Below are 60,948 nucleotides of genomic sequence, written 5' to 3'. Positions count from 1 at the left end.
TTCTTGAATCTTGAATCTTGAATCTTGGTGTCAGGACAACAGCCTCCTCTTGAATGTCACAAAAACTAAGGAGCTGATTGTAGACTTTAGAAGGGCTCAACATCCGAGGACGTACACGCCACTGGCGATAAATGGGATTACTGTGGATAGGGTGAGCTGCTTTAAATACTTGGGAGTCCACATCACAGAGGATCTGACATGGACAACACACATTGCCGCACTGGTGAGTAAGGTAAGACAGTGCCTTTACCACCTGAGACAGTTGAGGAAATTTAGAGTCTCTCTGATGATCCTTCAGTGCTTCTACTCTGGGGCTGTAGAAAGCATCTTGTCCGGGAACATCACAATCTGGTTTGGGAACAGCTCTGTCCAGGACATGAAGGCTCTGCGGAGAGTAGTGCGTTCGGCTGAACGCACCATGGGAACTACACTTGCCCCCCTGCAGGACCTATACATCAGGAGGTGCAGATCCAGAGCCAGCAACATTATGGAGGACCCCTACCACCCCAGCAACGGACTGTTCCAGCTGCTACGGTCAGGCAAACGTCTCCGCTGTCACGCTGTGAAAACAGAGAGGATGAGACGGAGTTTCTTCCCACCGGCCATCAGGACTGTTAACTCTCATATCACCAGGGACTAATTTAATTTACTGTATTAATTTATTTTTTGTGTTAACAATTATGATTTTTTTCTCTCTATTCTGTAGTTTTTCTATTTTGTAGTTTAGTTCAATCTGCAGGCGTTGCCACTTTCATTTCACTGCACATCTTGTATATGTATGTGACAAATAAACTTGACTTGACTCGACTTGAATAGCAAGATCATTATGGTAAGATTTGAAAGAACAGGAAGGGATGATGAATTTTCTGAAAGTGTCAATACATTCAAGGCTAATCATGGCTGGTTTGAATGTTACAAGAAGTGTAAAAACCTGTTTAATATTTGTATTGCTGGGGAGGCAACTAGTGCAAATAATACAGAGGCAGAGAAATTTCCAGAGGAGCTGAAATGAAATTGAGAAAGGTAACTCTTCTCCGGAAAAGGTGTTTAACATGATGGATACAGGGCCCTTATGGAACGTGTCTTCCTGCACGTTAATCTCAAATGTTGAGAAAACTATTGTATTTTTCTTTGCCCAGTGGTGATTATAAGCTTAAACCTTTCTTAATCTACCAGTCAAAGCTCCCAAGAACTCGAAAGGTATATTCAAAGGCCAATCTTCCAATGGTGTGGCAATCTAACAAAATGGCCCAGGGATTCTTTCAATATTATATCCCATCTTTTCCCTCCTCCTTCATCAAACATTATTGTGTGAGGAATGAAATGGATTACAGAGTCTCGTTCATCATCGATAACGCTCCTGCAACCCAGTTATACTTTATCAAGTATACAATACTTTATCAAACTATGTAACATCCATTGATACTTGATGACCACTGAAACTAGACGGTTGATGTGGGACATTTTGATTCTGTATCATTGTAACAATGGAACACAATAAAAGCATGTTCAAGTTAATTGAAGGTATCACAAAATGCTGGAGTAACTCAGTGGGTCGGCCCGAAACATCACCCATTCCTTCTCTCCTGAGATGCTGCCTGACCCGCTGAGTTACTCCAGCATTTTGTGATACCTCGATTTGTACCAGCATCTGCAGTTATTTTTCTATTCAAGTTAATTGACTTCATTTAAATTATTCACTTCTGAATTATTGAAAGTTTGGATTATGGACTTTTCTCAGGAACCAAACCCTTACATAACCCAGTATAGTCATAAGATTTTGTTGCTAATACTGTTAGGTGGAAAATAACTCTGGGAGTTATTGATGATCCATTAATTTGCAGCTCCAGTAGAGGTCACCAGCTACAGCAATGTGCATTTATATAATTAGTTGGGATGAATGCTGTTTCTTTCCTGCTCATTTCATGTAATTGTTTCTTTTCAACAATATATTGTATCCTGAAAATACACGAGCACACCTTGATCCCTTGCCCAGTTTCAGGATCCAACAGCTCTGTGCACAGTAAAAAGACATTGAAAAAAAACCCAGCAGATGCTGGAAACCCGAAAGAAAAACAGAAATGCGCAAACAGTTGGTCTGATAACTGTGGCTGTGATACAATACAACCAAGGTAAATTTAGCCCAACCTCTTTTGTTGAAGACATAAAAGGAGATTAGACGATTTCTGAAAATGGTGTTTCCAAAATAATAAAGCAATTCAAGAATTTAATGAGAAAAGATACGTGTTATGTTCCGATGTTTCTTAAGTAGAATATGCCGTTTGAGCTAAAATGAGGCAGGATTATTGCAAATTAACATGTAATCAATTAGGATGAGCATGCCTTCAGTTCTCATATGCCCAATGCTGAGAATTATACAATGTAGTAGAATAAAAACATCACTTAACTAGATATGGATATACGAATTTTGATTAACCATATTAGGAAACTTACCATATGTTATTGTGGGTCTCGACCCGAAACGTCGCCCATTCCTTCTCTCCCGAGATGCTGCCAGACCCGCTGAGTTACTCCAGCATTTTGTGTCTACCTTCGATTTATACCGGCATCTGCAGATTTTTTTCCTATATGTTATTGTGATCTGTATACCAACATTTACTCCAGTGAAAGTACACATGGACAATAAATGAAAATGAAGTGCATCTTATTTGGGGAATATTTTGGTGTTTGTAAATATGAAAGAAAAATTTACATTTATTTGCCACTTTTCACATTCTACAAATACACCAAAATATTCCACAAAAGTTACAAATAAATGTAAACATATTCAACTTTAGGAGCAGCCTGGGACAAAAGAATACTGATGTAAAATATTAAGAATAGCTTAGAAACTCTGCTCCCTCCCCACAGCAGGGTATTGGTGATGGTTTTAAAGCATTTTGACATGACGATAACCATAGCCAGCCTCAGCACCATTGACAGGAGGTGATCAGTCAGAGAGTTGTGAATCTGTGGAACTCTGCCTCAGAAGGCAATGGATGCAAATTCCCTGAATGCATTCAAGAGAGAGCTAGGTAGAGCTCTTTAGGATAGCGGAGTCAGGGGGTATGGGGAGAAGGCAGGAACGGGGTACTGATTGAGAATGATCAGCCATGATCACATTGAATGGCGGTGCTGGCTCGAAGGGCCGAATGGCCTACTCCTGCACCTATTGTTTATTGTCTATTGTCTATTATCTCTCTTCAGACTTAACCATCTCTCAATCCACAGGAAAGGAAGGTGTGCAGTTAGCATTCTGCAGGAAACCCCAACTGTTCCATGAGATGAAGCTACTTGTTTTAAAAATTGGCAAGCACAATGTGCCTCAGTTCCATTTCTAGTGGCCATCTTGCTAGCCTCCACACTTTGGGAGCTTGTGTCAGGCCTTTGCTCTACCTCAGTTATGTGCCTTTACAAGCACTTTCTTTATAAAAAGTATTCACTCAGGGGAGTTCCAAGCTTAGTTTAGTTTAGAGATGCAGCGCGGAAACAGGCCCTTCAGCCCACCGGGTCCACGCCGAGAAACGATCCCCACACATTCACACTACCCTGTGCCCACGAGGGACAATTTTTTAACATTTATACCAAGCCAATTAACCTACAAACCTGCACGTCTTTGGAGTGTGGGAGGAATCCGAAGATCTCGGAGAAAACCCACGCAGGTCACGGGGAGAACGTACAAACCCCGTACGGACAGCACCTGTAGTCGGGATCGGACCCCGGTCTCTGGCTCTGCATTCGCTGTAAGGCAGCAACTCTACCGCTGCGCCACCGCGACCGCATTTATAGCAGTGAGCGTTTCAGCTTCAGACAAAGGATCCCTCTGGTCTCCAGAGCAAAGTTGTGGGAACAGGAACTGGTCAGCTCCCTCAGCTGGGCATATTCTCCATCTGACTCCAACGCCATTACCTGGATGTTTGGAGGAGAAGGCTCTTACATTGGCCATCTGTATGCTTTGCTTGCGCACACCCCACGTGTCTTGCCAGTCTATATGTGGTCAGTGCATCGCTGGGATGGCCAGTTGCACTTTCACAACTGGCCTCTGGAGTCCAGGTGATTTCAGGATTCATTCTGGGACAATTGGAGAGACAAAATGGAAGAATTTGCATCCTTGAACAATTGACGGGAGATGGGGCTAGACTTGCGGCTGGCACTTCCATCTGTCTCTTCTGTCAGGTGTACACAAACAGCTCGACCAAGATCAGGTGCCTTATGAAGGAGATGCTTCGAGCTCCATCGAGGTTTGCACTGTTGAGGATCTAACCCTTTGGCAGAAGAGGGGCACTCTGAAGGACCTTCAGTTCAGTGTGTCCTGAGGAACGTGAGTGAGATTGCAGATCCTGATCCTGCAATGACAGGGGGTCGATAGGCAGCTCATAGAACTGCTGGCCAACAATGGTTCTGGCATCAGCAATCCAGGCAGAATAGTCAAAGACAGATACTACATGGAAACAGGCCCATTGAATCGACACTGACAGGAAGGAGATAGAGACCTTGGTAGCATCGTGACACTGATAGCAATCTCACCCTCAGTGTCAGTAACACCAAGGAACTAGTCATCAGGTAAGAGGATGTGGAGGGTTAAAGAGGGGGTGTATTAATACAAAATGCCCTATTATTTCATTTTTATTAACCTGTTATACAGTTGTATAATATTTTTTTCATGAATCAATGAGTTTAAAGGGCCCCAGCCTTGGCACCGGCCATACATTTTGCCCATAATCTGGACTCTAGTCCCGGCCACACTCAGACCCCTAGACTGTTGCCACACACCTCTGTACCGCTGGCTCACATTCTGGCTCAATGAGCGAGCCCAAAGCCCATTTCAAGTCTGCCAGTGAAATGGAAGGAAAATCTGCTGTGGAGACAGATACTGAGGTTCAAAGTGGCTATTAATGCCTGGCATGAAAGATGGATGGGGTTGGCTGGAACATTTTTAAACTGAAGATACATTTTCAAGAGGCTTATGTGTGCACAGCCAATTGTACCTCTGCCCTCTGGCAATTCTGGCTGTATTTCAGTAACAGCAGATATTGAATTATGTAGGAAACTGATATTTTGAGTTAACATCAAAATTTATAATTTATTTGTACTGACAGTAAGTCAAACCATAATTGACATGAAAGATTCAGGAGGAGCTTGTGGAAGGGAGGGATGTAATGGAAATACAGTATATAGGAACAGAATTAAGCTATCCCATCCTTCAAATGTACTCAATTAACAGCTGAACTGTATTAGCACAATCTGTCTGCACCAGGTCCATATTCCATCTCAATATTTGCAAATGTGAAAAATTAGAAGTTAAACTAAAATTAGAAGTTAAATTAAAAATAGGGGACGGCCTCACGTTTCGATTGAATTAATAACTAGGATTCAGCCATTGCAATGCATGCTTCTGAAACAATGCATTTTAAATAGCAGTAGAAATAATCTATTTTATATTCCATTGCATTTACTGTAATGAGTCTACGTTGTTTCTCTTGCAGTTAATGAACCACATGAGCGGTTTTAGTGATAACATTCATTAAGGATGTGAAGAATTGTTGTGAAAGATGAGATGTTAAGTGAGCAAATCCTCATTTACTTGTGATGCTGCTGCTGCCATTGTTGCTTTGATTCCCGGGACTGGGGAGCACTTGTAGCCATCCAGGCACACGCAAACAAGTTCTGACATTCTTCAGAAAAGCTTCTGGATGAGTTCACTTGCCCTAAGGGGAAAAGCTGAGATAGGCAGTTCTATCAGAGGAAAAGATCTCTTGCAGAAAATTCATTTCAAATACATGTGTTTCACAGAGACGGTGCAATAGCAATAACGAGAGGCTGGGAATATTATATCCTCATTATTGTGATTAGGGCATCAGCCCAAATTTAATCGTTCCGTTTTATCAAAGTTATAATCACAAGGGAATCGGTTATCCCAGGAGTAAAAATGAAAGTAATGAAATGGGGGATTCAAAATTTGAGTCTAGAAATATAAGGTTTATTCAAACCTGGCATGACTCTGCATTTATTCCTTTTCACCAAGCTCACTTAATTCTAATTGTAAATTATTCTGTAATTGTAATTGTACATTGTCCCGAGTGTGTGGAATCCTGTTAGTGTGCGGGGGTCGCTGGTCGGCGCATACCCGATGGGCCAAAGGTCCTGTTTCCGCGCTGTATCTCTAAACTAAAGTTAACCTAAACTTGAAGGATAAAAGTTGATGCCAGAAACATGCCAACAGTTGTGTACTGCCTGAGTGTAATCTACTATTCTTACACTCTTGGATTTAAGTATAATTGTTCTTATGTACAGTAAGGTTTTTACTGAATTGTATGCAAAAAAAAGGTAATTTTGCTGTACCTCAATACATGTGACAATAAAGTACCGTAGAACATGGGAATATAACCATGTTGTAAAAGTGTATGGGGATGTGTTACTGTTAGGAGAATTAGTGGTGGAAGTAGACACAAAATGCTGGAGTAACTCAGCGGGACAGGCAGCATCTCTGGAGATTCCTTCTCTCCAGAGATGCTGCCTGTCCCGCTGAGTTACTCCAGCATTTTGTGTCTACTTTCGATTTAAAACAGCATCTGTAGTGGTGGAAGTAGTTGTCCAGCCCATATTTTAGGGATGACTAACCCATCAATAAATGCGACCGTGGAGTGTGATTATCTTAACCTAACATGCTCAGTAAGATAGGGGTGATATTAGTATGAGCATCCATATTATGTCAAACTCAATTTTATTTTCTATTGATTTGGCATTACATTTAATCACTGAAGTCAAACAGAATTAATGCAATCATTAAAGTATCCTCATGTAGAACTAGTGTAAATGGGTGATCAATGGTTGGCGTGGACTAGGTGGGTCGAAGGGCTATATCTCTATTTCCATGCTAAATCTCTAAACTAAACTAAATATCATTAACCAGATGTTACTGCATTCTTTAGTTCAATACACTCAATAGTTATTAAAGTTTTAAATTTATTATACAGGATTTACTTTTTAATTCCTAATGTTCTAGCACCTACCTAGCAAGGTGGGGGAGGTGTAGTCAAGGTAGTTGTGAGTTGGTGGTAGATCCCAGTGGATAGTCTGCCGCCTGAAAGGAGGAGCATTGGTAAGGTGGATTGTCATAGAAATAGCCTGAATCTCCTGAAATAGTTTGTCTCTTTAATCAGAGGATGGTGAATCTGCGGAATTCATTGCCACAGAAGACTGTGGAGGCCAAGTCAATAGACAATGGACAATAGGTGCAGGAGGAGGCCATTCGGCCCTTCAAGCCAGCACCGCCATTCAATGTGATCATGGCTGATCATTCTCAATCAGTACCCCGTTCCTGCCTTCTCCCCATACCCCCTGACTCCGCTATCCTTAAGAGCTCTATCTAGCTCTCTCTTGAATGCATTCAGAGAATTGGCCTCCACTGCCTTCTGAGGCAGAGAATTCCACAGATTCACAACTCTCTGACTGAAAAAGTTTTCCCTCATCTCCGTTCTAAATGGCCTACCACTTATTCTTAAACTGTGGCCCCTTGTTCTGGACTCCCCCAACATTGGGAACATGTTTCCTGCCTCTAACGTGTCCAACCCCTTAATAATCTTACACGTTTCGATAAGATCCCCTCTCATCCTTCTAAATTCCAGTGTATACAAGCCTAGTCGCTCCAGTCTTTCAACATATGACAGTCCCGCCATTCCAGGAATTAACCTAGTAAACCTATGCTGCACGCCCTCAATAGCAAGAATACCCTTCCTTAAATTTAGAGACCAAAACTGCACACAGTATTCCAGGTGCGGTCTCACTAGGGCCCTGTACAACTGCAATGGATATTTTAAAGGTGGAGATTGATAGGTTCTTGATTAGTACGTGTGTTAGGGGTTATGGGGAGAAGACAGGAGAATGGGGTTGAGAGGGAAAGATAAATCAGCCAAGATTGAATGGCGAAGTGGACTTGATGGGCCAAATGGCCTAATTCTGCTCCAATAAATTATGGCCTTATGAGACAAGGAGTTCAAGCAGGGGGAGAGAGGTATCAGAGATGATCAAAGTGAGTTTGAGGGAAGGATGCAAGTTAAGGTGAGGTTAATGAAATTGATGAATTCTGCACAGATGCCAAAGTGAGGCCATGTACAAACTGGAAGAACAGCACCTTATTTTCCACATGGGTAGCCTACAATCCAATTGCATGAACATTGAATTCTCCAATTTTGGATAAACTCACCGTTCCACCCTCCTCTTCTCATCCACCTAGTAATCTCTCGGTGCCGCACACATGTCGAAGCAATGTACAAAAATCATTACCAGGGCCACAGCATTTTCTTGAAGCTTCATGTTGTTGCTTCCAGGCAATGTGGCAGATGGTGGAAATCAGGTCATAACGTTAACAAATACCCTTATTTGACAATGCACTGATTAAAATAGACATGGCAAGTGAGAACTTTCCAATATTAAAACAATTTATTACGTTCATGTTCTTCAGTTACAACGGTGCAGCATTTGATTTGTACCCATGCAAGTACATTGCATAATTTGAAAAAATGGCTGTATTCCCTTTCTGTTGAGCTGAGGGAAGATAATACATTCAGAAATGTATTTACAGATTAATTTTCAAAAATAGCATTGGATATGTCAGCTATCAATTGTGTTAGCTATCTTGGCATTCCCCCCAATAATAGATAGGCATGGACAGTTAAAGACTCATAATGCTGCCACTCTATGCCATGTTGGATCCACCCCCACAGCATTATCTCCAAAGTGGATCTTTGGTGCTGCAGTTCAGAATGAAATATTGCAATATTAAAACACTTCTATATCTTAGAATGTACCATCAAAATATAAAATATAGTCTGGATATACAGTCAGAGAGGAATACACCAGAAACAAGCCCTTTGGCCCAATTCATCCACGTTGACTAAGATGCCAATTTAAGCCACCCCATTTGTCCACGTTGGGCCCATATCCCTCTAAAGCTTTTCTATCCATGAACCTATCAAAATGGTTTTTTTAATGTTGTTATGGCACCTGTTCACAAGGTGTGCTTGTTGTTGCAATTATAATAATATATGTGTTAAATTTCATCATGTAATCTTTTAAAACTTGAATGAATAAATGTTGCACAGCACTCAATTTATTTTATATATTTTTAACATAAGAAATAATTGCAAGGCCAATACCCTTGGTTCTTTTGTGTCTCCTCCAGTATTCATCAGACTCATAGCTGATCCCCTGCCACAGTTCCACCTTCCCATATTTATCCCACATTGTCTAATTTTCTTATAATCTATGAACCTGCAGAGATGTATAAGAGTTAATCACCTTGTGTCCACAATTTCCAATCACTTGAGTGACAAAAATGAATCTCATCTTAACATTGCCCCTCTCCTAGTCCTGACCACTTATTTATTCCAGGGATAATGTACGGAAGCCACTTCTCCAATAATTAGCAGATGTTTGGCAATGTGGGTGGAAACTGGAGGACACAGGGAACATTACAAGGAAAATGTGCAAACTGCAGACAGCTTTGGAGGTCAGAATGGAACCTGGGTGATGGGGTGACTCGATCTTCGAGGAGCTGCACGACCTACAGTGATCCCCATGCTCCCTTTTTAACCTCATGCTGTCTGTACCTTCTCTTATTAATCAAGTTTGGATCATCTTTTATTTCTTCAGGAAATAAACATTCATTGACATTCACGAATGACTTCTTTAAATGTAACACCGTAGCTTTAATGGTATACAGATGTTCCTCGACTTACGATGCTTCGACTTACGATATTTCGACTTTACGATGGTGCAAAAGCGATAAACACTCAGTAGAAACCGTACTTCCAATTTTGAATTTTGATATTTTCCCGGGCAAATGTTCGGATGTTAAGTGGCTATGATGTTCAGTAGGTTAGGTGGCTATGATATTCAGTAGGTTAGGTGGCTATGATGTTCAGTAGGTTAGGTGGCTATGATGTTCGGTAGGTTAGGTGGCTATGATGTTGGGTAGGTTAGGTGGGTATGATGTTGGGTAGGTTAGGTGGCTATGATGTTGGGTAGGTTAGGTGGCTATGATGTTCGGCAGGTTAAGTGGCTATGATATTCAGTAGGTTAGGTGGCTATGATAATCAGTAGGTTAGGTGGCTATGGTGTTGGGTAGGTTAGGTGGCTATGATGTTCGGTAGCTTAGGTGGCTGATCAATTCAGCTGATCCTAATTTCCCATCCTCTCCCTATATCTCTACAAGCTCTTTCCTTCCCAGCTACTTATCCAGCTCTTTTATCAATGCTTTCTTTCAATCTGCTTCCACTGCTATCCCTGGAGGAACTGTGTGAATCAGGCAACATCTGTGCAGTGAAATGGACAGACGATGTTTTGGGTTGGAACCCTTCTTCAGTCCTGACAAGAAATGTTGTCCATCCATTTCCCTCCACTGATGCTGCCTGACCTGCTGAGTTCTTCCTGCATTTTGATTTTTGCTCAAGGTTCCAGTGCCTGCAGTGTCTGTGTCTTCACTCCTAATGCTGGCCATGACATTTAATTGTTTTAAAATATTAAATCTTCTCCCTAAACTGTAAGAGCAAAGATTCATGTAATGAGTGCCTTTACTTCTAACATAAATTTTAGGTGCAATTACAAACAGAACATTGGAGCTTCCTGATCTGAATTCAGACAATGTAACTAAATCTTCTCAATAATCTTGTGTAAGAAGGAACTGCAGATGCTAGTTTAAACTGAAGATAGACACTAAATGCTGGAGTAACTCAGCGGGACAGGCAGCATCTCTGGAGAGATGGAATGGGTGACGTTTCAGTCTGAAGAAGGGTCTCGGCCCAAAACGTCACCCATTCCTTCTCTCCAGAGATGCTGCCTGTCCCGCTGAGTTACTCCAGCTTTTTGTGTCTATCTTCTCAACAATCTTGTTGTTTAAGTCTGCCTACTTCTGAAGAATACATATATTCGTATCTTCATTCAGTGATATCCTGCAAGGGCTTTTAGGCTCATGTCTCACTGCATGTTAATGAATTTGATAGATTTTCAGCCAGCTGCTATTTGAGAAAAGCAAGCAGGTACAGATCTTAGAGACTTTGAAATAAAACCAGAAGATGTTTGAAATGTTCTGTTGAACAGGCAGCATCCCTGGAGATAGAAGCTGAATTAACATTCCAAGTCAATGATCTTTCATGTTTGAAAATATCTTTATTTACAAACTATCTCATTAATTTATTTTAATTAAGCATGCCTCTCACTTGATTCCAAGTATACAATAGATGCTACGAAACAAAGCACTGCTTACAACTGCTGGGAAATGCATTAACTGCCAGCCAAATGTTTCCCATGTTATACTGCAGGTTCGGTCTAGTGGCAGCTTCAGCCAGGAGCAGGATAGTGGGAGAAATGGGTGCGCACCAGTTTGGGACACAGGGAACAAAGGGGGGAAAGGAGGAGGGGAATGTTACTTAAAATCAGTGACTTCAATGATCATACTGCTGGGTTGTGAGCTACCCAAGTGGAATTTGAGGTGTTGCTCCTCCAGTTTGCATTTGGCTTCATTCTGGCAAATGGAGGAAGCCCAGGCCAGGAAAATCAGTATGGGAATGGGATGGAGAGTTAAAATGGTTGCCAAATGAGAGGTCAAGCAGGCCGGTGGGCTGAGCCCAAGTATTCAGCGAAATGGTTGCTTGATGCAGTTATTGTTGTAAATTATTACTCAGTATTTTTATTCAAGCTACTTAATTATGGCTGACATGTCAATAATTTGCCACCTCTACATAATATCAAATATCTACATGCACTTAACTACTTAACTAACTGTCTACTCTTGATGGACATGCAGCAATCATATCGCAATATTTTTATTCGTTATGGCATTTCCTTGCATTAAATCAAGGTGTTTTCCTGGTTATTCGCACCGTTAATAGCTGTGATCAGCAGCTGGTGACTTTGGAAAAGGGGATTGCTTGATCTTTGGAATGAACTCTACATTCCTGGTCAGTGGCAGTTGCCGCATCATTGCTAGCTGCAAATATCGGCTGCAGCACATAATGAATAAAAATACTTCTCAGACCATCTTTTCGAATGAAAAAAATAAGCAGTCATTTAAATCCCATTTTGCTCTTAAAGGTAGATAATTAAATACGGATATATGAAATACTAATATTTGTTTCCATTCATAATAGATGATGACTTCAGAGAGCATTATGTGCCAAGATAAACAAATGATAGATCAGGCCATGGGTGAAATAATTATGTGTTAAATTTTGTTAAGTCCCTCTATTATTTGTCCAGAAAACAAATAAGCCTGCTTTCACAATAGACCTTGTACAATATTTCACCAATGCTAATATAGAAAAAAAATAAGTTGTGAGAGTGTTTCTCCCCATCTGGTAACCAAGGTAACACACAGTACTGGTTATGTTAATAGACTAATAATCTAGTTGACTGGAACTTACATTCAAATCATACCATAAGATTTATTTATTAATAAAATAGAATTTGATTATCGATAATGATGGTTACCAAACAACAATGTACAGAATTGTGAAAGTCCAGTAGGTTTACTAACATACACAGAAAATGAAATTTGATCAATTTCCACATGAATGTTGATTCCAAAAGTTAATCAGGCCACTCATCTTAAAAGCACTGCTGAAAAACAATAATAAGATGGAAGTAGATGAATAGAAAAAGGCTGAGTGTTTACATTAATCTGTAGCTAGAAGTGTAATGGGTGAGATGTCACAGCCTCCCCCTAAGGACCTCCTCACCAAGAATCTGTGATTAATTCACTTCACTCCCCATAGTATCGAGAAAAGGCTGCTACCCTGGTACTAGTGTCACTCAGCGAATAAAATCTGCCCTCTCCCAGTTTGACCTAAATTCCAGACACACGGATGCGGTTGACGCATAAGTTCACAAGTTATAAGAGCAAACTTAGGCCATTGGGCCCTTCAAGTCTACTCTGCCATTCAATCATGGATGGTCTATCTTTGCCTCTCAACCCTATTCTCCTGCCTTCTCCCCTGAAACCCTGACACCCTTACTCATCAGGAATCTGTCAATCTCCGCCTTAAAATATCCATTGACGGCCTCCACAGCCGTTGGTGGCAATTAATTCCACAGGTTCACCACCCTCTGACTACAGAAATTCCTCCTCATCTCCTTTCTAAATGTGTGTCCTTTTATTCTGCGGCTACGGCCTCTGGTCCTAGACCCTCCCACGAGTGCAAACATCCTTTCCACATTCACTCTATCCAGGCCTTTCACTATTTGGTAGGTTTCAATGAGGTCCCCCCTCATCCTTCTAAACTCCAGCGAGCACAGGCCTAATGCTATCAAATGCTCATCATATGTTAACCCAATCATTCCTGGGATCATTCTCATAAACCTATTCTGGACCCAGTCCAGAGCCAACACATCCTTCCTCAGATATGGTGCCCAAAAGTGCTCACAATACTCCAAATGTGGCCTGACCGGTGCCTTATAAAGACTCAGCATTCCATCCTTGTTTTTGTATTTTAGTTCTCTGGAAATCAATGCTAGCATTGCATTTGCCTTCCTTACTACCGACTCGACTTGCAAATTAAATTTTTGGGCATCCTGCGCTGGTCCATTGCACCTCTGACATTTGAATTCTCTCTCCATATAGAAAATAGTCTACGCCTTCATACATCCTGCTTCCAAAATGCACGACTCCACAATTTGCTAGGCTGTATTCCATCTGCCACTTCTTGGCCCACTCCCCCAACCTGCCCACGTCCTTCTGCAGAGTCCCTGCTTTCTCCACATTGCTGCCCCTCCACCTATCTTCGTATCATCTGCAAACTTGGCACCAAAACCTTCAATTCCCTCATCAAAATCATTAATATACATCCTGAAGAGTAGCGGCCCTAGCAACGAGCCTTGCGGAACTCCACTAGTCACTGGCAGCCAACAAGAAAAAGCCCCCTTTATTGCCACTCTTTGCCTTCTGCCATTCAGCCAACCTGCTATCCATGCTAGTATCTGCCCTTTGATACCATGGGCTGTCATCTTCTTTAGCAGCCTCTCGTGTGGCACCTTATCAAAGGCCTTCGGAAAATCCAGGTAAACAACATCCACTAACTCCCCTTTGTCTATCCTGCTATTTACTCCCTCAAATAATACGCGAGTTCGGTATCTCGACTGTGCATGGCCAGGTCACTGGTCACTGGTGCTAAACATTCTCGCCGGCTGAGCTGCTGCGTGCATACAGACCTGCGTTTCATCTGTATTTTCTAGTTTTGCTTCTTCGAGGTAAGGAAATACTGCTTTCAAAACTATTAACTAGGTGCATTTATGGTTAATTTGTACAAAACTCCGACGATTTTGTTGGGTCTTATTGCTTTATGCTTCGGTGAGTGAGCGAGATTGTGATGATTTTCTTTTGCACTGTAACTTGTACCTGTATGTAATGGGCATGCTTACCGGACCCTATTTGAATTAACATATGATTGACTTTGTTATTTATTTTGTTTCACATGTTACTGGGCAAAGCCATGCGCATTTGTGCAACGTTGGGCTGTGGGAGTAGCACGTATCACCTGAATAAGTGGATACAGAATGTGTGTGACAGCCACAACTGTACATTTGCAATGGGAAGCTGTTTCTGCCCACCTCCCTTCAAACGCTAGGAAAAAAACCGCAGATGCTGGTTTAAATCGAAGGTAGACACAAAATGCTGGAGTAACTCAGCGGGTCAGGCACCATCTCGGGAGAAAAGGAATGGGTGACGTTTCGGGTCGAGACCCTTCTTCAGAAGTCTGAAGAAGCCAGATACCGAACTCGCTTATTCTAGACTATGTCAGACTAACTGGCCTATAGTTTCCACTCTTCTGCTTTGCTCCCTTCTTGAACAGCGGAGTGATATTTGCACTCCTGACTCCAGTGACTCTTGAAATATCACTATTAATGCCTCCACGTTTTTCAGAACCTTCGGGTGACTCATCCACCTTCAGACCTTTCAGCTTCCCAAGCACCTTCTCCTTAGTAATAGCCACTCCACTAACTTCCACCCCCTGACTTTCTTCCATTTCTGGCATGTTGCTGGTGCCTTCTACTGTGAATACTGATGCAAAAAACATATTCAATTCATCTGCCATTTCTTTATTCCACATTATCAGTTCTCCAGCATCATTTCCCACTATTCCAATGTCCATTCCTATTTCTTTCTTACTCTTTATGTATCTGATGAAACTTTTATATTACTGGCTAGCTTACTTTCATGTTTCAAATGTTCTCCCCTTATTGCCTTTTTAGTTATCATCTGTTGTTTTTTAAAAGCTTCCAAATCCCCTCGCTTCCCACTAGTCTTTGCTATGTTATACACCTTCTCTTTCAGTTTTATGCTGTCTTTGACTTCCCTTGTCAGCAACAGTCACCTCGTTCTCCCGTTAGAATATTTTTTCCTCTTTGGAATGGAAAGATCCTGTATCTTCCAAATGATTCCCAGAAATTCCTGCCATTGGTGTTCCACCGTCATCCCTGCTAGCGTCCCTTTCCAATCAACTTTAGCCAGCAGCTCCCTCATGCCTCTGTAGTCACCTTTGCTCAACAGTAATACCAGCACATCCAACTTCATCTTCTCCCTCTCAAATTGCAGGTTGAATGTTATCATATGATGGTCATTACTTCCTGGTGGTTCTTCTTAGTTAAGGGGAAATTAGGAATGGACAATACAAACTGTAATTGCCAGAGATGTCTACATCCTTTGAGTGAATAAATAAAAGAAACCTGAGAATCACCCTTGCCTCAAACCAATTTGTTCCATTGTAATATGTACACTGGCATCTATCTGACAATGTAGAACATTTCTAAGTTATATCCTGTCTGTAAAATAATACGGGCGGCACGGTGGCGCAGCGGTAGAGTTGCTGCCTTACAGTGAATGCAGCGCCGGAGACTCAGGTTCGATCCTGACTACGGGCGCCATCTGTACGGAGTTTGTACGTTCTCCCCGTGACCTGCGTGGGTTTTCTCCGAGATCTTCGGTTTCCTCCCACACTCCAAAGACGTACAGGTATGTAGGTTAATTGGCTGGGCAAATGTAAAAAAAATTGTCCCTAGTGTGTGTAGGATAGTGTTAATGTGTGGGGATCGCTGGGCGGCACGGACCCGGTGGGCCAAAGGGCCTGTTTCCGCGCCGTATCTCTAAATCTAAAAAATTTAAATCTAAATCTAAATCTAAATCTAATAAGACCGATCAAGTCTAATTACTGCCCCATTATTCTTCATCTAACCATTAGCAGAGTGGTGGAGAGTTTATTGATGGGGTCATTGATAGTGCAATCAAGCGGAACTTAGTCATGAACAGCCCTCTTCCCAGGGGAGTTCTGGTGGGAGCACGGGACTCCAGACCTCATTACAGGCTTGTTTCAAGCTTAGACAAAGGAACTAAAGTTCACAGGTGAGATAAAAATGATTGCATTAACCTCTAGTCCGCATTTGAGTACATGACATCAAGGAAGACGAGTAAACTGAGCTTAGTGGAAACAGAGAAAAAACATCTACTGATCAGAACTAATCGGTGACTAGCACAAGGGAAAATGATGGCAATCACAGATTGGCACTGACCTCCTCAGCTGCACGGCACATTGGCAGTTCCTCAGCGTGGCGCACTGAGCAGCACTTTAGGCACGACTCTAAGGAAAGTTAAAGGTCTGTTGGAATTCTCTTCACTCAGCTGGAAGAATGTAGATCCAATCATACTTACAAAGCCCAATATTAATCATAACGAAACCCTCCTATAAAATGGTATCCCATTCCCACTTTAAATATCCACTTCTGTGACCATGGACATATTGCATTTGCAGTGTGCATCTTCTACTAAATGCACTGCAGCATCTTGACAAGACCTTTTGGACAGTGCATCATGGACTCGTGACTTTGACCTCTGAGAAGAACAATAGTTCCATTGGAACACCACTGCCACAAGTTGTGCTCCAGTTAGCGCAACATTCTGACTAATGCATCATTCTTTCTTCCATTTCTTCCATCAAAATCTTGGAATTCCTTACTTCACAGCACTATGTGAGGACCTCCATGTGTTATTTCAGGAAGGTAACTCATTATCTTCTTGTGGGAACTTAGGGACGGGCAATAAACGCTAACCTTCCAGCTGTGCCCACATCCATGAACGTATGGCAGCTCAAATCTTTACAATTTACATCAATGATTTGGGATAAAGGCGCCGGAGGTAAGATTGCTAAATTTTCTGATGACACAAAGAAATTTAGAAAAGAGAAGTTGTGGAAAGGAGATACAAAGTCTGTAAGGAATATTGACAGATGGTGTGAGTGATAAAATAGACTGTAATGTAAGAAGATGGGAAATTGACACTTTTGAAATAAAGGTAGAGAAACATGTTATCTAAATGGTGAAAGATTGCAGAGCTTGGATGTGCAGAGGGATCGGTATGGCCTGCTGCATGATTTGCAGAAGGTCAGTATTCAGATAAAGGAAGCAATTTGCAGGTTTGGCAGCGGCGATGCAGAGAGTTCATTCAAGACACGTGCGTTTTCCACGTGGGGCCTCCAGTGTTAGGCCTGGTAGTCGGCAGAGGGGAGAGCAAGGGAAGCACTTGACATGGGGCCTCTAGTGTTAGGCCTGGTAGTTGGCAGAGGGGAGAGCAAGGGAAGCACTTGACATGGGGCCTCCAGTGTTAGGCCTGGTAGTTGGCAGAGGGGAGAGCAAGGGAAGCACTTGACATGGGGCCTCCAGTGTTAGGCCTGGTAGTTGGCAATGGGGAGAGCAAGGGAAGCACCTGCGCGTCAGTAGGGAATAACAGGAGGATGTGGGAGAGAGGAAGGAAGACACGCGCAGGAAAGGAGCTAAAGCTTCAATTCAGGAGTTGTTCCGGGAAAGTGCGGAGATGTTCAGCGGAGTGGACATTGAGTCCAGGGCAGCACATTGGCGCAGCTGTGAGAACTGCTGCCTCATAGTGCCAGACACCTGGCCTCCATCCTGACCTTGGGTGCTGTCTGTGCGATGTTTACACGTTCGTCCTGCGACTGCGTGGGTTTCCTCTAGATCCAAAGACGTACAGGTATGTAGGTTAATTGACTGGGTAAATGTAAAAATTGTCCCTAGTGTGTATAGCATAGTGTTAATGTGCGGGGATCGCTGGGCGGCGCGGACTCGATGGGCCGAAATCTAAAAATCTAAAAATCTAAAAATCTAAAAATCTAGATTGTGTGGTCTTCTGAGGAAAGGTTGGAGGGCTAGGCTTTAATCTGCTACTGTTCAAGAGAATGAGCAGCTATTTTATAGTTGTGTTGGAAGGAACTGCAGATGCAGGTTTAAACCAAAGACTGACACAAAAAGCTGAAGTAACTCAGAGCGTCAGACAGCATCTCTGGAGAAAAGGAATGGGTGATGTTTCGGGTCGAGACCCTTCTTCAGACTGAGAGTCAGGGGAATAAAAGGAAATGTTTTATAGAAGCATCTAAGACCCCGAGGAGTCTTGACAAAGTGGAAGTGGTGAATCTAGATAAAGGGGGTGGGGTCACTGTTTATATGGAGTTGCCCATTTAAGAGATGAGGCATAATGTTTTCCAGGCGGATCGGGAGCCTTTGGAATCCTCCTCCTCAAAAAACAGTAGAAGCAGTATCTTGGAATGAATGTGACGCGGAGGTCAATATACTTTGATAGGATTGTGGGTGGGTGGGAGTGCAGAGTTGAAGTTACAATCAGATTAATGATGATATCATTGAATGGTGATGGCCTCCTGCTCCTCATTTAATGGTCCTCTGCTCCTCGACTCTGGATCAGTTCCTGTGGACTGGATTGTGGCCAGTGTACATTGTGGCCAATGTAACTCCACTTTTTAAGAAAGGAGGAAGAGAGAAAACGGGGAATTATAGACCAGTTGGCCTTACATCGGTAGTGGAGAAGATGATGGAGTCGATTATCAAATATGTTAAAGCAGAGCATTTGGAAAGCAGTGACAGGATCAGTTAAAGTCAGCATGGGTTTATGAAGGGGAAATCATGCTTGACTAATCTTCTGGAATTTTTTGAGGATGTAACAAGTAGAATGGATAAGGGAGAGCCAATGGATGTGGTGTATCTGGACTTACAAAAAGCCTTTGACAAGGTCCCACACAAGAGATTAGTGTGCAGAATTAGAGCACATGGTATTGGGGGTAGGGTAGTGATATGGATAGAGAACTGGTTGGCAGATAGGTAACAAAGATTAGGAATTAATGGGTCCTTTTCCGAATGGCAGGCAGTGACTAGTGGGGTGCCGCAAGGCTCGGTGCTGGGACCCCAGTTGTTTACAATATATATTAACGATTTAAACAAGGGAATTAAATGTAACATCTCCAAGTTTGCAGATGACACAAAGCTGGGCGGCAGTGTGAGCTGCGAGGAGGATGCTATGAGGCTGCAGGGTGACTTGGATAAGTCGGGGGAGTGGGCAGATGCATGGCAGATGCAGTATAATGTGGATAAATGTGAGGTTATCCACTTTGGTGGCAAGAACAGGAAGGCAGATTATTAACTGAATGGTGTCAAATTAGGAAAAGAGGAGGTGCAACGAGACCTGGGTGTGCTTGTACATCAGTCACTGAAAATAAGCATGCAGGTACAGCAGGTAGTGAAGAAAGCTAATGGCATGATGGCCTTCATTGTGAGAGGATTTGAGTTTAGGAGCAAGGAGGTCTGACTGCAATTGTGTAAAGCCCTGGTGAGACCACACCTGGAGTATTGTGTGCAATTCTGGTCTCCTAATTTGAGGAAGGACATTATTGCTATTGAGGAAGTGCAGCATTGGTTCACCAGGTTAATTTCCGGGACGGCGGGACTGACATATGATGAAAGAATGGATCGACTGGGCTTCTATTCACTGGAATTTATAAGGATCAGAGAGGATCTTATAGAAACATATAAAATTCTTAAAGGATTGGACAGGCAAGATGCAGAAAAAATGTTCCCGATGTTGGGGGAGTCCAGAACCAGGGGTCACAGTTTAAGAATAAGGGGTAGGCCATTTAAGACTGAGATAAGGAAAAGCTTTTTCATCCAGAGAGTTGTGAATCTGTGGAATTCTCTGCCACACAAGGCAGTGGAGGCCAATTCACTGGATGTTTTCAAGAGAGAGAGGTTTAGCTCTTCGGGCTAAAGGAATCAAGGGATATGGGAAAAAAGCAGGAATGGGGTACTGATTTTAGATGATCAGCCATGATCATATTTGATGGCGATGCTCGCTCGAAGGGCCGAATGGCCTACTCCTGCACCTATTTCTCTATGTTTCTATGTTTATACATTAGCAGATGGAACAGTCATGGTCAGGAGAGGTCTTCTCAGTAAGTGTTGCAAATCTCCACAATATGTCTGCTCATGTAGCTTGAATGTGTTGGACCATGAACACCACATTTTCTTTGTTGTTTTATTCCATGACTCATCTGCTTTGTGTTCTGTTTGATCGTAGCTCTGTTCTGCTGTCAGTGCCAGCATCTGTCCATGTCATTGTTGCATATATACAAAAGATACACTCACAAATCAGTAGTCCATTGTTCCTAAATAAGTTGATTTGTCACGTTAATTCTATTTTCCGTTGTTTATTAATATTAATGATATCAGCAGCATGGTCCCAGTTACTGCACCACTCTGAAATCCCACTCGGAACAGTCAACCTTTTATACAGATTTTGACCCTTGAAATTGTGCGCACTTTCTAATTTCTTTTCGTCAATAACAATACGTTCTCAAAGCGTTAATATACAAATGCAATAACACCAATACAAATAAACCTACATGCTTTATTAATCCTTTATTTTATTTTCAATATCAAGAACCTTGCAGTGTGCGTCAAGGTATACCCATCCCAAAACATTGGGGTACGTCAATGAAAACCTTTCAGGAGCATTGCTGTGCATCAATGAATGCCTAAAGGAGTATAGGAACAGGGAGGTTCTGCTGCAGTTGTACAGGGCATTGGTGAGACCACACCTGGGGTATTGTGTACAGTTTTGGTCTCCTAATCTGAGGAAAGACATTCTTGCCATAGAGGGAGTACAGAGAAGGTTCACCAGATTGATTCCTGGGATGGCAGGACTTTCATATGAAGAAAGACTGGATAGGCTCGGCTTGTACTCGCTGGAATTTAGAAGATTGAGGGGGGATCTTATAGAAACGTACAAAATTCTTAAGGGGTTGGACAGGCTAGATGCAGGAAGATTGTTCCCGATGTTGGGGAAGTCCAGAACAAGGGGTCACAGTTTAAGGATAAGGGGGAAGTCTTTTAGGACCGAGATGAGAAAGTTTTTTTTCACACAGAGAGTGGTGAATCTGTGGAATTCTCTGCCACAGAAGGTAGTTGAGGCCAGTTCATTGGCTATATTTAAGAGGGAGTTAGATGTGGCCCTTGTGGCTAAAGGGATCAGGGGGTATGGAGAGAAGGCAGGTACGGGATACTGAGTTGGATGATCAGCCATGATCATATTGAATGGCAGTGCTGGCTCGAAGGGCCAAATGGCCTACTCCTGCACCTATTTTCTATGTTTCTATGTTTCTATGTAACCCACCACCAGAATACTATACAAACAAATATACCAATTGAAACTATTATACAATTATATTACAATCCCCATCCAGGATACATCCAATCCCCCGCGGTGCCCAGCGGTCCCGGACATCCTCCAGGGTGCCCGTGGACAGAGTGTGGTCCCTCTCCAACACCACACGGGTGTGGATGTAACCCCAGAAAAGGAGTAGGCAGCCGGCTCGGGCAGAGCCCTCTTCCGCCTGGCGCCGTGAGTCGCGGATGGCCAGCTTGGCCGCTATCTTAACCGTTGTCATACTGGGGCTTCCATGGGTTCTTTTAAACACAAAACCCCATGTGAAATAGTGGGAGAGCCTTCGAGTGTAGTCCTTCCCCACAGAGCTTGTACAGTGGCCGCGGCAGCTTCAGCACCTCTCGTGGCACATTTTCTTGGACCTTAAAGCAGGCCAGCTTGCAACACGTTGGAAGACCTGTGGATTTTTTGACAGAGCAGTGGTCATTACTCACTGAGCTGATGGTCCTCCAGCAGCAGTGGATATCTGTCTCACTTGTGGAATTACAACTTGAGTAGGATGCCCTCGTTGTGGTAGACCATGTGATCCAGCCTCAATTCCAATCACCCAGTGGTGCAAGAATATCTTTGGCGACCCCTGTTAATGTCACGGCAACCAGCTTCTGCTGGCCGGGCTGGCCAGAGGTTCGGTGAAAGTTGACCAGTCTTCAGTTTCATTCACAATTCTTCAGTTGATGTGTAGGAAGGAACTGGTTTAATCCAAAGATAGGCACAAAAAGATGGAGTAACTCAGCGGGTCAGACAGCATCTCAGGAGGAAAGGAATAGGTGACGTTTCGTGTCGAGACCTTTCTTCAGATGTTTCAACCCAAATCATCACCTATTCCTTTTCTCCTGTCTGATCCACTGAGTTACCTCAACTCTTTGTGTCTATCTTCCTTAATGTAGTGGTTCGAACTGCAACATGTGGTTTATATCATATACCAGTAGTCTGCTTACCCCTTAAAGAATCATGCCATGTGACTAACTATTCTCTCTGTACATATTATGAATATTGAACTGGCTGGAACCAGTTTGCTGTGTAAGACTAGACACATGGAAAAGAGAATGCCTTTTCCTGCTCTTTATCCTCTTGTTTAGAAAACACTATCTTCACTTAACTGATCAGCCTTCTTCCAGTATATTGGAATGTAATGTAGATTTGGAAACTATTTAAAATGAAGACACAAACTACTAGGTTCCAGCATGTGAACAAACCTACCATTCTCTCAATGAGAGTTCCATTATGCACGATAATAATAACAACTGACAACTGAATTCCATATGGCGTTGCATCTTTATTTTGCAAAAACATTGAGACTTATGTTTAAATGTATCACAGCAACATCAGGAGTGATTTTTAATTTAACCCAGATCAATTGTCAATTAATAAATTCAAAGCACCTTGGAAAAGCATGGTGTCAACAATTAAGGTGTTCATTTGTCAATTTGTTGGAATAAAAATGTGTAAACGTGACACAAGCAGAAGGAAAGGGATAAAAAGGCACTTCTGGAATTGACGTTATTGAACTGTTTAATCTAGTGGTTTCACCAGTGAAGTTCCGAGTGGAACAAGGACAATATGGTGTTTGCATTCACCTCATGCAAAGTCGGCTCACCACCCACTTACTGGACTCGGTCTAATTGTAACAATGGAAGCACGGTCCAGGTACCAGAAATATCACTGATTAAGAGCGATCAAGTCAGGGCAGGAGCTATCACGGAAGACTTAAAGGCCCCTGTAAACTTGAAGGGCAGTGATCCAAACAAATAGATTCCGAGAACTACAGAAATGGTGCTAAGAAAGTATTGGTATTGTATCACAGAACATCATTGCTTTCAAACCAGCATATTATAACCTGCATTGATATTTGGAACCCACAGTGCCTTTAATAAACATCTTTCCCCCATTTCCTTCCCAACTCTGACAAAGGGTTTAGGACCTGAAATATCAACTGTTTCTCATTTCACAGATGCTCAATGTCTCCAGTATTTTCTGTTTTTATTTCAAATTTCCACCATCTGCATTTTCCCTTTCATTTTGCCTTTCTCACTTGTGTTGGCCATGATAGATCGGGGCTTTAAGGTGCAACGGTAAACAAACAATGATTAATGTTTAAAGCACATACTGCCTATGTGTAGGCAGAACATATCCTTACAATACAAGCCAAAAAGAAATTAAAGAAGTCTTGCCATGGCTATCAAGAGAAAAAAACCCATAATGCCTGAGAATAGATTAATTAGTGAATTAATTCAGCAAAGAAGATTCTGGTCACTGAGAAGGAAAAGGAATGTTGAATATATGGGAGGAGGCCAGCAAGAATCTTAAAACCAAATTATAAGAGCTTCCGTAATTATATAAAAAGGAAACGAATAGTCGAAGTTAATGCCGACATCCTACTCATAGGAGAAATTATATTGCAGAATAAGTAAATGGCCAATAAGTTAAACGTGGATTTTGTGACTGACTTCTTGAAGATGACACAGACAATCAATCCCCTGGAAATAGTGGAGGAATGCAGGGCAAGAGTGGATGGGGAGCTCAAAGAAATGAACGTTTGCTGAAACCAAGCACTGGAAAAACTAATGGCACTGAAAAAACAGGCCCTGTTGATGTGAAACCAATGTAAATGGTTGTCGTCTTTCAATAATCCACAGATTCCACGGGCTTCCCGCAGACTGGAAGGTAGCGAATGAAGCGAGATGAAAACTGGAAACTAGAAACATCAATGATTACTAAATGCTGGAATCCATTAAGGAAGTTGTAATCGGACACTTGAGATTAGGCAGAGTCAACAGGAATTTATGAAAGAGAACTCACATTTGATCAATTTTGTTGGAATATTTTTTGAGGTTAACCCACAGAATATATAAGGATAGAAGAGTTGATTTGGCATATCTGGACTCGCTGAAGGGCTTTGACAAAGTTAGATTATTCAATAAAATTTTGAATGGGATATAATGGGTTATTTACAGGCAGAGTTTGATGATTGATTAACAGAGAAGAAAAAGACAAGAAATAAGGGCGGCACGGTAGCGCAGCGGTAGAGTTGCTGCTTTACAGCGAATGCAGCGCCGGAGACTCAGGTTCGATCCTGACTACGGGTGCTGCACTGTAAGGAGTTTGTACGTTCTCCCCGTGACCTGCGTGGGTTTTCTCCGAGATCTTCGGTTTCCTCCCACACTCCAAAGACGTACAGGTATGTAGGTTAATTGGCTGGGTAAATGTAAAAATTGTCCCTAGTGGGTGTAGGATAGTGTTAATGTACGGGGATCGCTGGGCGGCACGGACTTGGAGGGCCGAAAAGGCCTGTTTCCGGCTGTATATATATGATATGATATGATAAGTGGGTCATTTTTAGGTTTGGAGGCTAGTGGATGTAACTAATGGGATTGATTGGAAGATACAGCATGGAAACAGGCCATTCGGCCCACCGATACCACACTGGCCTATTCACGCTGGTTCTATGTTATCCCACTTTCGTATCCACCATCTAGGGACAATGTACAGCGGCCAATTAACCTTCAAACCTGCAGGCCTTTGGGATGTGGGAGGAAACCGGAGCACCCAGACGAGACCCACAGTGTCACAGGGAGAACATGTAAACTTCACACAGACAGCACCAGAGGTCAGGATCAAATGCGGGTCTCTGGAGCTGTGAGGGAGAAACTCTACCAGCTGTGCCTCTGTGCTCCCCAGCTGTGTGCTGCAGTGATTGATACCTGGGCCAAAGGTGTTCACAATTTATATTCATGATTCAGATGAGGGGAAAGAAGGTCAAATGATGTTTGCAGATGATACAGAGCCAAATAGCTGTGTGGGTTGTGAGGAGAATACAGAGATGCTTCGGGGAATAGGAACAGGGTGCATGAATAGAAAAAAAACGTGACAGGTAGAATATAATGTGAAATAAATGTCTGGTTATCCATTTTGGTAGGAAAATAGAAAGGTGGAGTAATTTATTTTACAGGGGTAAATGTCTTCACTCAATAGTGGTGAATCTGTTTTACGTTCTCACGACACATCTTGGGTTTCTTCTGAATATTTCTGCGACAGCAGAAATTTTTATTTTTATTTTATAAAAATAAGCATGTTGGGATAACAATAATGCCCAGCTATCACCCAGCAGTTATTTTATCCTTTGCAAAGTTGAATCCTGGAAAATAGCTGGAGGATTGAAATAGAGTCAGATATTCTGGAGAATTGTGTAATCCCCTGCAGGACAGCTGGAGTTATCAGGGCAGATCACATGATAACACATGATCCAATTTTCTCCACATAGTATTTACGCAGGGTCCTCAGGGAGAGCTTAGTTCCATCACTCCAGCTGAGCTGAAACTTTCACTTTATCACAAATCCTCGTTTTGTTTTTCGAGTGATTTGTTATAGAACAAAGGAAGGAACCGCAGATGCTGGTTTAAACTGAAGATAAACACAAAGTGCTGGAGTAACTCAGTGGGACAGGCATAGGGGTGACAGCTATCTCACTCCCAAATAAGGGACAAGGTGACGTCACCGCACCGCGCCCCATGTGACCTCACCCAGCCAGCCGCTCCACCAATGGTGGCCGCCCGGGCTGGGAGGCGGGTTGCTATGCAACCTCTGTTAGGTGGCGCCCGGGCCTACACTGTCCGGACCTACACTGTCCGGACTTACACCGTCTGGGCCTACACTGTCCGGGCCTACACTGTCTGGGCCTACAGTGTCCGGACCTACACTGTCCGGACCTACACTGTTCGGGCCTACAGTGTCCGGGCCCACAGTGTTTGGGCTTATTGCGCCCCCCCCTGGGCCTAATACGGGACAAGGGCGGTCCCCTAGGGGACAAAATTTTTTAGCCTAATATACGGGATGTCCCGGCTAATACGGGACAGTTGGCAACCATAGACAGGCAGCATCTCTGGAGAGAAGGAATGGGCGACGTTTCGGGTCGAGACCCTTCTTCAGACTGGTTTTGGAATTTAGCTCTGCAGTTTTGCCAAATACACCTTTCTCCGAATAGAAAAAAAAATGTCTGCTGATGCAAATTACCAGACTTTCTTTCAAACAAGTTCCGTCAAAAGCTTTAGCCAAATTTCAAAATGAAGGATGAATTGGTGGACGGAGGAATTAGTGTGGAAGCACAGGTTGACTTCACCGGTACCCTTGGGTCAAGTGGTGATCACGGTCAAAATGTCCATCGAGAAATTAGATTACAGATTGAAAGCTTTTACATTTCCACTACATTACACGGATATCTTTGGATTTCTGTTTACTCTGTCATTCTGTTGATTGTTTCATGGATTGGATGAATGTTACTATGGCAACAAGCAGAATTACATGCTGGTATTTTGCTTCATTTTCTGCAAGGCTGCCGCTGCATATTTGACTTTCAATCACAAAGCAGAGAACTCAATCCAGTTCATTTCCCTTCATTTCAGAAAGATCAGGCATTTTAATTGACCAGCAAATCTCCTGTTCACATAGTTTAATAAAGTGAATGAGCAGAGCATGGAATAGAACAGGGGACGGGGAGTGGGAGCGGTGGAGTTAGAGGTGGCAACCACGGGCTCGAAAATGAAGCAGACAGGAGGAGTTAACATTGAAAAGATACACTTACTTTTACATGGTGCCTTTCATCTATCTCTTTCAGAACATCACAGAGCACTTGTAGTCACTGAAATGTATTCCTTGTTTCACACAATTCTTCAAGATCAAGAAGTAGGTGGTATTGGTCTCTCAAAGACCATTAAAGGTGAATATGTGCCCAGGGATTGATGTGATCATAGAGTACAGTACAGAAACAGGCCCTTCGGCCCAACTCGTCCATGCCGACCAAGCTGCCCCATCTAGTCTAGTCCCATTTCCCACATTTGGCCCTTCAAACGTTGCCTAACCATGTACCTGTCCAAATGCCTTTTAAATATTGTTATCGTACCTGCCTCAACTACTTTCTCTGGCAGCTCGTTCCATATACCCATCACCATCTGTGAGAAAGTTGCCTCTCTGGTACCAATTAAATCTCTCCCCTCTCACCTTAAATCTATGTCCTCTAGTTCCTGATTCTCCTACCCTGGGGAAAAAACTCTCTCTGCATTCACCCTGTCTATTTCCCATGTGGGGAACGGGGAATTCAACTCAAAGTGCATCCGCATTTCACTGTTGGCTATCATCAGTGCAACTGCACTTTCCACCTTCACCAATGAGATCCACCTCTCATAAGTCTTTCATTTTATTCTCAATCCACTGTCCATCTCACAACCAACATGATCTTCCACTGCCTGCACTGGCAGAAAAACCTTAGAGAAGGCTTTGTGTAGCTCAAGTCACGCAAGACCTTGTCTACCACATCGGCACTGGTTTCTGGAGAAGGTTGTTGGCAAACCGACCAGACCTACCAGACTTATGGATAGGACAGCTTTGGAGGGATATGGGCCAAAAGCAGGCAGATGAGGCTAGTGTCTCTGGGACATCATTGCCAGTGTGGACAAGTTGGGGTGAAGGGCCTGTTTCCATGCTGTATGACTTTAGGACCTGGTGTGGGATATCTACACCATACTGATTTTCAGACAAATGTAAATTCTCGACTCCTATATTTAAAGAACGATAAGCCACAGAAACTCCAATTGTGTTGTCCACAAAATATTGGATTCTTATCACTCAAGCGTATTGTTTTTGCTCCCAATGAGCCTATATGTTCCAATTAACGAACGATGTGATCATTTGATTAAAAGGTTAAACAATCCTATTTTGGGGATCGCTGCTGGGTTTGTTGATTTCAGCTGTCAAACAAACAATTTTTCATTCACCCCAAAGACAACAAACACTTATTTGCTTTAAGGTTTTCTCACGTATGGCAATAAAACATTGCAATTGGCCATCTGTCTCAGGTTTCCAAGCACATCGCATCAAAGTGAAATAGAATGAATCCGGAATAGAATTTGAACTTGCAGTGAAACAGGGTGAAACGCAGCTTCTGAATGCTGTTGACATTTTACATTAAATTTAGATCAAGTCTCTGCACATTAGGGAATTAAACATATCCGACTCAGTGGAAATCAGTGCCAATTATTCAGGTGGAAATGATAACGTTGACATTAGGTCTCCAGAGCAAGCTCGAAGGTCTCTGACGATACCTCTTAATTCTCTCGCTATTAATGCTTGCTTGAATATTTCACTTTAAAAATGATATTCTAGGATTGACTTAATAACTAAGTTTGGAGTAGTGAAAGTGACTGCTGAAGCTTGAAATGCCTTAAAAAGTACTTTATTCACTATTGCATGCATAATACAACGAATCTGTTGCAAAGCATTTTCAAGTATTGCCCTTGGATTTATTTATTACAGTCGGTGGGGAAACCACAGATCCACTCTAGTTCTTGTGATAAGCCCAAGATGGATGTGATACTGGAATATTGATCATGTGATATTGGATCACTTGCTGCCCAGGTACATGACATTTGTAAGCCATTTTTAAGTGTTACTAGACCAAGTGGACCCATTGGGCCCAAACCTCTCCTCCCCCCCCTCTCCTCTCCCCCCTCCCCCTCCCCTTCCCCTTTGTTAGCCGTGAGCTAGATGAAAACAGGTTACAGACAATGAGACTCAACAAGACGGCTTTGAAGTAGTACACCGATTTGGGTGGGGAGGGACAGAGAGAGAGAGGATACAAGGGTTACTTGAAGTTAAAGAAATCAATCAGTCTGAAGAAGGGTCTCGACCCGATACGTCACCCATTCCTTCTCTCCAGAGATGCTGCCTGTCCCGCTGAGTTACTCCAGCATTTTGTGTCTATCTTCAATATTCATACCGCTAGGTTGTAAGCTGCCCAAGCGAAATATGAGGTGCTTTTCCTCCAATTTGCATTTGGCCTCACTCTGACAATGGAGGAGGCCCAGGACAGAAAGGTCAGTGTGGGAATGGGAAGGGGAATTAAAGTGTTTGGCAACCGGGAGCTCAGGTAGGTCCAGGCGGTCTGAGCGAAGGTGTTCACCGAAGCGATCGCCCAGTCTGCGTTTGGTCTCGTCGATGTATAAGAGTCCACACCTTGAACAAAGGATACAGTAGATGAGGTTGGAGGAGGTGCAAGTGAACCTCTGCCTAACCTGAAAGCACTGTCTGCTTTGAGTGAAAACTATTCCTAGGATGTTTAAAAATTGTGAGTGTATTCAATAAGTCATGAAACCTCTTATTTTGTGCCTCAAAGCCACGTTAATTGAAACAAAAATATTTATTGAAATATTTCTGTCAGTTCCATCATCAATATTTAAAAATTCCAAGATAAAACTTCCTTAAATATTTATTTTTCCCATATCTTTGAGAGCAAAACCTCCTAAACGTAATTGAACGGTGGTCCAGATTTGATTGATAACCTGGTGATTAGTTGATCCATTTTTACATCATCAACCTGTTTGGCCAAAGAGTTGACTTTGCAGATATTTACATAAACACAAAGTATGATAAAACATTTTGCATTTTGATTTCTGTTCATTGTGGTGAAGTTTAGACTAGGATCATACTTTGGTATCCAGACAATACATGTACATCAATAACTGGGTTAGTAAGAGACCCGGGTTCGATCGTGACTACACGGAGTTTGTACGTTCTCCCCGTGACCTGCATGGGTTTTCTCCGAGATCTTCGGTTTCCTCCCACACTCCAAAGATGTGCAGGTTTGTAGGTTTATTGGCTTGGTATAAATGTAAAAAGATTGTGTCGTAGGGTAATATTAATGTGCGGGGATCGCTGCGGTGCGGACTCAGTAGGCCGAAAGGCCTGTTTCCGCGCTGTATCTCTAAACTAAACTAAATAAACCTCTTTAAAGAGATAAACATTTACATTAAAACGTAATAAAGTATATCAAAGTTTTATTTGAACACACAAAGTAACAGTTTTGTTTAATCCTTCACAGAATAGGTTGATCACTGGCAACTGCTCACCCTAGGCTCAACGTAAGGAGGCAGTACAGAGTCAGGCACATGGGCAGTACTAGCGTGACATTGTTTGCAGATTGGGCAAGTATAACAGATTCCCTTCTCAGAAGGACAGGATCTCCAAATCAGGAACAAATCAGGATTAAAAAAAAATAATTCAGTTGTTTCTTGTTTAGCTTTATAAAGGCATGGTGAATTTCATCATCAGTAGACTTTGTTCCCGCCTTAGTGGGGACTCTGTAAGCCTTATGTTAATATTTCAGAGGTAGACACAAAATGCTGGAGTAATTCAGCGGGTCAGGCAGCATCTCTGGACAGAAGGAATGGGTGACGTTTTGGGTCGAGACCCTTCTTCAGACTGATGTCAAGGGAGGGGATGGGTCCCACCCAGCTCCCTACCCTGACATCAGTCTGAAGAAGGGTCTCAACTTGAAACGTCACCCATTCCTTCTGTCCAGAGATGCTGCCTGACCCGCTGAATTACTCCAGCATTTTGTGTCTACCTTCCATTTAAACCAGCGTCTGCAGTTTTCTTTCCCACACGTTAATATTTCAGATTCCTCTCTTGTAGATTTTGTCTGCAACATTCTCCCACTTCTCCCCCTGCTCGCATATCTCTCGCCATTACTGAAGATGCAGCTTACCTCCAATGTTTTGTCTCATTATCCCCTTTAAGGAGATCATTGTAACATAATGCAAAATGCAGTGATGATGCCCGACTCTCCCTGCCTAGTGCAAATGTACCGGCTACACAGTCATGAGTATAGAGTGAGCAGAGCAGGGCGCTGAGCACACAACCTTCAGGTGCTTCTGTGTTGATGGTTATCAAGGAGGAAGTGGTGCAGCCAACCCAAACTGATTGTGCTCCGCTGATAAAGAAGTCGAGGATCCAGTTGCAGAGGGATGCGCAGTTCTGTCAGCTTGGTAACCAGTTTGGTGGAGATGATGGTGTAGAATGCCCAGCTGTAGTCCATGAACTATGTAGCCTGACGTATGTGTTTTTACTGTCCAAGTGGTCCAGTGAAGAGTGGAGAGCCAGCAAAATCACATCCTCCGCTGACATTTTGTGGCGACAGGCAGATTATAGTGAGTCCACGTTCCTGTTGAGATAGGAGTTAATATGCGTCATAACTAACCTCTCAAAGCACTTCATCACCACAGATGTTAGTTCCACAGGTCAGTAGTCATCGACCTTTCTTGGGTATTATTGATGCGCTTTTAAAGCAGGTGGCAACCTCAGACCTCAGTAAAAACTCTAGATTTTTTTTAGATTTAGAGATACAGCGTGGAAACAGGCCCTTCGGCCCACCGAGTCCGTGCCGCCCAGCGATCCCCGCACATTAACACTATCCTACACACACTAGGGACAATTTTTTTAACATTTGCCCAGCCAATTAACCTACATACCTGTACGTCTTTGGAGTGTGGGAGGAAACCGAAAATCTCGGAGAAAACTCACGCAGGTCACGGGGAGAACGTACAAACTCCGTACAGACGGCGCCCGTAGTCAGGATCGAACCTGAGTCTCTGGCGCTGCATTCGCTGTAAGGGAGCAACTCTACCGCTGCGCCACCGTGCCGCCGTAGCTAGTTGGCATGCACAGGGTTTAAGAATACAACCATGTACAGCATCAGGTCCAGATGCTTTCCGAGGGTTCATGCCCCTGAATGATCTGATGATGTCGGTCTCTGTGATTGAGACTGTAATGCAATCAGGGGTATGGGGGCCCGGGAAGGCATGATGGTGCAGAGATAGAGTCACTGCCTTACAACGCCAGAAGCCCGGGTCACCATCCTGATTACGGGCGTTGTCTGTACAGAGTTTGTACGTTCTCCCGGTGAACTGCGTGGGGTTTTCTCCGGGATCTCCGGTTTCCTCCCACACTCCAAAGACGTACAGGTTTGTAGGTCAATTGGCTTGGTATAACTGTAAATTGTCCCTAGTGTGTGTAGGGTAGTGTTAGTGTGTGGAGATCGCTGGTCGGTGCAGACTCGGTGGGCCGAAGGGCCAGTTTCCACGCTGCATCTCTGAACTAAACTAAAAACTAAGTGATCTCCCTATCAATCTTGAAACTGTTTCAAGACTTTGATGCAACGAAAGGGAATCTTCATAGAAGGATGAAGGGTACATCACCTTAAGGGGCTTATCCATGACTGCTATTCTGTCAGTGCAGCTTTCTCTCCTGTAATACCATCTATCCTAATAACATTTGAATTTTCCCCATTTCAAAACTGCATTGTATTATAAATGATATCGCAGCTGGAGCAAGCTGTGTACTGATAGCTGAGGATTTGTGTGATGTTAATCAAAAAGTGTGCAGGATTAATAAAAACAGTGGCACATCAACATGCACCGAACTGAAACGAATAAAGAGAACTGTGCTCTATAGAATTACAAAGCCAACTAACAAAGATGAATCTGACACCAAACCTTGGGGGTCATTTTAATTTAATACACATGACAGGACACTGTTGGCATTAGATTGGGTGCCTGTTTCAAATTCCAACTCATGTAGGAAAGAATTGCAGATGCTGGTTTACATGGAAGATAGACACAAAATGCTGGAGTAACTCAGCGGGTCAGGCAGCATCTCTGGAGAGAAGGAATGGATGACGTTTCGGGTCAAGACCCTTCTTCAGACTGAGTCTTCGCTCTCCTTTGGTCCTTATAACTGAAGAAGGGTCTCGACCTGAAACGTCACCCATTCCTTCTCTCCAGAAATGCTGCCTGTCCCGCTGAGTTACTCCAGCATTTTGTGTCTACCTTCAAATTCCAACTCATTGGATATCAACAAAAGCATAACGTGAAGGAACACAAAAAATATCTGGGCCAAATCTTGTCAGATTTCTACCAGACTGTTATATCATAGGTTCATTGTAATATTCAGTTTAAATTGTGGCATGGCCAAGAGTAAATTCATGTAGAGATTAAGTGAATGTGGTTTCGAGTAAACAACAGGTGACTGGGAATGGAGCGGGATCGGGGTGCAAAGTTTGCCATTGACCTGAGAAAGAATAACAGAAGGAATATAATGAGTGGACATAACACAGAGGACATTACACCCCAATGGTATGAATATTGTTTTTTCTTCATCTACAGTCGTGTGAAAGAGGCCTGGTATCATGTTCCTGCGATATGCAACATTCAACATGGTGAATACATTCACCATGGGTGGCACGGTGGCGCAGCAGTAGAGCTACTGCCTTACAGCGCCTGAGTTTGAACCTGACTACGGATGTCTCTGTACGGAGTTTGTGTGTTCTCCCCGTGACCGGCGTGGGCTTTCTCCGATATCTTTGGTTTCCTCCCACACTCCAAAGACGTACAGGCTTGTAGGTTAATTGGCTTAGTAAAAAATGTAAAATTATCCCTATTGTGTAGGGTGGTGTTAATGTGCGGGGACCACTGGTCAGTGCGGACTCGGTGGAACCAAGGGCCTGTTTCCACACTGTATCTCTAAACTAAACCGAACCAAACCAAACCGAACCAAACTAAACCAAACCAAACCAAACCGAACCAAACCAAACCAAACCAAACCGAACTAAACTGAACCAAACCGAACAGAACCTGCAGTCACATAAAATTCAGGTTTTACAACATCTGTGCTGCCACATCCACACATTGGTATCTCAGCAGGTACTTGTTCTCAAAACAAGTAGGTTTGTTCTGCAGATGAATTAGTGTGGAACTGTTTCTTTACTCAACCTCCTTTGCCAGTTTGAACTCCACCATTAACGTCCAAGTTGCAAGAATTTGTCAAATTTAGCAGTGGTAAATTTGTTATTGTTTCTCACATGTGACTCTGGAAGACTATGAGTAGCAAAGATCATTCTCAACCTGAGTCACCACTTGAGGTGCACGTATCCATTTGAGTTGTTTGTATTCAGTTTAAATGTGCACACACTATAATCATGATCAATTTCCCACACACGTGGACTTGCAAAATCAACGTACATCATTATCCACGATAGACACAAAAAGCTGGAGTAACTCAGCGGGTCAGGCATCATCTCTGGAGAGAAGGAATGGGTGACGTTTCGGGTCAAGACCCTTCTCCAGACAGGATCTCCACCCGAAACGTCACGCATTCCTTCTCTCCAGAGATGCTGCCTGTCCCGCTGAGTTACTATAGGTCTTTGTGTCTATCTCCGCTTTATACCAGCATCTGCAGTTCCTTCCAACACATTAACCATGATTTGTTCAGCTAGGATCAAGGATTGAGACTGGCCACTGGTAGATTCATGCAACCTTTACATGAGCATCATTCTTCTAAATTCTCCTTTCTTTCCCAATTGTTGAAGAACATGTTACAACATGGTTCTGATCCAATGTGTGGGAAGGAACTGCAGATGCTGGTTTACACCAAAGGTAGACACAACATGCTGGAGTAACTCAGCGGGACATGCAGCATTTCTGCAGTCCTTCTATCCAGAGATGCTGCCTGTCCTGCTGAGTTACTCCAGTATTTTGTGTCTATTCATGGTTCTGATCCGATCTACGTGTTCAAGAATATGGTTTTACCACAGTGAGTTACAAGAACAAACAGTGTACACTATGTAAGTAAACACAGTCCCCAGTCACATACTGCTCTTCCTGGAGACAACAAATGTAGAACTATCCAATAGCTCTTTGATATCACTCAGGCACTGTCTGAGGGCAAAGTCTCAAAGTCTCATCCAAGAAATGAACAGCTTTCAACAGAAAACTTAACAATGTCTGAAAATGAATTATGTGAGCATTGTACATGGCATTGTGTACAGTTATTAAAAATATTATTCATATGTTTAAAAAGCAAGATGAAAGTAAAAAAATGTTTACTGCCCAATAGCCTTTGATGGTATTCTCTGCCTGTCCCGCTGAGTTACTCCAGCATTTTGGGTCTATCTTCAGTGTAAAACACCACCTGCAGTTCCTTCCTACACATAACTACTAATACTGTTCTGTCCACGATGTGATTTCCTTTAATAGATGCACACTAGCTTTAACCTGTGCTAGCTGTACACGGTATTATTCCTGACTCAGTACAGTAACACTGACAAGAAAGGAAATTCACTTAAAAAATCACTAAGCATGAAGATGGAATGCTGCCTGCACTGCAATCAATAGGCATGAATGTATCGTGCATTATAATTCTGATGTCTGAGATCTATCACATTTAGATTACTTTTTCTTTTTAAAGATAAAGCCCACAGGAGTTGGACTGCAATATCATATATATATACACACACTTACGTTAAAAAAAAAGATATATATCCTTGTACACACACACTCACACATTATATATATATATAACATCACCGATTCCTCTCCTCCAGAGATGCTGCCTGTCCTGCTGAGTTACACACACACACACAAACACCCCCGTGTATATATATATATATATATATAAGATAGACACATAAGATAAGTTGTGACCATCTTCAGACTGGTTAGGGATAAGGAAAACGAGAGATATAGACAGTGATGTGGAGAGATAAAGAACAATGAATGAAAGATATGCAAAAAAGTAATGATGATAAAGGAAACAGGCCATTGTTAGCTGTTTGTAGGGTAAAAATGAGCTGGTGCGACTTGGGTGGGAGAGGAATAGAGAGAGAGGGAATGCCAGGGCTACATGTGTGTGTGTGTGTGTGTGTGTGTGTGTGTGTGTATGTATATATATATATATATATATATATATATATCCTTGTGTGTGTGCGTGTGTGTGTGTGTGTGTGTGTGTATATATATATATATATATATATAGTCAGTCTTTGTCAGTCTGAACAAGGGTCTCGACCCGAAACGTCACCCATTCCTTCTCTCCTAAGATGCTACCTGACCTGCTGAGTTACTCCAGCATTTTGTGAATAGAAATTACAAAGTAAGTTCATATATATATATATATATGACCTTACTATGTGATGTTGAACTAAATTTTTAATTTATTAAAATGTCTGTTGTTATCTGCAAAATTAAAGACTCATCTTCTGTATTGTTTAAAGATAAACAACTGTGCAGCTGAAGGAATAAAAAAATTGAAGATCCAGGCTTCTAAAATAAAAACATAAATTTTGAAAATGAACAGCATCGGCAACATTAACGGAAAGAAATAGCTGTGTTTGATATTTCACCACATAACCCTTTCCTGCCAACCTTATTGCTTACTTATATTTCTAAAGACCAAGAACGCACTCTTCAGGAGTAACAGTTCTTTATATAGCATGCATGATTTATTGTCAGTTACAGTTCTTTAATGCGTTAGAAGAGTTGGTGCTTTAAGCCCTTGCTGTGCATAACAGCAAAATTAATGTGATGTGTTTCTTAACTCATATAAATGTCATTGTATCACGGCCTTTTGCTTTTACCATGGATTTTGCATTAACAAAGGAATAGATGCTTACCTTTCTGAGTGGATCTCTGACCTACTCATTCCTTGTATCTGTAAAACCATGTACTGAGTCATTCCTTAATTTAATTCGATCCAGATTTCAAACATAATATTTTCACACAGCTGCTTTTCCATCAATATAAATTATTTTTCTTAATTATAATAAACAGGAAATAAATGACTGTACTTTATGTCGGATGTTTTGCATAGTTTCTTAGTAACCCGAGGAAAGCAGCTCCTTCCCCATAACACGATAATAATTGGCAAGTATGACAGCAGGCTCATTTTGATTACACATTTTCACATCCCATTGCTCGCTTATTCCGATCCAGAACTGTATAAAATGCAGCTACTATAAGCAGACATCTCTCCTCCTCTCAAAATAATTCCATCCTTGTAGCTTTCTTCTTTCAGATTATCAGTGACTTCCACCCGGTTGGGCCTTGGCTACTGAGCAACAAGGGAAGGCAGCAACTGTCTTACAGGACGGCTGTACCTGAGCCTTCTCTGTGCAATTGCTTCAGAATAGCCCACCTCCCTTGTGAGGGAACAACTAAACTCCAGAGGACTCAACCTAACCACCCTAAATATTCACCCCCTCGACCAAGAGGACACAGCTACACACACATAGTGAGGCAGATGCATGTGATACCATGTGACACCATTACATGTCGGGACTGCTCCAGGTTAGCCACTGCCATACATTGGAACTATATCTTTGCTGTACGTAAGTTTTGGACGATGCGATTCGAATGAATTGTTGAGAGTGCCCTCACCAGAAAGAAAGCAAAAGTTCAAGAAGACGGTTCATCACTAATGTCTGAAAAGCAAGGCTTTTGACAAGGTAATACATGTGAGGCTGGTCTGTTAATAACATCTGACCATTCCAGTGATATCTCATTCCAAAAATGAGTGAATGAACGGAAACGTCTGATTAAATTCGTAAAGGGACAAACACATTCCATTCCCAAGGATAACATTTCTGCCACAAGCATCAATCTTACTGCTTTCTGCTGAAAATAAGCATTCATTTTATATTAGCTAAAACAACAACAAAAGAAACCATCTCAACTATCTACAACAAAATATCAATATCTCTAATTAACTATATCAGCTAATAGCATAGATTCTCAGAGAGAGCAAAGGATTTGAAAGATGGCTGAGAGGGAACGAGGGTGAGTGAAGGTGAAGGGATCTGAGAGAGAGAGGAATAGAGGAGAGAAAGAGACATGAGGAACAGGGAATGGAATGAGAGAGAGACCGGAGTTGGAAGACTGAAGAGGTTCAGGGTGAAGAATGTGAAGGAGAGGGACTGAGGAAAAGGGTGTGTGCAAGATCGTGTGCTGAGAATGTGTGCGTCTACATACATGTGTGTACTAAGCCTGTACAGTCCAATGAGTTTCCAACTGATTCGCATTTCCGGGCCTTTGGGCCAAGATGTTGCTTGGTAAAGATACTGCTGTGCAACAGCTAATGTGTCTTCGAAGAATCCACATGCAAGCGTCTTCCTCTCCACAAAACTGGAATGGAAGCAAGTCATCCTCGATCCTGGGGGATGTCCAGGGGGAGCTGTGTGGAAGCTTGTGTCTCACCAGTTTGAGTGAGTTTTTTAAGCTGTGACCGAAAGATTGATGAGACATTATCTAAGTAAACTTTAGCAAGGCTTTTGACAAGGTAATACGTGTTAGGCTGGTCTGGAAGGTTAGAACACATGAGATCCAGGATGAGCAAGCCAATTGTATACAAAATTGGCTTGAAAGTAGGGAACAGAAAGTGTTTGTAGAGACTTGTTTGTCAGACTGGAGGCCCGTAACCAAAGTTATGGCTGGGCCCACAGTTGGTCACTATTCTTTATTATATTATTTGGAAGTGACCAATTCCTTTTCTCCAGAGATGCTGCCTGTCCCGCTGAGTTACTCCAGCATTTTGTGTCTATCTTCAAGATTGGCTGCCTCAATCAGTCAATTGATTGCCGTGTTAAATGTTCACCTTTCCCATAATTATTAAGAGCTAATGCCAGGACTCTGAAGTTCCCACAAGTGCAGGAATGGTCTGACAGGCCTGATCCCTAAGTAATTGTCAGCATAATGCAATAAGGACATTGGCACATTTGCCCCGTAGCGATTATTAGTAACTTCACCTCATTTCGTTTGTAAAAAAACCCAAAGACTATTCCCAGAAGATTGAGATATTTCACAGCTGATTACATTTCATTCAGCTGCAAGCTTTGCATTTGAGAAAAATATGCGATTTGAAGCACACCGCTGTTGATGCAACACAAATCTGGTCTGTCAGAGAGGACTCTCATTACCGTCCGAACCCCAGAGGGCAAATTAAAGTTGAGTGCACATTCCTGAAGTTTTACATTAACACTATCTTTACTCTTGTCAAAAGTCTTCTCCCGGGGTTCAGTTAAGACTGGAAAGGATGTGGCATGGCAGACATGCAACAACTGTTACGTCTTTATAAATTCTCTCATGAGATGATGGCACCGTTGGCAAGGTCATAATTGAATGATCATCCTTAAATGCCATTGAGAAGATAGTGGTGAGCCAGCTTGTTGAACTGCCACCATCTACACCGATCAGCCAAAACATTATGACCACTGACAGGCGAAGTGAATAACATTGATTATCTTGTTACAATGGCACCTGTCAAGGGGTGGGATATATTAGGCAGCAAGTGAACAGTCAGTTCTTGAAGTTGATGTGTTGGATGCAGAAGAAATGGGCAGGAGTCACCATTCCTGAGCGACTTTGACAAGGGCCAAATGGTTATGGCCAGACGACTGGGTCAGAGCATCTCTGAAATGGCAAGGCTTGTGGGGTGCTCCCGGTCAGCAGTGGTGAGTACCTACCGACAGTGGTCCGAGGAGGGACAAACCACAAACCGGCGACAGACAGGGTGTTGGGCGCCCAAGGCTCATCGATGCGCGAGGGCAACGAAGGCTATCCCGTCTGGTCCGAACCGACAGGAGGACTACTGTGGCACAGAAAATGTGAATGGTGGTCATGGGAGGAATGTGTCACAATGCACAGTGCATCGCACCCTGCTGCGTATGGGGCTGCACACGGAGGACCAGCAGCATATTAGGCAGGTGGTCATAATGTTTTGGCTGATCAGTGTACGAGTGAAGATCCATGAGTGTCTTTCCACTGACTGGTTAGCACACAACAAAAGCTTTTCACTGTACCTCAGTACATGTAATAATAAAGTGAACTGAACTAAAAAACTAAACTAAACTAGATTGTGCACATGCTGTATGGCAGTGAGCTCAAGGCAATTGCCCAGGAGAGGAAGGACTGTTTGTATGCTTCGTTGTCATCTTCCCCTCATCCGTCTTGCACTAAACGTTATTCCCTGATCATGTATCTATACACTGTAAATGGTTCAATTGTAATCATGTCTTGTCTTTCTGCTGACTGGTTAGCACGCAACGAAAGCTTTTCACTGTACCTCGGTACACGTGACAATAAACTAAACTGTAACCTATAAACAATGAACCATTGTACATTTCCTTTGATCACCGTCTGCTTTGATCTGTGCTTTTCACATCTTCCATGTCCTTTGTACACTTCCATAATCTCGCTTTCCTCTCCCCTGACTCTCAGTCTGAGGAAGGGTCTCGACCTGAAACGTCCCCCATTCCTTCTCACCAGAGATGCTGCCCATCCCGCTGAGTCACTCCAGCATTTTGTGTATACACTTGAGGAAGTGAACGTTTGTCATAGTGCTACACCACTGTGCTGCCCTTTGGGACGTGGGAGAAAACGTAAGCCCACACGGTCACAGGGGGAATGCGCAAACTGCACGCAGACGGCACCTGAAGTCAGGATGGAAGCTGGGTCTCTGGCGATGTGAGGCAGCACCTCAGCCAGCTGCTGCAGCACTGTTCCCACTCTTTCATCTTGGTATTCAGTATTTCAAGAGTTCATATGGCAAATGTGCCATTTTTATCTCTGAAGCAACATTCTTAATATACTGTGTGTGCACGGAATACTCCCAATATATAAAGCCTGAGCATGTTGCTGGGCCTGAAGGGCTTGAGTTATGAGTAGAAGCTGAATAGATTGAGACTGCTTTCTGTGAAGCAAAGCAGACTGAGGGGTGATGTAAAAGACAATTATAAAATCATGAGGGACATAGATTAATTAGGTGGATAGTCACAATCTGCTTCGCGGGATGAGAGGGTCTAAAACTAAAGGACACACTGTCGGTTTAACGTGAAAGGGGGAAAGAACTAAAGTGGAACTAAGTGGTCTGCTTTTCACGCAGATGGTGAGTGTGTAGAACCAGAAAGTAGCAGAGGAAGTTTAAATACAAAGTTTATAAGACATTTGGACAGGTTAATGGATAGGGAAAGTTCAGAGGGATACTTTGTGACTCAATGTTATTAAATCTTAGCAACTGATTCATAAGTAGAAATTGGGTAGTTAAGGAACAAAATAAGCGAGGAAATTATAATATTCAACAAGCGTTATAACTGCAAAAATACTCCAGCAGTGTTTAAAAGTGGATTCGTTAGAGGATATCCAAAAGAAAAACGCCCATTTGTCCTGTGTTTTGATGTTATTCCTAGCTTTGCTCACTTATATGATTTACCTTTAGTCATTTTTACGAGAATAATTATTTCATTGTTAAGTTTTAATAATTGAACTGATTTGAACTTTAACATCTGAAACAGACCATGGAATGAAATGCAAACCGAAAATGTCAGGTTAGCTGACCCAAAGAAAGTCACATTTCAAGGAATAGAAATTGCAGAAGCTGAAGAGTGGGCGATCATTCCATCTTTTAAATAAGCTGTGATAGAAATGAACATATTCTAACATATTCTAAGAAGATAGACACAAAATGCTGGAGTAACTCAGCGGGACAGGCAGCATCTCTGGAGAGAAGGAATGGGTGACGTTTCAGGTCGAGACCCTTCTTCAGACCCTTTTTCTGAAGGAAGGTCTTGACCCGAAACGTCATCCATTCCTTCTCTCCAGAGATGCTGCCTGTTACTCCAGCAGTTAGTGTCTATCTTCGGTGTAAACCAGCACCTGCAGTTCCTTCCTACACATACTCTAACAAGACACTGCTGGAGTATTTTTGCAATTTGATTTTCACTTTCCATTTCCTCACCCATTTTGTTCCTTTACTACCGAATTTCATTTTAAGATGAGATATTTTTACTTGATTGTTAGCATTTGCTCTCACCCATATGTAAATCATAATTTTCTGAAGAAGGTACACATATCTATTAAACCAAAGTTGGAGCCAAACCCACTGAATAGGATTAGTTGACACCCACCTTTCAGTGTCAGCCATTCTGTTAGAAGCCTAAACAATGGATCTATTTACATCCAGAGTCCAGGGATGCCTGAACCTTTGATCATAAAGGGAATTCTGTGAATTACCAGCAGGCCAAGAGACGAAATCATTTTTTGGAGATAAAGGTCTTTTCATCCAAGGATTTGATGTCTAAAGAAATAAAACAAAGGATGGGCACATAGAAGTAGTCCTCACTTTTCAATGATGGGATTATTTCTGCCGCAGTTTGGGGAAGTTAGTTTTTGCATTTTACATATAGGCACAATGATATCTTCTCACTTAATTGCATTGGCACCACTTCTCCCAACTGTGAAATTATGAGAGCACTAGAATGGGTAGATAGGCAGAGTCTGTCTTTCCCAGGGCATTTCTCGCCATCGACACCGGCGACTGTGCAATCCTGCTCCTTCTCGACCTCAGCGCAGCGTTCGATACAGTGGACCACACCATCCTTATTGACCGTCTCCGGTATGCGGTTGGCATTGATGGCACTGCCCTGAGCTGGTTCGCTTCGTACCTCAAAGATAGGAGTTTCGCCATCAACATAGGCAGTTATTCCTCTGCTCCAGCTAGCCTCTCCTGCGGAGTTCCACTAGGCTCCATCCTAGGCCCCATTCTTTTCTCTCTATACATGCTCCCCCTTGGCCAAATCATTCAAAGGCACGGCATTTCTTTCCACTGCTATGCCGATGACACTCAGCTTTACCTCCCCCTGAAACCCAACAACCAGTCAAATTTAAACAGCCTCTTACACTGCCTTGAGGACATAAAATGTTGGATGGCACAGAACTTCCTCCAATTAAATGAGAGCAAGTCTGAGGTCATCCTATTCGGCCCCCCCCGACTCCATCAAATTGATAACAGGCAGTCTTGGAAGTCTATCCTGCCATGTCAAAAACCTCGGCATGATATTTGACTCTGCATTAAAATTTGATAAGCAAGTCAACACTGTGGTAAAAGCCAGTTTCTTCCAACTTCGAACCATAGCTAAAATCAAACCTTTCCTCCAATTCGACGACACAGAGAAAATCATTCACGCTTTCATTTCCTCCCGCCTAGACTACTGCAACTCCCTATACACTGGGATCAGCCAATCTTCCCTGTCCCGCCTGTAACTGGTCCAAAACACCGCAGCGAGACTCCTGACGGGTACCCGTAAAAGGGACCACATCACCCCGATTCTGGCCTCTCTCCACTAGCTCCCTGTACGGTACAGAATCAACTTCAAGCTCCTCCTATTCACGTATAAAGCCCTAAATGGACATTCCCCCACCTACATCAAAAATCTTCTAACCCCCCTCTCTAACTCCAGGTCCCTCAGGTCGGCCGACTTGGGGCTACTCACTATCCCGCGGTCTAGGCTTAAGCTCAGGGGTGACCGCGCTTTTGCGGTTGCAGCTCCTAGACTGTGGAACAGCAACCCACTCCCCATCAGAACTGCCCCCTCCATCGACTCCTTTAAGTCCAGGCTCAAAACCTATTTCTACTCCTTAGCGTTTGAGGCTCATTGAGGAGGCGCTGTGAACTGTTTGCGTGCTACTGTATGTTTCATTTTTTTCCTTAGTACCTAATCAGATGTACAGCACTTTGGTCAACGTGGGTTGTTTTTAAATGTGCTATACAAATAAAATTGACTTGACTTGACTTGACAGGTTTAAAGTGAGAAGGATGAGGTTTAGAGGGAATAGTGGATGTTTTGGATAGAGTGGATGCGGAGAGAATGTTTCCACTAGTGGGAGAGTCGAGGACGAGAAGTCATAGCCTCAGAATTAAAGGACATTCCTTTAGGAAGGAAATGAGGAGGAATTTCTTGAGTCAGAGGGTGGTGCATTTGTGGAATTCTTTGCCACAGAAGGCAGTGGAGGCCTTCAAGTGTTTGTGTACCTTGTGTGTTGTGACTGTCAGCAGACCAATTTCCCCTCCGGGGATGAATAAAGGTTTATCGTATCGTATCGTGTATTAGCTTTTTCTAATTTGAACCTGTGTCTGCACATCATCCTTCCATTAACTCCATTTACTATCTTCTAAACTTTAATAAGCTCAATTAAATTAAAGGCTGAAACGCTCAAGCTTCTCCCACTCTTCCTTGTAATTGAGTCATTAACTGTGTGGTATTTCTCAGAGCTGTTTCCGGGTCTTGATGCCTGCTGATGAAAGTACTCCACAGCTTGAGCATGATTTCATCTGACTTGTCCTCGACTGCTCGGGCTCTGTAGCTCAGTATTCTGCTTGATCTGGTCTTTCTACAATGTTGTAATATGCTGAGCATTCAATCCAGCAGCCTCAGACGACCTTTAACCTCGTCCACAGAAGGCAGTGGAGGCCAAGTCAATGGATATTTTTAAGGCAGAGATAGATAGATTCTTGGTTAATATGGGTGTCAGGGGTTATGGGGAGAAGGCAGGAGAATGGGGCTAGGAAGGAGAGATAGGTCAGCCATGATTGAATGGTGGAGCAGACTTGATGGGACAAATGGCTTAATTCTGCTCCTATCACGACCTTATGATCTGAGGGTGTTTCTTGTTCAATAAAGAGGTAGTTGGTATCTGAATGAGCTGCCAGAGGAGGTGGTGGAGGACGGACAGTAACAGTTAAGGGCCACCTGGGCAGACACTTGAACGAACAAAGTATCGAGGGATGTGGAATTAACGCAGGCAAGTGGATTATAGATAGGACAGTGCTCAGCAGGGACCAATCGTCCAAAGGGTCTGTTTCATTGCTGTACAGTTTTATGACTCCATGACTAAGCTAGTGGAGCTGGTCCTCACCCTCAACAACTTCTCCTTTAAACTCTTCCCACTTCCTCCAATTCCAAGGCGTAGCTATGTGCACTCGCATGGGCCCCAGCTATGCCTGCCTCTTTGTTGGGTACGTTGAACAATCCCTGTTCCAGGCGTACACTGGCCCTATGCCCAGACATTATGTCCATTACATTGACCATTGCATCGGTGCTACCTCCTGCACCCATGCAGAACTCATGGACTTCATCAACTTCAACACCAATTTCCATCCTGTACTCAAATTCACTTGGACCATCTCCGACACTTCCCTCCCCTTTCTTGATTTCAGAGTCTCCATCACAGGAAATAGACTATCGATGGACATCCATTACAAACCCACTGTCTCCCAAAACTATCTTGACTACACTACTTCCCACCCTGCTTCCTGCAAAGACTTCATCCCTCTACTCCCAATTCCTCCGCCTATGCCACATCTGCGCCCAAGATGAGGTGTTCCATACCAGGACATCCGAGATGTCCTCATTCTTTAGAGAACGGGGGTTCCCCTCTCCCATCATAAATGAGGCCCTCACTCATGGTTCCTTGGTACCCCGCAGCTCCACCCTTGCTCCCCCTCCCCCTAGTCGCAACAGAGACAGAGTCCCCCTAGTCCTTACCTTCCACCCCATCAGCCTTCGCATACAACACATAACCTTCTGACATTTTCGCCATCTCCAAAAGGATCCCAACACTAGTCACATTTTCCCATCTCCACCCCTTTCCGCCTTCCACAGAGACCATTCCCTCCGCAACTCCCTGGTTAACTCATCCCTTCCCACCCAAACCACCCCTTCCCCTGGTACCTGCCCTTGCAACTGCAGAAGATGCAACATCTGTCCCTATACCTCCTCCCTTGACTCTGTCCAGGGACCCCGACAGTCCTTTCAGGTTAGGCAGAGGTTCGCTTGCACCTCCTCCAACCTCATCTACTGTGTTGGTGGTTCAAGATGTGGACTCTTGTGCTGCGTAGAGGCCGGGCAACGAGGCCTGTCCGAGCCGAATGAGCCTCAGGGTTGGCGGCGATAGGGGACTTGGCAGCGGGGCCTTGGCGACTGTGGCGCCTCGGTGGCAATGTGGGGCTCGGTGGCAATGTGGGGCTCGGTGGCAACGGGAGCCTCGGTGGCAATGTGGGGCTCGGTGGCAATGTGGGGCTCGGTGGCAATGTGGGGCTCGGTGGCAATGTGGGGCTCGGTGGCAATGTGGGGCTCGGTGGCAATGTGGGGCTCGGTGGCAACGGGAGCCTCGGTGGCAGGGGGGCCTCACGGTCGATGAGTGTGAGGGGGGAGGGGAAGACAATGGGGACCTGGCGTGGGGAAACCGCCGAGAGGGATGGTGGCAGAACAAAGGGGGACCCAGTGTGGGGGAGGGGAGGGGCACTCTAGTTTAGAATCCTCTGCCCAGGGGATAAGTCTGTGTTTGTTTGTTTGTTTGTTCGTTCCGGTGAAGGCGCTGTGCACATGGCAGCCAGCCAACAGTCGCTTGTCTTTTTCTTTTCTTCACTTTGAATTTCAAGTGTTTGTGTAACTTGTGTGTTGTGACTGTCGGCAGACCAGTTTCCCTCTGGGGATGAATAAAGTTTTATCGTATTGTATCGTATCGTATCGTATATTAGCTTTTTACTAATTTGAACCTGTGTCTGCACATCATCCTTCCATTAACTCCATTTACTATCTTCTAAACTTTAATAAGGTCAATTAAATTAAAGACTGAAAAGCTCGAGCTTCCCCCGCGTTTCATTGTAATTGAGTCATTAACTGTGTGGCATTTCTCAGAGCTGTTTCCGGGTCTTGATAACCCTTGATGCCTGCTGATGAAAGTACTCCACAGCTTGAGCGTGATTTCATCTGACTTGCCCTCGACTGCTCTGGCTCTGGAGCTGAGTATTCTACTTGATCTAGTCTTTCTGCATTGTTGTAATATGCTGAGCATCAGTCATTGAAAGGAAGTATGCAGGTACAGCAGGCAGTGAAGAAAGCCAATGGAATGTTGGCCGTCATAACAAGAGGAGTTGAGTATAGGAGCAAAGAGGTCCTTGTGCAGTTGTACAGGGCCCTAGTGAGACCGCACCTGGAGTACTGTGTGCAGTTTTGGTCTCCAAATTTGAGGAAGGATATTCTTGCTATTGAGGGCGTGCAGCGTAGGTTTACTAGGTTAATTCCCGGAATGGCGGGACTGTCATATGTGGAATTTAGAAGGATGAGAGGGGATCTTATCGAAACGTATAAGATTATTAAGGGGTTGGACACGTTAGAGGCAGGAAACATATTCCCAAATGTTGGGGGAGTCCAGAACAAGGGGCCACAGTTTAAGAATAAGGGGTAGGCCATTTAGAACGGAGATGAGGAAAAACTTTTTCAGTCAGAGAGTTGTGAATCTGTGGAATTCTCTGCCTCAGAAGGCAGTGGAGGCCAATTCTTTGAATGCATTCAAGAGAGAGCTAGATAGAGCTCTTAAGGATAGCAGAGTCAGGGGGTATGGGGAGAAGGCAGGAATGGGGTACTGATTGAGAATGATCAGCCATGATCACATTGAATGGCGGTGCTGGCTCGAAGGGCCGAATGGCCTACTCCTGCACCTATTGTCTATTGTCTATTGTCATTCAATCCAGCAGCCCACCAGACATTTTACTTCATCCTTGGCTATCATGTTTACATATTCTGTTGTGCTGCTGTAAGTAATAATTTCATTCTTCTATCTGGGGCATATGACAATGCAACCCTCTTGACCCTTGACTCTTGATTTGTCAAGTACCTGCATTCTTCATTGATGTTTGTACGTGTAGTGCTTTACAGTTGTCTGCAATGTGTTTCACCATCCTTTCTTTGATGCGGCTTAAACTAATTTTGGATGAATCTATTGTATCATGTTTCATTTTTAATTTCCTGGCACTGTGCTTCTCTGTCTCGAAACACAGTTTGTGAGGTTGGACACAAAAAGCTGGAGTAACTCAGCGGGTCTGGCAGCATTCTCTGGGAAAGAGGAGTAGGTGACGTTTCGGGTTCGAACCCTTCTTCAGACTGCTTTTTTGAAGTTGAATGGATGACCGTCTCATCATTAATCTGGATGAAAAGAAGTCTGAAGAACAGTCTCGACCCGAAATGTCACCTGTTCCTTTTGTCCTGAGATGCTGCCTGAGCCACTGAGTTCCTCCAGCGTCTATCTTCTTTGAAAATAAAAAAATGGGGCCTGAATCCAGAGTTTCAATATTTCCCCATAGCACTGCAGAACTGTACACCATCCAGCAGTGTTAATGTTACAACTATTTTACCATTAAAATGTAGTGGTCCAGCACATCGTTCTCTGACATTTCCGCATGATTGAACCGACAATCACATCTTCCCCTCCACACCCCCCTCTGCTTTCCGCAGGAAGCACTCTTTCCATCGCCCCCTCGTTTGCTCATCAGGTCCATTCACCCCCCTCTGGAAACGCCCTTCCATTCTCATCCGTTGCGTTCAGTGCTCTTGGACGTGACTCCTTTACATCAGTGAGGCCAATCACAAAGCTGGCGGCAGCTTTGCTGAGCACGCAGGAAGAAACTGCAGATGCTGGTCTACACTGAAGATAGACACAAATAGCAGGAGGAACTCAGCGGGTCAGGAGAGCACCTCCGCAGAAAAGGAATATGTGATGTTTCAGGTCGAGACCCTTCTGCAGCTGCTTTGCTGAGTACCTGCGCTCTGTGCACAGTGGCCATCTGCTTCTCCCAATTGCCAGCCATTCTAATTCTCCTGACCATTCCCACACTGACTGGTTCCCTCCACTGCCAGGGTGAGGCCTGACACAAGCTACAGGAGCAACACCTCAGATTCCACCTGAGCAGTCTACAAACTGGAGACTATTCCATTCTCCAGTATCAGGAAACCCACATCCCAGTTTGTCCCTCTCCCTCCTCTCTTATCTACCCTGGTGCTCTCTCACACTCCATTCTTCCCACCTTAGGCCAAAGACCTCTATCACCTTCTTTCTTTCCCTCTTGCCCACACACTCCCCTCCCCCCCTCCTCCCTCCCTCCCCCCCCCTCCCCCCCACCCGACCCAAACTGTCACATGCCCATGCCTTGCCAAGATGCTGTCTGACCCGCTGAGTTACTTCAGTACTTTGTGTTTCTTCCCCCCTTTAAATCAAGTCAAGTTTATTTGTCACATCCACATACAAGATGTGCTGTGAAATGAAAGTGGCAACGCCTGCGGATTGTGCTAAACTACAAAACACAATAGAAAACAAAATGTTAACACAAAAAAATAAATTAATACAGTAAATTAAATTAGTCCACAAATCATGGCCCTTTTGAGTTTGCACGTTCTCCCTGTGACCCGCGTGGGTTTTCTCCGGGAGCTCCGGTTTCCACCCACACTCCAAAGACGGACATGTTTGCGGGTTAATTGGCTTGGTTATAAGTGCAAAGTGTCCCTGGTGTGTGCGGGGTAGTAGTGTTAGTGTGCTAGTCGCTGCGGGACTCGTTGGGCTGAAGGGCCTGCTTGCGCGCTGTATCTCTGAACTAATGGACAAAACAATGACTGAAGCTGTTGGCGCCTGATTGTATTTACATCTCTGTGTAATGTGTAAAACTCATTCACATCCCTGTGGTTGGTGGGTGGGTGGGTGGGTGGGAGGGAGGGCGCTGGCAGCGTTGATGAGAAGCAGTGGATCTACCCCGACCCCACTGGCTGATAGTGTCACCGAGGGAGGGAGGGAGGGTTGGAGGGTTGGAGCTGCCCCGGGCTGTGTGCGCTCCAGTGTAATCTCCAAGCTCAGGCATCAGTGGGACAGGCGGGAGAGAGGAAGGCTGGACTCAGTGATGCCGACTAACGTCAGTGCTGGGAGCCCAGGGTCCCGCTCACTAACAGGCTTCATGTGAAGCCGGCGCCGAGGCAAAGGTGGGCGGGCGGGCGAGGAGGCTGCCAGCTCTAGTCGGACTCTCCGGCTCCACACAACTGCACCTTAAAGTAAGCGGCGTCCATCACAGCAGTGACTAGGTGGGCCAGAGATCAGGAGGGACATGAGGCTGCGGGTGTCGGCTGGAGAGACCCAGCGGGTCGGGCAGCATCTGTGGGGGAGAGGGAGGGGGGTGGAGGGGTGAGGGGGGTGGAGGGGTGAGGGGGGTGGAGGGGTGAGGGGGTGGAAGGGGGGAGGGTGGAAGGAGGGGAGGTGGAGGGGAGGGGGAGGGGGAGGAGGTGGAGGGGGAGAGGGGGAAGTGGAAGGAGGGGAGGGGGAGGGGGGTGGAAGAGGGGAGGGGAGGAGGGGAGGGGAGGAGGGGAGGGGGAGAGGGAGGGGGAGAGGGAGGGGGTGGATGGAGGGGGGTGGATAGGGGGGTGGATAAGTCTGCATGAAGGGTCAACTGTGTATTTCCCTCCACAGATGCTGTTCCTGGAGCTGCTGGTTTCACTGTTTCACGAATTGGGTCGCTGGCAATGATCCGCTATCACAATCTTAAAAAATAACTGAACGGAAAGCTGGTTAACGGAGCTGTGATATTGTTATGGATAAGTTAGAATGGATAGATGTTAAAGCGTTCGGCGATTCGGCCCATTGTTCCTCTACTAGCCCATTGGCGGACTTATCCAGTTACTTCCAACTGCCCGGTCTGCATCAAAGCCCCGAATGTATTTTTCTCCCATGAATGTTCTCCCCCTTCCCATAACTGTCGCCAAGGTGAATGTTTTGCTGACATCGCGACCACAGACGACGCCACGCCGTGTGCGCGCTGGGCGGATGATAAAAGTGTAACATTGGAAGGTGTGGGAAGGAACTGCAGGTGCTGGTTTACAAAGATAGACACAAAGTGCTGGAGTAACTCAGCATTGTGTAGAAACAAGGAGCTGTAGATGCCGGTTTACAAAACTAAACACCACACAAAGTGTTGGAGCAACTCAGCGAGATCCTTCTTCAGTCTGAAAAAGGGTCTCGACCCGAAACGCCACTCATTCCTTCTCTCCAGAGATGCTGCCTGACCCGCTGAGTTACTCCAGCACTTTGTGTCGTGTTTTGTTTTGTGAATCGGCACCTGCACTACTTCTACTTCTACTTCTACACAACACTAACAGTTGTGTGATCACTGCGTCTTTTATTGTGTATGAAAGAAAACTGGAGTAACTCAGCGGGTCAGGCAGCATCTCTGGTGAGAAGGAAGAAGGGTCTCGACCCGAAACGTCACCCGTCCCTTCTCTCCACAGATGCTGCCTGACCCGCTGAGTTACTCCAGCACTTTGTGTCTACCATCGATTTAAAGCAGCATCTGCAGTTTTCTTTCGTGCACAATAAAAGACGCAGTGATCACACAACTGTTAGTGTTGTGTAGAAGTAGCGTTGTGATGCGCAACTCTGGAGAGAAGGGATGGGCGACGTTGGGGGGTCGAGACTCATCCCACGTTAGGACGCGTGGACATTGGAGAAAGGGCGGTGTTTTTGCTGGTTAGATATAGAAAACATAGAAACATAGAAAATAGGTGCAGGAGTAGGCCATTCGGCCCTTCGAGCCTGTACGCACCGCCATTCAATATGATCATGGCTGATCATCCAACTCAGTATCCCGTACCTGCCTTCTCTCCATACCTCCTGATCCCTTTAGCCACAAGGGCCACATCTAAATCCCTCTTAAATATAGCCAATGAACTGGCCTCAACTACCTTCTGTGGCAGATAATTCCACAGATTCACCACTCTCTGTGTGAAAAATGTGTTAACAATAGACAATAGGTGCAGGAGTAGGCCATTCGGCCCTTCGAGCCAGCACCGCCATTCAATGTGATCATGGCTGATCATTCTCAATCAGTACCCTGTTCCCGCCTTCTCCCCATACCCCCTGACTCCGCTATCCTTAAGAGCTCTATCTAGCTCTCTCTTGAATACATTCAGAGAATCGGCCTCCACTGCCTTCTGAGGCAGAAAATTCCACAGATTCACAACTCTCTGACTGAAAAAGTTTTTCCTCATCTCCATTCTAAATGGCCTACCTCTTATTCTTAAACTGTGGCCCCTTGTTCTGGACTCCCCCAACATTGGGAACATGTTTCCTGCCTCTAACGTGTCCAACCCCTTAATAATCTTATACGTTTCGATAAGATCCCCTCTCATCCTTCTAAATCCCAGTGTATACAAGCCTATCTATACCTGACCTCTCTCTCCTCCCTCTGCAGGTGGCGCCGGCTGGATGGACGGATGGGTCACCATGCGGCTTTGGGCCAGAGCTGGGCGGACGATCGCGGCATGAGGGACGAGCTGGGCAACATGAGCTGCCCCGGCCTGGCTTGGTCTGCGGGCAGTAACGGCACGGTGCAGGGGCCGGGGCAGGGGACAGGGCAGGGCTGTACCTGGTGCTGCTGTGCGCCGCTGTCCAGGGTGCTGGCCATCACCTTCATGGCCGGGCTGTCGTGCGCCGCTGTGGTGGGCAACTCCATCACAGTCACCGTGTTGCTGGGGACCAGGCAGCTCCGTACCCCGCAGGTTTACCTGAAGGTGTCCCTAGCCCTGGCCGACCTGGCTGTGGGGCTGCTGGTGGTCCCGTTCTCCATGTACACAGAGGCGGTGGGCATGTGGAGCGGCGGCGCGGCTCCGGCCTGGGCGCTCGGCCACTCGGTCAGGGCAGGAGGCGGCTGGTGGTGGCCCTGCCACCTGGTCGGCCTGGTGTTCGCCGGCTGCACCTTCGTGTCCATCAGCACCATCTTCCTGCTGACGGCGGAGAGGAGCGTGGCCATCCTGAGGCCGCTGCGTAAAGGCGCAGTGGTGACCCGCCGCCGGACCCTGGCCACCATCGGCCTGTCGTGGCTCTCCGCCTTCCTGCTGGCCGCCTCGCCGCTCCTCTTCAGCGACCGCTTCACCCTGGAGTACAACCAATGCAGCCTTATGTGCAACTACGCACCGCTCCCGACACCTCCAGACCCGCCACCTCCAGCCTCGCCCACCTGGAGCATCCTCCTGCTCTTCCCCGCCTTCGACTTCACGCTGCTGGGCGGCACCTTGGTGGTTAACGCGCTGTCCCTCAACACCATCCGCCGCTGCTCCACGAAGCGCAAGCTCCTGGTGGAGACCGACCGCTTCCCGGGACCCCCTCGCCCGTCCTTCTCCGACATCAAAGCGGCCAAGACCATCGCCATCCTCACCTTGGCCTTCGCCGCTTCCTTCAGCCCCATCGCCGCCTTCGTGGTTGGCAACGTCAGCGGCTACTGTTGGTGCAACTTCTCCTTCTTCGCCTTCTGGATCCTGGCCTCCAACAGCTGCTGCAATGTGGTCATCTACAGTGTCAGCGACCAGCGCTTCCGCAAAGGGGTGCACCAGTTATTCCACAAACGCCTGCAGGCGTTGCCAGAAAAGAACTGATCTGGATTGGACTGGACTGGACTAGACTGGACTGGACTGGACTAGACTAGACTGTACTGGACTAGACTGGACTGGACTGGACTGGACTAGACTGGACTGGACTGGACTGGACTAGACTAGACTAGACTAGACTGCACTAGACTGGACTGGACTAGACTAGACTGGACTGGACTGGACTAGACTAGACTAGACTAGACTAGACTGGACGCCCGGCGCTTTCCCTTTCCCCAAGATTTACCCCAATAATAATAGAGGACACCTTCTCATCCACTGAGTCCAACTTTCTTCAGATGCTTCCCATTGCATGAAACATTAGTGGGACCACCAATGTTGACTTTGAGATTTACATGCACGATGACCGGCCACGGGTCGTTGATGAGTTAGAAGGTCGTTGCTTCACGTTTTGCCCCAAAGACTTGGACCAGGGGCAATATTGCGCTTCTGTAACATTGCAGGTTGGGTCGCCTATGCTGCCTTTCAGAAACGTGGAAGGTAGATGGGGAAGATCTCACGGCGCTTGTTTTTGAGCAGGTGGCTGGAAAGTGTTGTCTGGGGACCCGGACGAAAGCTGATCTTTCAGTCAACATCACAAAGACAAAGCCACGTTGGTTTCGCAGTGCCCAGACCAGACGCGTAGCTGCTATAACTAGGCTCCAGACCACATCACAGCTGCATTGAGCTACAGAATGCCCCAACGCGGACATCAACAGCGCACTCTTTTATTGGTGTTGTAAGATGTAAAATACCATTATCTTCATTCGATTGGGAAGTGGATGTTTTATCTCCTGGTCGTGTAAATGTTGTTCCTTCCCAAATCGTCCACTCTCATTTTTAAAGCTTATTTTAAATTAACTCCTGGGTTTGTGCGGATGTTTAACTTCATTGAATACAAAAGTTTCATTTCACGTTCAACCTGCCGACTTTTTCCATGTTGATTAACAATGAAAACGTTATCAAATGCTGTTATAACGAGCAACTGGTTCCAGGTATTTGTTTACGACCGTTTGTCTACTGTGACATTTTCTACTGTAACAGAGGTGCCCGATTCCACATTTAAAGGCAGCAGTTTTATTTATTAACGCTGCTTACTGTGTTGATTTTCAAAATCAGTCTGTGACAGGTAACATAAGTCAGGCAAATGCTATTAGCTGAATGCCACCCTACGAAAGATTTTGAGGCAATGTGTGCTGGCTGGGGGAGGTTAATTAAAGCACAATGGAGACACAAAGAACTGCAGACGGTGGAGTTTTTTTTAGCAGAACACAAAGTGCTGGGGGAACTCAGCGGGTCAGGCAGCACCTGGGGAGGGAATAGCCAGGCGAGATTTGGGGTCGGGACTTCTTCAGACTGAAGCCTGACCCGGCACTGGGTGTTTTAATCGAAGCAAATCCTCTTTCCAAACTAGTCATAAACAGTTCATTCTGTTAATCGGTGTAATATTAAAAGATTAGAAGTAATTCACTCCAGGGAGCAAGTTATGGAGAGAAGGCGGGAGAATGGGGTTAAGAGGGAAAGATAGATCAGCCATTATTGAACGGAGGACTTGATGGGCCGAATGGCCTAATTCTGGTCCTATCACATGAACATGGTCAGCCCATTCAGGCAAGGGGAGAGCAATCCCAATAGTTCTGTGTAGGAAACAACTGCAGATGCTGGTTTAGATCGAAGGCAGACACAATGTTCTGTTCTCCCATCTTATTTCTCTGATGCATCGTGACTTATTCTCTCTCACACATGCCCATCAATCCCCTTTTGATTTCTTTATGCTGTTAACCTACACCCAGGGATAATTTTCAGCAGCAAAGTAACCCACCGACCTGCCTTTTTGGGTTGTGCGAGGAAGCCAGAGAAAGCCCGTGAGGTAGTGGCCAGGCAAGGCCGAGTCAGCACATGGATGAGGCCACATGAGGCAAGGATAGAATCCTCCTGTGTTACTGGGCAGGGCAGTGTTGGCAGCTGATCTGAGAACACGCTCCTCGTAATATTGATGATGGAAGCAGTTGTATTGTGTTACCAACAATCAATCCCACGGAATGTTCAAAAAACATGGTTTCCAAATGTCTTAGAAAATTTGTGGAGAAACATCAGCAAACGTAAGGATTTGTGCACGAACATGAAAGCCCCAGTCTGGTTGTCGTCTGTCTGCAGCATTTTCCAGGGATGCGGTCAGACATTCACTCAGGTCCAGTGGCAGGGTTTGTGGCAGTTCGGTAATATGAGGTGTCTGCCCAGCAAACTGGCCCAGCATCAGCATTCCCCTTCACCACAACACCAGCAACTGCAAGGGACAACGCTAAGTTTTACGGAGACACCAAAAAAAACCAACCTGCTGATGCTGGAATCCTGAGCAAAACACAAAGTGATGGAGGAACGCAGCAGGTCAGGAAGCATCTGTGGAGGGACTGGACAGACCACCCATCTTCAGGCTGACCAGTCCCCATCTAAAATGTCATCTGTTCATATCCTCCACGGATGCTGCCTGGCCTGCTGAGTTCTTCCAGCAGGTCGTTTTTTTTTGCTCAGCATTAAGTTTTAGTTGTATTTTTAGATGAAGTATTTAAGTGTATTTATTTTTATTTTACCAAGTTTGAAATTGATAAAACAAACAACGGAAACTGCAGTTTGTACTCATGTAGGAGCTCTAATGTAATAAATCAACCCAGGACATCTCCGGGAGTGTTGCCAAGCAAAAATAGTTCACCTAGTGTCAATGCAGCCGAGGGGCGAGAGGCCGAGGATGACTTGGTATGACGAGAGGGTTGCGAATGGTTTCAATCAAATGAGGGAGTAGGAAAACACAAAGTGCTGGAGTCAGGGCCGTCTTAACGCATGGGCCTGATGGGCACTTGCCCGGGGGCCCACGAGCATAGGGGCCCCATGCTGATCTGTGTATGTTAAGTGACTTGCAATAAATAAATACTACTTTAAAAATGTAGGTTCAATAAGTGCTTTTTTCGCAACATTTTCGGTCCCTAAGACCTTCTCACAGCGATCTGTAAGTGCTTTTCGCAACAATGTAGCACCCTAAGTCCATCGCTAAGTGCTTTTCGGTAAGTGCTTTTCGCCGGCACGACAGGGGGGGGGGGGGGGGGGCTGGTAGGGAAAGGGGGGTGGGGGAGAGTAACGGTAGGGGCCCCAGTACACTGCTTTGCCCGGGGGCCCATAATGCTGTAAAAACGGCCCTGGCTGGAGTAAGTGTGGGTCAGACAGCACATCTGTACGGCATGGATAGGCGACATTTTGGGTTGGGATCTTTCTTCAGACTGATGACAGAAGGGGGAGGGGGTGGGGGAAGCTGGAAAGCCAGTGTCTGCATAGAATGAGTTGGCTGGGTTGTTAGTTATCGTCTGGAAATACCATCAGCACGAAGAAGGCTTGCATTGGCTGATGGGCTGATGCAGCCCCGTGGGTTGAAGTGATATCGCTGAGATGAAAGCAGGCGTCCTCAGCAGTGACGTGGATAAATGATCTGATTCAGAATCAAGATTGACATCGAAGCTGTGAGTCGGATGCTTTGGAGTTAGTGAGAGTCACCCTGGGCGAAGGCGTGCTGTTAAACCTTTTTAAGATTCAGAAATGCGATGTACAGTATTTAAAATGGTTTCATTTTGCTTCGTAACATTCAGATGGTCTTGGCAAATTAAATATAATTTGTTGTTATTTTATGAATGAGGCATTTTTAATGAGATCTATTTTGTAACACTTAATTATAAAAAAATATTCGCACTTTATTTGTCCCTGCTTTCTACATAAAGGAACGTGGTAAATATTTTACAGCATGAGAATAAATAAAAAAATCAATAATGTTACATCCTTGTTGGATTGTTTTATTTTAACGCTTTAATAACGTGAAATGATAGAGGATGGTGAATATATAGTATAATTAGATGGCGATTTCCACAAACTCCAGGCAAACATGATCACCAGGCCAACTTCCCCAAAGATTGAAAGCAGACCCATTTAGTGTGTGTCTTTCAATTGGTAGGGACCCATCACCAAAAAAGTGCTGCAGATGCTGGTACAAATCGATTTATTCACAAAATGCTGGAGTAACTCAGCAGGTCAGGCAGCATCTCGGGAGAGAAGGAATGGGTGACGTTTCGGGTCGAGACCCTTCTTCAGACTGATGTCGGGGGTGGGACAAAGGAAGGATAATCCTTTGTCTCACCCCCGACATCAGTCTGAAGAAGGGTCTCGACCCGAAACGTCACCCATTCCTTCTTTCCCGAGATGCTGCCTGACCCGCTGAGTTACTCCAGCATTTTGTGTCTACCTTTACGTTCGATTTGTTCTTTCTTTCTCCAGCTGCAAAAACACAGATGCTGGATATCTAAAAAAGGAAACAGAAAAAAGTGGAAATACACAGAAAGCTAGACAGCATTGACTTGATGTATTAATTCTTCTTCCACTAAAGCTACCTGACTTGCTGAGTATTTGCAACATTTTCCGTCTCTGTTTTACTCAAAACCCAATCCCACACTTAATATGTGCAGACGCTGGTTTATACCAAAGATAGACACAAAGTGCTGGAGTAACTCAGTGGGGAGGCGGCATCTCTGGAAAAAACGCCATGTGGGTGACGTTGTGGGTTGGGACCCATCATTGGACAGGTCTGAAGAAGGGTCCCGACACAAAACGTCACCCATCCATTTTCTCGAAAGATGCTGCCTGACCCGTTGAGTTACGCCAGCACTCTGCGTATATCCACACTTAATATGATTGTTCAACTGCAGCTTTGTAACGTTCATATAATGTGGGAAATGTTTGTGTTTGCATGTTGTAAATCATCTTTTAATCTTGTTGGGTTTAGGAGTGCAGTAGTTATGCCATTGGATTAATAATCCAGAGACCAGGTTTGAGTTCAAATATCAGCTTAGCTTTCTGTGGATTTGAATTCACAAGTCCACAAGTTCTAGGAAGAGAATTAGGCCATTCCTCCACCACTTTGTGCCTTGAACAGGGTTGTAGCATCGACAGTTTCTCATCTCACCTAGTAGGTCATATTAGCCATGAAAGCCTCAGTACCAAAAACCTCAGGCACAACTGTTGTTATATGTTGTTATTCCTTGTTTTCATCATGCTCTGCAAAGCATCTCAAAGGTAATTATTGATTCCTGCACTGCCTCACAGTCCAAGGTGGGAGGTAATGGCAGGAGTTTAGAGGGTCAGTGGTTAGACACTTGCTACTGAGGCCTGGAGTGATAAACTCAGTCCTAGAGGACCGAGTCCAGCCTTGTGGTATGGAGGGGTTTTGATGGGCCATTGAAGGGTGTAGTGGTGGGGATATTCAGCCAAGGGTGGTGGACAGTTTGATTGAGGGAGGGGATGGTTCTGCAAATGGAAGCCTGGTTCATTCAGTGGTTGCAAAATCAGTTGGTACCAAATTGATAAAGTGATACCTAAAGTGATACCGAAGAACAGCACAAGAACAGGCCTTTTGGCTCACATTGGTGTCTATGCTAATCATGATGCCAATCGAAACTAATTCCATGTGCCTGCACATAGGCTAAATCCTACCATTCCATGCTTGTTCATATGTCCACTGAAACGTTGGTACCACGTTTCCTTCCAACAATTAATATGGCGGCCAGAACTGGCCGTAAAACCACAACGCTCCAAACTAAAGTTTTATACAACTGCAAGAAGTCTTCCGACTTTTATACTCGACACCTGACCGTTGAAGTCAACATTAACACACTCCTGCGCCACTATTCTTGTATGAGGGAACATACACTTTTATCATCTGAGAGGAGTTGAAAATTATGCCTTTGTCAGAAAACATCTTCACCCTTAACTTTAGGGAGGTTTACTGATGAGGCAGCTGAAGATGTTGGACCTGGTCGACTTGTCGACTGCTGTCTGCTGACATTGCTACAATTGTATTGAGCTCTGCAATGGAATCCACCAGAGCCTCTGGCAGCATTGACAATGAGCCTGTTGGATCGTTTGATAGGACTGATGACTCAGTAATTATCTGGATGGTATTGTAGCACTTTTTGTGGACAGTTTCCACTTTATTGTTTGAATCCCATTATTGTAGCTGTGCTGCAACAAATTGGTTAAAGGTGGTAACAAGGAGATGTAGATGCTAGTTCATACTAAAGGTAGACTCAAAGTGATGGAATAACTCAGCAGGTCAGGCAGCATCTCTGGAGAAAAAGGGTGGATGATGTTTCGGGTTGGGACCCTTCTTCAACTGAAAGTTGGGGGTTAGGGGTTGGGGGGTGGGGGAGCACTGAAGAGGGGAAAAGACCAGGACCAGTCAGGGGGGGCCACAATTGACCTCGGGCAGGGTGGTGCCTGTAAGCACATTGTTGGCTGGAAAGGTGTGATCTCAAGAGGAAAACAATGTTGGAGAACTGTGGGACTGGTAAAACGACTAGGGTGGAGGAATGGGCGAGGGAGAAGGTGAGGGAGGTTTAAGATAAAGTTACTTAAAACTACAGAATTCAACATTCATACCGCTGGGGTGTCAGCTACCCAAGCGAAATATGAGGTGCTGTTCCTCCAATTTGCATGTGGCCTCACTTTGGCAATGGAGGAGGTCCAGGACAGAGAGGCCAGTGTGGGAAAGGGAAGGGGAGCTGAAATAGTGGGCAACTGGGAGATCCTGTAGGCCTCGGCTGACCGAGTGCCAGTGGTTACCGAAACGTCACCGAGTCCATGTTTGTCACCGTCGCTGACCCCCGACATTATCATCAAATCCACTGACAAAGGGAGGTGCCATTGTAGTCTGGTGAGCTGACCTCTGCCCTGCCAAGGCCAGATGCCAGCTCTCGGATGCCTCGTACCTAACCCTTGATCATGACCCCACAGATGAGCTCCAGGACCATCTCTGACTTCATCACCTGTGGCCTGTCTGCCCTCCACAGCCTCCAACTTCATTGTTCCCCAGCCCCTCATGGCCTGCTACTACCTCTCAAACATCCACAAGCAGAACCAACCAGGTAGACCCATTGCTTCTGCCTGCTCCACTGAACTCTCCACATACCTTGATTCTATCCTGCCTCCTCTTGTCCAATCCCTTCCCACCTACATCCAGGACACCTTGCATGCCATTCTGCAACAAATTGGTTAAATGTGGTAACAAAGAACTGTAGATAATAATAATAATATAATAATATATTCCTTTATTCGTCCCACACCGGGGAAATTTACAGTGTTACAGCAGCAAAGTGGATAGCAAGAGAGCAAGAGATCATTCATTATAAATAAAAGATACATAAATTGTCATCAGTTTTCTGTGTGTTCTTAGCTGTTATTGTTGACTCGTCTGCTGGGAGCAGTGCTGGTTGTGCAGTCTCACAGCAGCGGGAAGGAAGGACCTCCTATATCTCTCCTTCATGCACTTGGGGTGAAGGAGTCTGTCACTGAACAGTGTGGCCCCTTGTTCTGGAGTCCAGTACAAGGGGCCACAGTTTAAGAATAAGGGGTAGGCCATTTAGAACGAAGATGAGGAAAAACCTTTTCAGTCAGAGAGTTGTGAATCTGTGGAATTCTCTGCCTCAGAAGGCAGTGGAGGCCAATTATCTGAATGCATTCAAGAGAGAGCTAGATAGAGCTCTTAAGGATAGCGGAGTCAGGGGGTATGGGGAGAAGGCAGTGGAGGCCAATTATCTGAATGCATTCAAGAGAGAGCTAGATAGAGCTCTTAAGGATAGCGGAGTCAGGGGGTATGGGGAGAAGGCAGGAACGGGGTACTGATTAA

General features: G+C 44.6%; 1 protein-coding gene across 2 annotated transcripts; it reads left to right on the top strand.

Annotated features, from left to right (window-relative positions):
* The first annotated feature begins 4,523 nt into the window (after positions 1-4,523).
* On the top strand, positions 4,524-56,302 carry LOC144594867 (5-hydroxytryptamine receptor 1B). Of its 2 annotated transcripts, none has more exons than XM_078401784.1 (2): positions 4,524-4,563; positions 52,061-56,302. In XM_078401784.1, exon 2 carries the CDS (start codon positions 52,083-52,085, stop codon positions 53,238-53,240), a length of 1,158 nt encoding a protein of 385 aa, XP_078257910.1. In that variant the 5' UTR covers positions 4,524-4,563; positions 52,061-52,082; the 3' UTR covers positions 53,241-56,302. The 2 variants fall into 2 exon arrangements, with proteins under 2 accessions (XP_078257910.1, XP_078257909.1); XM_078401783.1 differs by lacking the exon at positions 4,524-4,563 and adding an exon at positions 49,710-49,871.
* The last annotated feature ends 4,646 nt before the right edge of the window (positions 56,303-60,948 follow it).

Source organism: Rhinoraja longicauda, chromosome 6 (assembly GCF_053455715.1).
Source record: "Rhinoraja longicauda isolate Sanriku21f chromosome 6, sRhiLon1.1, whole genome shotgun sequence".
Taxonomy (NCBI): domain Eukaryota; kingdom Metazoa; phylum Chordata; class Chondrichthyes; order Rajiformes; family Arhynchobatidae; genus Rhinoraja; species Rhinoraja longicauda.
The sequence above is the reverse complement of the archived record's forward strand: the minus strand, read 5'-3'. Positions and strand labels throughout refer to the sequence as shown.

Excerpts from the sequence above, each read along its gene's own strand:
- LOC144594867 (XM_078401784.1), top strand. The coding sequence starts at position 52,083 with ATGGGTCACCATGCGGCTTTGGGCCAGAGCTGGGCGGACGATCGCGGC.